Genomic DNA, 50716 nt, shown 5'->3' with positions numbered 1-50716 from the left:
TAGGAAGCTCTTTGTTCCCAATCCATCTCCTTCTCTCCATTGCTACTATCACTGACCTAGTTTAGGTCCCTCTAATCTCCCACCTAGACAACTGGTCTTCCTGCCTCCAGTCTAATCCCCTTCCAATCCAGCCTTCATACCCTGTCAGAATAATCTCTCTCAAACACGTATCAAACCACGTTGCTCTCCTTCTTTACAACCCCCACCCTCAACCCCAGAAGGCCAGTTCATATTTGCCTAAAAACTAGACTGTAAGCATAGCATGCCAGACTTTTTTTTGTCCCCTGTTTAACTTTCAACCTTCTTTCTGGCCATTCCCCCCTCCTCACCCAAACACATATCCTGGGCTCTAGTCATACTGACCTACTTTCAGCTCCCCAAACGCAACACGCTTTATCAAGCCCCTGTGCATACCTAAGCGCCTTCTCCTCCCTCTGCCAGCCCAGAGAGCTGCAATCCATCTTTAAAACTCAGCTCAGGAGTCATCTCCCCATGGCTCACCCCAGGCAAAGTCACTTGCCTTTCTCAGGGCCCCACAGCTACCTGTACACACTTCTACTATCACACATGCGTATTTATTTGCCTGTCTCCAACCAACAATGGGAAGTTCTCCAAGAACAAGACTGTGTTTTATTTATCTTCATAGTCTCCGTGTTTAGGCTTAACATAGATGCTCAAGGTCTGTTAAATGAGCGGATGAATATTGGATAGATACTTGAGCTTGCCAAAAGTTGCAGTAAAAGAGCTTCTGCATACAAAATAGTGGAGAGCGTGTGTGCTGTCGTGCCTTGGAAAAGGCCCTGAGTTTTGGTTTTGTTTTTTAGGCCACGGTATTTTAATCATTCATTCAACAATTATGTAGTAAGCACCTCTTATGTGTCAGGTCCTGTGACATTTTTAAAGGTCAGGGGGTACTTAAATTAAGCCAGAAAAACAGCCCTGGCCTTACAATGGGGCACTCTCCAGGAGACGATTAAACTGTATGGAGTTACGGCATGAAATTATTATTTTTTTATTTTTTATTTTTTTAAAAGATTTATTTATTTATTTGAGAGAGCGAGAATGAGAGAGAGTACATGAGACGGGGGAGGGTCAGAGGGAGAAGCAGGCTCCTCGCCGAGCAGGGAGCCCGACGTGGGACTCGATCCCAGGACTCCAGGATCATGACCTGAGCCGAAGGCAGTCGCTTAACCAACTGAGCCACCCAGGCGCCCCGGCATGAAATTATTTTTAAGAGCAGATTCTGGGAGATGCAATTATTTCACCACACCAAAGGAAAATTTAAACAATTCTGAATAATTTTAAAATGAAAAAAAAAACAAAAAACCCCAACAATTTTTTTTTAGGGTAGAGTGGCTACAGGCAATAGATGGAATGACATGACCAAGGACTGCCACATGGTGGCAGTGCTGCTCCAAGGATAAAGATTCGGCGGCCCAGGACTTGAGAAAAGCAAGCCACTCCTCACACTCAACTCCAGAAGAATAGTAGTACTAAAACTTTAACATGGGAGGCTTTCTCAATTTGCAGAAAAGGTGAAATAAAATATATAATTTAATCAACTTTCTCCTCCAAACTTTCATAAGCTTTTGGAATCTGCTTTTGTCTTCCAGCGAGCAAATATAAATATAACTTCGGAATGGGCTGACCATGTTAAATCCTGTGGCTTATTTTCTCATGGACATGTAATCTCAGAATTCCTTTTTTATATTGATTTTGTGTGACATAAGGATAAATCCTAGTAGTGAAAATGTTTCCTAATTTCTATGACCAGATTAGGTGTGGTCAGTACTGCAAAATATTTCCTTTAGACTACCATACGTCCAGGTGATCTGCCAAGTAAACCCATTTGAGAGTCCATCTGATCTGATTGGATTGGATCCAGTGTTTTCTACTTATAAATAATGAAAACAAGGCTCTGAGAAGCTAAACAACTTACCTAAGTTTACAAAACCCTTTATTGGACAGGTTCAGACTAATCTCTGCAAAGTGAACACCGCAGAGATTTCCCTTACTACCATCAACTTCATAAACAGAGCTTGTTGGATGACTTGCTTTATTTATTTATTTTTAATTTTTTAATTATCATGTAATGTATTACTTGTTTCAGGGGTACAGGTCTGTGATTCATCAGTCTGACACAATTCACAGCGCTCACCATAGCACATACCCTCCCCAATGTCCATCACCCAGCCACCCCAACCCTCCCACCCCCCTCCACCGCAGCAACCCTCTGTTTCCTGAGATTAAGAGTCTCTTATGGCTTGTCTCCCTCTCTGGTTTCATCTTGTTTCATTTTTCCCTCTCTTCCCCTATGATCCTCTGTCTGGTTTCTCAAAATCCTCATATCAGTGAGATCATATGATACTTATTTTTCTCTGATTGACTTATTTCGCTTAGCATAATACCCTCTAGCTCCATCCACATAATTGCAAATGGCAAGGTTTCATTTTTTGATGGCTGCATAATATTCCATTGTATATATATACCATATCTTCTTTATCCATTCATCTGTTGATGGACATCTAGGCTCTTTCCATAGTTTGGCTATTGTGGACATTGCTGCTATAAATTTGGCGTGCATTTGCCCCTTCGGATCTCTACATTTGTATCTTTGGGGTAAATACCCAGTAGTGCAACTGCTGGGTCGTAGGGTAGCTCTATTTTCAACTTTTTGAGGAACCTCCACACTGTTTTCCAGAGTGGCTGCACCAGCTTGCATTCCCACCAACAGTGTAGGAGGGTTCCCCTTTCTCCGCATCCTCGCCAACATCTTTCATTTCCTGACTTGTTAATTTTAGCCATTCTGACTGGTGTGAGGTGGTATCTCATTGAGGTTTTGATTTGGATTTCCCTGGTGCCGAGTGAGGTTGAGCACTTTTTCATGTGTCTGTTGTCCACTTGGATGTCTTTGCAGAAATCAGACTCGCTTTAGATTAGCACAAGTTAATGTATAGAGTAAAATGTTTCCCCTTCCTAACTCACTCATTCCGCTCATTGTCCAAATCAGAGCTCTCTTTCTTTGTTTTTCTGGTGACTAAATAGGTGTTTTTCAAAGAAAGGAAAATGCTAATCACTTCTGAAAATGCTAATATCAGGAGTATTATCTCATTTATTCACTTCCAAAGGGAGTTCGAGAATAGTATAGTTGTCAAGTGACCGAATTAGTTCAACAAATATTAATTTGCTACCATGAGCCAGGTATGTTCTATGCCCTTGGTTCTCAAAGTGTGGTCTCCATACCGATGTAGCATTAGCATCATCTGGGAACTTGTTGGAAATGAAAATTCTCGGGCCTTGGGGCTCCTGGGTGGCTTAGCTGGTTAAGCGTCTGCCTTGGTCTTGGGTCATGATCCCGGGGTCCTGAGATCCAGCCCTGTGTCAGGCTCCCTGCTCAGCTGGGAGCCTGCTTCTCCCTCTGTCCCTTCCCCCACTCCGCTTGTGCTCTCTTGCTCTCTCTCTTAAATAAATAAATTTTTAAAAAATCTTAAAAAAAAAAAAAAAGAAAAATTCTCTGGCCTCACATCAGACATACTGAATCAGAAACTCTGGGAGTGGGGTGCAACAACCTTTCTACCAGCTCTTCAGATCATTCCAATGCATGCTCAAGTTGGAGAACGACTATTCTAGATAGTGAGGATATGGTGTTAAAGGAAACAAAGTGCTTGTCCTCTTGGAGCAACAATATCCAAATAGATAAAAATAAAATTTCAGGCAGAGATGTTATTGGGAAAAGCAGAACAGGGGATGGAGGGAGAATGGAGAAGGGGCTCAGGCAAAGTCTCCCTGAGGAGTATGAGCTCTGGAGTCAGATTGAGCAGGGTGTGAATATTGGCTCCACCAGTTACTACCTTTAAAGGTTTAGTCCCCTGCTAAAATGGAGATAATATATTACTTACCTTACAAATTTACTCTGAAGGCTAAATAAGATGTTTGCAAAATTCTTGCAACTGTGTCTGTCACAGGGTAAGCCCCGATAAATGTCAGCCCTCCATATATGAAGGAGGAGTGCCATAGATGTATATTTGGAAATCATCAATGTAGAAATAGTGAAGCGGGTAGAAATGTGGCTAGACGGATGGGAGAGAAGAAGATAGATAATGGGATCTTGGTGGGGGGCAAAAGTGAGTTGAGAAGTGGTGAGGAGGTAAAGAAATAAAGATGAAGAAAGAGAGCGTTTATCTGAACCCGCTAGAGCTGGAAATTTGGAAGAGGAGGCCAGTGGATAAGGTAACTAACTATCCTGGTTTGCCTGGGACTGAGTATCTCGGGAGGTGGGATTTTCAATGCTAAAACTGGGAAAGTCCTGGGAAAATTGGGATGAGTTGGTCACCTACCAGGGGATAGGCTCATGAGAGTGAAGTAACTACTGTGGCCTTTCTTGGTGCTCTCTGATCTCCTCCTTACAGTAATATTGTAAAGTACCTTCCAGGAGCTTGACTCAACCAGAAGCCAGAGGTCAAGGGAGCTTGGGTAATGCAGTGGGGAGAAGTCAGCCTTGCCTGGACAGAGCAGGATAAGGAATGATAGAGAATGGACCCGCAGGGGGAAAAGATAGTAACCAGCATAATGACAAGGGATTAGAATTGTCTGGGATTAGTCTGACTCCAGACGTTTTATTCTTTTTTCTTGCCTTGTCTGAGGAGTCTAAGAATGGACTGGTAGGTGTTTTCCGTATCCTCAAATTAACCTTATTTTTTAAAAATATTTTATTTATTTGTTTATTTGAGAGAGAGCACAAGCAGGGGGAGGAGTAGAGAGAGAAGCAGACTTGGAGCCCAATGCAGGGCTCCATCCCAGGACCGAAGCCGAGGCAGACGCTTAACCCACTGAGCCACCGAGACGTCCTCAAATTAACTTTCTTCCTTCCTTCCTTCCTTCCTCCCTCCCTTCCTTCCTTCCATTTATTTGCCCGAGAGAGGGCGCGCGCGAGAGAGGGCAGAAGCAGTGGGAGCAGCAGGCTCCCTGCTGTGCAAGGAGCCAGACGTGGGACTCGATCCCAGGACCCTGGGATCATGACCTGAGCCGAAGGCAGATGCTTAACCGACTGAGCCACCCAGGGGTCCCTTAGATTAACTTTAAATAAAATTATAAAGGCTATCCAAGGATATTCTTTGGTATCTGAGCAGCCCATAAAACTTCTCTTTGTCGATGTTCAGTGGCGTGAATGCTATGTACAAGAAGGAGCAGGTAGGGCGATCTAGCTGTTCCAGGGATGGAGGTCCCGGAGAAAATCCTCATAGGTGCCTTCGGTTTCCCTGGGACCTTCTCCCAGCTCACTTCCCGCTTGGAGGGCTTACACCTCAAAATGCGCTGCGGCAAGGGCCAAAGGTCAAAGGCCACCACTCGCCTGGTACCGCCTTGCAAGGCCAGAGGGCCCCTCCGTCCCACAGACGGGACCCCCCCAGCCTCCCTTAGTTTCAATTGACTGGAAGAGCCGGGACCCGCCAACCCAACCCAGATTATACTTGCGGGACTGGCCGAAGGCGCTTCGTGATTGGTAGGACAGGGTGGAGGGCGTGGCCTCATGTAGAAAGACTTCTCCGGATTGGTGCGAATCCTTAGGGCGGGGCCTTCACTCTGGCTGGGCGCGAAAGCTCGAACAGTGTTGCCTGACTGGAGACCGCGGGAGCAGCTGCACCCCGGCTAAGAGAACCGAAGACCTGCTCCGTTACAGCAAAGCGACGGGGAAGCCGGAGTCATGACCCGCGAATTGTTTTCTGAGGTGAGTTCGTACACAGGCCGCCATCCGCAGCTACAGAGGCCTGGCGCGGTGGGGCGAGGTTGGGTAGGGGTCTAGCCGGGCGGAACGGGTCGCGGAGGATGGGAGGACTACAGCTCCCGGCGTGCACCGTGGCGGCGCGCGGTTCGGTCTGGCGGGATGCCCCCGCGGCCCGGTGGGCTCGCGACTCTGTGGTCCAGTCCCGCGCTGGGCTTCCCGCCCCTCGGTGCGCGTGGCAGCGTCGCTTGTGGCCCCTGCGGCGCGCGCAGCCCGCTGCCCAGCGGTTCCTCAGCGGGCCCCGCCCGCCCGGCCTCCCCTTTGGCGCGTTTCCTGCCGCCGGGGCTCTTCCTTGTTCAGCTCCCCAAAACAGAGGGCTGACCTGGGCCGCTGCGTTGCGGGGCGGGGTTCCCCGGAAATGGACGGCGGGAGTCTCTGGGAGTTTGGAATTGAGTGTGCAAGGGGCCTTTAGGTCATGCAGGGGACCCCGGGAGAAGTAGCAGTCTCTGGGTTTCCCGGCTGGTGGCTGGCTGATCGCTGGCGGGATTGGGCATAGAAGCAGATGATTCCAGACCCGTGTTCTTTCCTGGGGCCGGGACTAGGGTGAGACAGTAGCCTTGGGAGCATAATTTAAGAGAGCTCCCAAAAACTCAGTAATTGAGAAAGTATTTTAATGCAGTATTTTTAAAAGTAAAAATTAAAGCAAAACCCTGCGGTTGCACTACATGTCACCCTCCCCTAATCCTGGCCCTGGTTCCAATAAAACTTTATTTACAAAAGTAGTTGGGTGACTTCATGAGCCATAGTTTATCAATTTGATTTTTTTAAATATTGCACTAAGATATTATCTTGATTACTGAGGTTTTTAAGACTCGACTCTGTCCTCACCCTGTTCCTGACCCTGACTGTTGCTGATATTGGTACAAATTGCCTAGAATAAAGTGATTAAGAGCATCACCATGTATTGAGTTATGTGGTGACCTAAATTCAGTTCTTCATCCACGAAAAAAAAATCTTACTGCTTTGGATTGTTGGGAGAATCATCAGCACATGCATGATGATCCTTAGTGATTCCTCAGTACTTGTTACCTTTGGTTATTATTTAAATAATTGTACCAAACATTTAAATCAGTTTAATAGTTGTTTGAGAAACCATTAAGGTGGGTAGTGCCCTACTACTTTACAGATGTTGATATTTACCCCCCTATTTAAGTCCATTCAGAGCCCTAAGGACACCAAGGATGTAGGAGATCTGGCCTCTAGGATCAGCCTGGTCACTACCTGGTCAAGTCACCTAATAACACACCCGTACTACTTATTATTTTTTACTTATGACTTTTAAAATGGTTTTATTTGGAAAATTTCAAGCATATACAAACATAGAAAGGCTGGTATAATGAAACTGTCACCTAACTTCAACAGTTAATCAAATCATGCCAATTTTGTTCCATTTATAGTCCCACTCACTGGATTATTTGGAAGCAAATTCCAGACTTCATTTCATCCACAAATATTTCATTATGCATCTCTAAGATAAGGGCTTTCCAAAACAGATAACCACAAATATTATTACCACATCTAAAAAATTTAGAATTGTTGCTTAATACTAAATATCTAGCTAGTGTTGAGATTTCATTGACTCATATGTATACTTTCAGTTTATTTGAATCAGGATCCAAAGTCTGCATATTGCAATTGTTGATAATGTGTGTGTATATATGTATCTTAACTCCTCCCTCCTCTTTTTTTCTTGCAGTTTACTATTAAGGAAACACATTGTTTGTTCTATAGTTTTTCACATCTTGATGCATCTCTGTGATGTTATTTAACATGTCATTTGGATACACTGAGAAGCAGTTCAAACAAAAAACATATAATACTTGATTCTTTTTGTTTAGGTACCATTACTCAAAATAAAGCATTGGTTCTATAGCATTCTTCAAAGGTGAACAATGAATTTTTGTGTTTTTTTGCTCAGTAATTCTTTTTTTTTTTTAAGACTTTATTTTTAAATAATCTCTACACCCATTGTGGGGCTCAAACCCACAACCCTGAGATCAAGAGTCACATGCTCCACTGAACCAAGCCAGCCAGGTGCCCCTTGTCCAGTAATTCTTTTTTTTAATTAAATTAAATTAAATTAATTTATTTGACAGAGACACACAGTGAGAGAGGGAACACAAGCAGGGGGAGTGGGAGAGGGAGAAGCAGGCTTCGTGCCAAGCAGGGAACCTGATGTGGGGCTCGATCCCAGGACCCTGGGATCATGACCTGAGCCGAAGGCAGACGCTTAACTAGTGAGCCAACCAGGTGCCCCTTATCCAATAATTCTTAATGTCATCCCTTCATTGAACCATTATATTGGTGTTTTCCTTACTTCAGCCTTACGATCCTATGATTTGTGTATCATTATGTACTTAGAGCTTTTTGTCACCAGCTGGTTAATGCCAAGTATGTTCTTATTTTCTAGGTTCACCTAGAAATCAGTGATCCAAAGCTCATTTCACAGGAAGAAGCCGATAGCCCTTCAGACAGTGGACAAGGCAGCTGCGAAACAATTGTGCCCTTGAGTGACAGAGGTTTGTAATAGTGATTTTATTTTTAGGAATAGAATAGATTGGATTAATTTCATTATTCTCTTGGTTCATTAAATTGTTAATGTCTAACCTTATTGTTTGTCTTATTTATTATAAAAACAAAATAATAGTGCTTGTACCCTTTTGACATTAACCATTTCTATTATGTTATTGAATAAAATATATAAAATGTCTAGAAGCTATCACTGCCTTGTTGAATGCATTCATCCTTTAATAAAAGGATTTTTAACACCTGCCAGAAGAATTAGAACAACTTTACACTTTGTAAATATATATAATTATATTTCTCAGTAAGAGACATTTTTCCAGGGAAAATGTTTTTCAAAACCTATTTTTAGATTTGCTTTGCTACAATCAGTTCTTAGTGGTAGTTACATAATTTCACAAGGTGACATAGCACTTGGATAATTGGATGTTTTTGAGGAGCAGTGGGACTAGGAGGAGGGCCAAATGACAGTAGACCTCTAAAAAAAATTATGTTTCCTCCAGATTCAGATGAAGAGATATTCGTGAGTAAGAAATTAAAAAGCAGGAAGGTGCTACAAGACAGTGAGTCTGAGAGAGAGGACACAAATGCCTCTCCAGAGAAAACTCCCTATGACAGTGTTGAGGAGGAAAATAAAGAGAATTTATATGCCGGAAAAAATGGAAAAGTCAGAAGGATTTACAAAACTCTGGCAGACAGTGCTGGAAGTGACATTGAGGAGTCTTTGTATCAGGAAAATCTTGAAACTCGGGTGATGCCTTGTTTAGAGCGGAGTCTCCAATCTGAAAACTCTGTGGACTTCACAGTTGACAGAAAGATTTCCAAAAAACCCAAATGTGATAAAGAAGGAATTGAAGGAAAAGCAAAAGTAAAATCAAAGAGAAGACTTGAGAAAGAGGAAAGAAAGATGGAAAAAATCAGGCGACTAAAAAAGAAGGAAATGAAAAATGAGGTATATTTAAAAGAATAAATTTGTTCTTTCTAAGGCAGATGAACTTAACATCTTAGAAAAAGTTGCTTTTAGTTCTTGCGGTTTCTGCACTCAGAATATAGCTTTGAGTAGACTCTTTTGCATTGTGAGTAATGAGATATGTAATTTAAAACTTGTTGGTCTCATTCTCCATTTTGGATAAACAGGGGACACTTCCAAATAAATAGGCTTCTGATTTTCTTTTTGAGCACATGGAGTAATTGCTGCCTCTGATTTGATGAAAATTAACTTTCAGAGGAGAATTTTTTAGGTATCCATAAGTCAGGTCTTGTTTGCTAACTAGAGAAACCCTCCTCAAGTTTTATGAAGTAGTTGCCTAATAAGTATTTAATTGACTTTTCAAAAAATATATATACTGTTATTAAGTTGGTTTGGGACAGTAAAATCACAGCATAGACCTCAAAGGATGACTGTGGGTAGGAACCAGGGAGAATGTTCTAGAATGCCATAAATGTGTCCACTGATGTAATATGGGCTTTTTATGGCCTGATCAAAATTACCTTATGATGTTGGGAAATATTGGAGTTTGGGTGATTGGATTTGTTTTTCCTTTATGCATTGTCCAGGAAGATGATGTGGAACAGCCATTTAATGACAGTGGCTGTCTTCTTGTGGATAAAGACCTTTTTGAAACTGGGCTGGAGGAGGAGGAGGAGGAAAATAACTCTGCATTGGAAGATGAAGAGTCATTAGAATCGATAAGGGCAGCTGTGAAAAACAAAGTAAAAAAGCACAAGGCAAGTAGATGATGGCAAAAGAGCTAACCCACTGCTTCTAACCTTTGCTTTATTTTCTAATTTACTGTTGGAACCTTTTTTTTAACTGAAAAAAAATGTGGCAATTGATTTAAGTTTTTTGGCTGTTAATTTTGGAATTAGGCAGTACAGGTGATAGACATGCTAACTTGTGTGGAAGCTAGTATTTTTTTTTTTTTAAGATTTTATTTATTTATTAGAGAGAGATTGTGAAAGAGAGAGCATGAGCAGGGGGTAGAGGGAGAAGCAGGCTCCCCGCCGAGCAGGGAGCCCGACATGGGGCTCGATCCCAGGACCCTGGGATCATGACCTGAGCTGAAGGCAGACGCTTAACCAATGGAGCCACCCAGGTACCCCAAGGAGCTAGTATTATGACTGCCTTCATAGGAATGTTAGGGGAAAAAAACGTGAGATACTTTATATTGCATAAGAAGCAGGTAAGTAATGGGGCAGAGATACAAATTTTATAATCCTGTGGCCTCTATGAAATGAACCTAAAGTGTTTCTGGAAAGGTATCAAAGAGAAACAACAGTCAAACATCATTGTCCTGAGTGTTTGCAAGCATAGTTGTTCTGTTCTTGCTAAGATTATCTTTAGTTCCCTGGGAGTCATTGTCCCTCCTTAGGGAAAGATATAATAAAGAAGTGTAAGAAATGAGAGCCCAAGCTCCATTTGAGACAGCAAATTTTTTTCTAGGCTTTATATGGATGCTGTAGTTTTAAAACTTTCTATTTGATAATTATTGGCTTGTTATTAACAATGATGTGATGTTGGGATACAGAAGCAATCTTTTGAGTAAGCAATATCCTGTTATTTCAGTTTAATTTTTTTTTGCTTTTTTTTTTTTTTTTTAAGATTTTATTTATTTATTTGACAGAGACACAGCGAGAGAGGGAACACAAGCAGGGGGAGTGGGAGAGGGAGAAGCAGGCTTCCTGCGGAGCAGGGAGCTCGATGCGGGTTCGATCCCAGGACACTGGGATCATGACCTGAGCCGAAGGCAGATGCTTAACTGACTGAGTCACCCAGGCCCCCCCTTTTTTTAAAATTTTATTTATTTATTTGACAGACAGAGAGAGCACAAGTAGGCAGAGCGGCAGGGAGAGGGAGAAGTAGGCTCTCGCTGAGCAGGGAGACTGACGTGGGGCTTGATCCCAGGACCCTGGGATCATGACCTGAGCCGAAGGCAGCCGCTTAACCGACTGAGCCATCCAGGCACCCCTAATTTTTTAATAAAATATTTATTTATTTCCTTTAGAGAGAGAGAGAGAGAGTGATCAAGCTCAAGTGGGGGGAGGGGCAGAGAGAATCCCAAGCAGACTCCCCACTCATCACGGAGCCCCACACAGGGCTGGATCCCATGACCCATGAGATCATGACCTGAAATCGTGAGTTGGTTGCTTAACTTACTGAGCCACCAAGGCACCCCTTCAATTTAATTTTTGTCCATGTTTTTCACCTTGTAATCTTCTCTTTTAGAAAAAGGAACTGTCTTTGGAGGGTGGGGTATGTCCATTTGAAGAAGAAACTGAGTTATCGAAAGGCACCATAAGGAAGGTGAGATGGAGCTCTATATAACTGTCATGTTGATTTCTTTCCCCAGGAGATTGTGAATTTCTGAGGGATAAATATTTTATCATGTCTATCATATTTTCCTGGTACCCAAGATATTGCTTTGTACATAGTAGGGACACAAATATGGATTTTGTTGAGTTAATTCTATATGATATGCAAAATAAATGATCTCCTTGAGTTTATATTGTACTGAACTTATTAGTGCTTACTTTTCTTTCTCCATCCTCTTTTCTTGGAGAGGGCAAACTCTTGAAGCATGAATATCTTTCTGGATAATAGCATTAATGCAGTCTCACTTTTTGTTTTCTTTAAGGAAAGGAAGGCAGCCAGATTAAGTAAGGAAGCATTAAAAAAACTGCATAGTGAAACTCAGCGCCTTATTCGAGGTAATGTAAACCACTATAGTAACTTTAAGGCAAATCACAATAGTTCTTCATAAGCTCACCTTAGCTGTTGGGGATTTTTTTTTTTTTTTAAGATTTTACTTATTTGAGAGAGAGGGAGCGCCTGCATGAGTGGGGGGTGGGGCAGGGGGAGAAGCAGACTCCCCACTGAATAGGGAGCCTGACACAGGGCTCGATCCAGGACCCTGAGATCACAACCTGAGCTGAAGGTAGACGCTTAACCAACTGAGCCACCCAAGCGCCCCTAGATTTTTTTTTTTTTAATTTCTACACCAAATGTGGGGCTTGAACTCAGGACCCCAAGATTGAGAGTCACATGCTCTTCCAACTGAGTTAGCTGGGTTCCCCAAGAGGGATTTTTGTGTTTTTAACACTCCTAGTATGAATTATAATAATCAAGTTTAGAGTTGATCTTGGTGAATGGCCATTGTTCTAAAGTCCCTCGAACATTAGTATAAACTGAGAAAATTTCCAGAACTGTATTAGTGGTAAGGAGGGAGAGGTTTTTTTAATGGTTTTCTATGGACCGGCTGTATCAGGATCCCTTTGGGAACATTTCAAATGTGTAAGTTCTTAGGTCCACAGAAATTCTGATTCAATTGGCTCGAAGTGGGGTCCAAGAATCTGTATTTTTTTAAACTTTTTTTTTTTTTGAGAGGGAGAGAGAGCATGAGGCAGGTAGGGGTGGTGGGGGAGGGAGGGGCAGAGGGAGAGAGAGAGAAGCAGAATCTCTACTGAGGACACTGGGATCATGACTTGAGCTTACAGCAGATGCTTAACCCACTGAGCCACCCAGGCACCCCAAGAATCTGTATTTTTATTTTTATTTTTTTACTATATTTTAAAGATTTTATTTATTTATTTGACAGAGAGAGACACAGTGAGAGAGGGAACACAAGCAGGGGGAGTGGGAGAGGGAGAAGCAGGCTTCCTGATGAGCAGGGAGCCTGATGCGGGGCTCGATCCCAGGACCCCGGGATCATGACCTGAGCCGAAGGCAGATGCTTAATGACTGAGCCACCCAGGTGCCCCAAGAATCTGTATTTTTAAAAAACTTCCTGGATTAGTTTGATTTCACAACTAGGTTTAAGAGCCACTGGTCGGGACACCTGGGTGGCTCAGTTGGTTAAGCGGCTGCCTTCAGCTCAGGTCATGATCCTAGGGTCCTGGGATCGAGTCCCACATCGGGCTCCTTGCTCAGTGCGGAGTCTGCTTCTCCCTCTGCCTGCCACCCCCCCGTTTGTGCTCTCTCTCTCTCTCTGACAAACAAACAATTAAATCTAAAAAAAAAAAAAAAAAAGCCACTGGTCTTCAGGGAGTTCTTTTGTACTTAGATCCTGTCTTTATTAAAACCAGATTGCTTTCTGTTTCTGGTGATGTCTTTCACTGTACTGTTTAGTTAACTGAATATGAAGTGACGTTTCAGAATATACAGTATATGTATTTGCTTGTTTTGTTCCATTTTATAGAGTCTGCACTTAATCTTCCATATCATATGCCTGAGAATAAAACCATTCATGATTTCTTCAAACGTAAACCCCGACCCACTTGCCAGGGAAATGCCATGGCACTACTGAAGTAAGAACTCTATTTCCTTGTGATTATAATTTTTGTAAATATTCAGTTTTGTAACAAACATCTGATGTAAAAAGTTCAGATTCTTCCCTCTCGTAAAACCGATTTAACTGATATCATTATGTGCTGATATGAGAGTTTCACACTTAGGGTAATTTTCAACTTCAGCTCATTTTCCCTTTTCTAGGTCATCTAAGTATCAGTCAAGCCATCCCAAAGAAACCACAGACACTGCAAATACAAGTGAGAAGAATAATGACCACCATAGCAAAGATTCTGATCAGACAACAGGTGCAGGATATGAAATGGAAATTAATGCACTCCCTGCAGCTTTACAGGAACCCCAGATCACTACTGGATCAGATGAGTCTTGCAGTAAGGATTTGATGGGAAGTGAAGAACAAGAAATTCAGGAGAAACAGAAGCAGAGTGATGATAGACCTTCACCCGAGGACAGCTCCGTGGCACAACAGGAATCCAGCTTCCTTGGGAAGGAGGACAATGAGGAGTATCAGGCCGGAGGGCTTGTGGCACCTGAACTTCATGCTCTGGAGGGAGAAGAAGGCCTGAAGAAAACAGAAGAAGCAGATGAGAAGGTGGAGGAGCCCGGGCAGCAAACTAAATCAATAATTGTGCCACCTGAAAAAGCGAGGAGGTTCACTCTGGATAGACTGAAGCAACTGGGGATAGATGTTTCCATTAAACCTCGACTGGGTGCTGATGAGGATTCCTTTGTGATACTTGAAGAACCTGAAACCAACAGAGGTAATCCTTTGAATTGTGGGACGCCTCCAGAGTAATTTATTCTGGCACCTTTCTATTATTTGCTACTATGGAGGATAGGGGGAACCCAGGAGGAACCCGTAACCACACATGATCCTATTCTGTAGATGTACCACATATGGGTAAAATTCTATTTAGATAAATTTGGCAGGGCATCAGAGTGTTCTCAAGCTTGTTTAAAATGGAAGCCTGTTGACAGGTTAATATACAAAAAAGGTGCATCGCTGTTGTATTATGGTATGACATTCAAAAAAGCATTATTCATTTTTTCACCGTTAAAGGGAAACATTTTGGTCAGTAAATTGTCTGCAAAACTGAATTTTTTTTCCCCGACTCATTTAACAAATATTAAGCTATCCACGACATGCCAGGTTCTGTAGGGCATACCAAGAGCAATCTGACATTTATCGTACATTTAAGCTACTTACACTCTTGTAGGGGAGATAAGTATGCAAATAACAGTAATGCAAGAGAGAAGGTGGAAAGTGACATCTATAATGAACGTGTGTCACTGATGATTGGAAAAAATGAAGGAAAGGGAAAAGTAGTCTTTGCTGAAGGAAACATTTAGAATAAAGTGCTGTGGCAGTTTTGAGGAAGAATTAATTTCTTCCAATAGGTGGTTAAAAGAAGGCTTGAAGAGTAGGTGGATGTAATTACTTGTTCATTGCCTTTCCCTTTATACTGTGAATAGGGATCTCCTGGCTTATTCCCTACTCTATCACCAGTGCTTCCACACTGGATGACGTATTACAGGCGTTTATATTGGATGAGGGAATGAATGAATGATCCTTCAAGACAGTTCAAATATTACCATATTAGGTAGACTTCCTGACTAGTAGGTAGAATTGGGTGTTCCCTCCTCTGAATTGAGGCAGTATGGCATGATAATTAAGAGCTTAGGCTCTGTAGCAAGACCAAGGTTTGAATCTGGACTGTGCTTTCCTTGTGATTATAATTTTTGTAAATATTCAGTTTTGTAACAAACACCTGATGTAAAGGACCAGTTCCCCCCACTGACAAGAGAATTCCTTGCTCAACCATAGTTCTGTCACCAGCAAATACGAAGTTTAACTGTTTAACCTTGAGTGTGCTATTTGACCTCTCGAGCCATCTTTTTTTAAGGAAAAAAAAAAAGAATATCCTGTTCGCAGGGCTATAGTGAAGATGTGTTGAAATAAGGCATAGAAATAGATAGCATAAGGAAGCACTCAAATAGTGGCTCCTACTTCTATTATTAGTGAAATTACTTACATCATAACCATAATAACTTATGGTTGGCAGGTGCTCTTTTCATCCACAGTATCTAGTGTGTAAATTATGCCCAGTGGGTCTTTGCGGATTGAAGGAATGGGTTTTTGGAAGTGGAGAGGACATTCTTGGAAGGGACAGAGCAAGCTCTGCATGGTGCATATGGGGAGGATGGATAAGTCCGTTTGACCAGAGCAAGAACCAGCATAGCTCCATTAGCAAAGAAGCAGGGGAATAAGCTGTTGCCCAGAACATGGAGGGAAAGTTTTGTGATGTGGGACTAGAAGTTATCTAAACAGTCCCAGAGTAAGAGAGGGGGAAGAAACATCTCTTAAATACTTAAAATACTAACTCCTGTGAGGTTTTTTTATTTGGGATTTGAAGCTCTCTAAATGCTTCTGGACCGAGACAGGAAAGGGAAGAAACCTTTTTTTTTTTTTTTTGAGTACCTAGTACATCAGACACTGATAGATTCTCTATTATTGTTCTTAATTCTCACAGCCCCAGGTATTATTTTGCGGTGAAGAGACGGAGGCTTGGAGAGGTTGGGTCATTTTTCCAACATTACACTTGGCTTATATAGGGAACTAGCACAGTGCCTGGCACGTCGTAGCCTTTATTTTTAACTCAAAATATGTTTTCCTTCAGAAATAGTATTTGACGTGAAAGTTGGGTTTCCATGTCAGCCAGTTCCATGTGTATGAACTAGGATCGACTTTTATTTATCCGGGCAATAAACTTTTTTCTAGCATCGTGTCGGATGCTGTGTACACAAGACATAGTCCCTGCTCTCAAGGAAGTTAAAGTCTAGTAAGAGTGACAGGCAGGCACACAGACCATTACAACACAACTGGATGGTAAGGGCTGGGTATACTCTGAACCTGGAGGAAGGGTACCTTCCTTGGAATACCTCGTGGGGAGTCAGGGAGGCTTCTGAAAGGAACCGATACCAGAGCTGAGTCCTGAAAGCCGAGTAGGAGATACTAAGGCAGAGAGGTGAGGGAGGGCATTCTTGGTGGAGGGAACAGGCCTGTAAACGACCCAATGGTGACAAGAGAGAACACTGGGTGTTCTGGCAAACTGGAGTGAAGATTGCAAAGGCATTGAGGATGGGTAACTAGAGGCCAGATCTCTCAGGGCTTTTAGGCCATGGGAGGAGCTTTACTTGCGCCTTTTGTTAGCAGAGGACCACTGACAGATTTTTAGCAAAGGAAATGACCTAATCGGATAGTCATTTTGGGAAATTCAATCTGGTGGCTAGTAGGGTGGACAGGGGAAGGGGTTAAGAGTAAAAGCAGTAGGAACAGCTTAGTTTCCTTAACCTCACATAGAATAAAGTTTCCATGAGAAAAGGCACGTAGATCTCAACTTTGGGGTGCCAGAAATGTAGGACTCCTGCTTCCTGCAATAGTGTAGGTAATAATCTCTGCCCTTAATTCCTCTGCTTTCTGGACTAAGAACAATGGGAATGAGAACAGTTTTAGATTCAAGCTGCTGCTGGTGGAGACCTGAGCTGGAGCAGACATGAATGGAGCTGGACAAAGACTGATGGAGGGAGAGGAGCTTGAACAGGGATTCTAGAGTGAGGGGGGAGGTGGTTGAGTCATGTAGTAAAAGGCAAGGAAAGTAGGTGCCCAGGTGCGTTGGAGATGAAGAGCTTTAAGGAGCCTGACTTTCTCCAGAAGAATGAAGGCAACTCCTCTGCCTCACTATTATTTTAGGTCCCAAGCAAATCTTCCTCCACATCCATTTGTTTTATTCTGTTGGTGCCAATAATGACCTGCTCATTTCTGTTACCTTTCCACATCCATTTCCCCATTGCTTCCTGCCTTACTGAACTGCTATAAAAGCGGGTGCAAACTTACATCTTCTCTCCCTACACGTCTGTTTGTCATGTAAACATACTATCCTTTGGAGCTGGGTTTTTGCTACTAATAATGCTAGGGACTCAGAATGAAAAGGTTTCCTTCCGGTTCTTCTGTTCCCTTCGAGGGAAGGAAAAACCACATCTAGATGCTAACCCCAAAACTACTAAAATACAATTTGAGTGCGTTTTAGAAAAAGAACCAAACTTGGAGTGTTCTGGACATTTTATATGGAAGAGAAGGCATGTGAAGATATCTAGATCCCTCAACCCCAAAGGAATCTTTTCTCTTTATAACTGTCAGCTCTCTTAAAACAACCCACTATGGTATGATGTCTTAAGCAGAGCATTAGGTGATGGTGCCAGGTAGCAGCTAGCTAAGGGGGTAAGAAATTCTGAGCTACTGTAGCAATGGGGAAGTGGGAAGAGGCCCTACTGCCGTTGGGCCATGCTCCCAGTATATATATTCCCCTTTGCATACAAGTTGGGTGTGTGGTATAGAGGCCACCTGTAAGTAGGATTTCCTTCCTGATGATACTGATTATACTAGTATTACAGTTTCTTTCTTTTTTTTTTTTTTAAAGATTTTATTTATTTATTTGAGAGAGAGAATGAGATAGAGAGAGCATGAGAGGGGGGAGGGCCAGAGGGAGAAGCAGACTCCCTGCTGAGCAGGGAGCCCGATGTGGGACTCGATCCCGGGACTCCAGGATCATGACCCGAGCCGAAGGCAGTCGCTTAACCAACTGAGCCACCCAGGCACCCAGTATTACAGTTTCACCAACAGACTTTTCCAGTCCTGCTGCTGAGTTACATCACTGACTGGATGGATTGTAATTTTTTTTTTTTTCCTTTTTTAAATTGACCTTGCCCATATTTAGTAAGATTGCTAATTAATAGTGAAATGTTCAAAATAGGGAAATTTTTAAAAAGAGGCTGGAATCTATGAAAAATTAAGCCATTGAATGACTGATAATTATGGTGTTGGTTCTATCAGTTTAATACTTTTTTTTAAGAATTGCATACATTTATCTGAAACTAATAATACATTATATGTTAATTGAATTTGAATTTTAAAAATGAAAAAAAAGAATTGCATACATTTAGAGACTTCAATTATAAATTTCTACCCTAAAATGATTTTTTTAAAAGATTTTATTTATTTATTTGACAGAGATAGAAAGCACAAGAAGGCAGAGCGGCAGGGAGAGGGAGAAGCAGGCTCCCCGCTGAGCAGGGAGCCCAATGCGGGACTCGATCCCAGAACCCTGGGATCATGACCTGAGCCGAAGGCAGATGTTTAACCGACTGAGCCACCTAGGTGCCCCTACCCTAAAATGATTTTTGAAGTATATTGAGGAAGAACAATTGCAACATTTCATTAGTTTGGTTAAGTTACATGAATATGAATTTGACATAGGTGTTAGTAGCAAAGGAGCTTTTGGTGTCTTTGGGTGTTCTTTTTCCCGCTGCAACTTTGTTGAGCTTAAAAACTTAGCTTATGATTCTTAACTGGAATCTTAAAGGAAAGAGTTTAAGCATGGCAAACTGACATACTGGTTGGTCTTTGGATCTAGAACTGGAAGCCTTGAAACAGCGTTTCTGGAAGCACGCTAACCCAGCGGTCAAGCCCAGGGCTGGTCAGAAGGTGAATGTGAACATCATAGTGAAAGATGTGGACACTGATGGCAGGGAAGAGCTGAAGGCAGATGTGGTACCTGTGACTTTGGCAGCTGAGAAGCTGGATGGAGCAAGCCACACAAAGCCAGGTATTTGAGTTCATGTTTTTGTTTGTTTGATTCCTTACACTTTGCACTCTGGCAGGTCTTTATGGCTACTGAAGACCCTGTAGTGAAAAGTTCTAGAATCTCTTTCCTTGGACACTTTGGAGATTGGATAGCAGTACCTGTGGCATGATTCACATGAGCATTGCTTAGATGTGTGGGGTGGGTAAGATGACTTTATTTCCAATTGTCTTTGTCTTATTATAAAAAACAATAAATAAAGGTGCCTGTCTGGCTCAGTCGGAAGAGCGTGCAACTCTTGATCTTGGGGTTGTGAGTTTGAGTCCCCCATGGGGTGTAGAGATTACTTAAATACATAAAAAACTTCAAAAATCAATACATTAATTAAAAAATAAAAAACTATAAATATCCATTGTAGGAAATACAAAGAAAGAATAAAGAAAAAGCTTCTACGATCCTCTATCAGAGACACCTATAACTATATTGTGTATCCTTTTTTTAAAAAAAGATTTTATTTATTTATTTTAGAGAGAGAGCATGGGCACAAGCTGGGAGAGGGGCAGAGAGAGAGAGAGGGAGAGAGAATCTCAAGCAGACATCCTGCTGAGCACAGAACCCCACACGGGGCTTGATCTCACAACCCTGAGATCATGACCTGAGCCGAAATCAAGAGTCCATCACTTAACCGTCTGAGTCACCCAGGCATCCCTGTTGTGTATCCTTTTAATCTCTCTTTGCATGCTTGTATGTATATGTTTTTAGAAACAAACAATAATGTGATCATACCATGCATTCTGATTTCTAATCTACTTTTTTGTTTTAACAATGTCTGTTGTCCCCACTTCCACTTTGAAAGTACAATTAATATATCACATAGAAAAAAATTAAGACACTGTGGAAAATGTATGAAATGGAAAATTAGTCTTCCTTTTTTTTTTTTTTTTTAAGATTTTATTTATTTATTTGAGACAGAGAGAATGAGATACAGAGAGCATGAGAGGGAGGAGGGTCAGAGGGAGAAGCAGACTCCCTGCCGAGCAGGGAGCCCGATGCGGGACTCGATCCCGGGACTCCAGGATCATGACCTGAGCCGAAGGCAGTCGCTTAACCAACTGAGCCACCCAGGCGCCCAAAAATTAGTCTTCCTAAAGGCAGCTCTTGACAATTTCTTGTGTATCCTAGGAAGAAAATTCATATACATGCACCAGAGTGTATGTATGTGTGAGAGAGAGAGACGGACAGACAGACATTGGATACTCACTCTCTGCCAGGCACTGCTCTAGGTACTTTACTATAAATAACATCAGTATCCTTATTTTATATATGAGGAAACTGATATACAAAGCATTTAAACAACTTGCTCAAGTTTACACAGCCTGTGAGTAGTAGAACCAGCAGCCTAATCCAGACCTCCTAACTTCAGAGCTCAGATACACATTATATTGTTCTTGAGGGTTTTTTTTACCAGCTGCATAATATTCCATTGTGTGACTGTAACATGATTTGTTTAACCATACTCCTGTTAATGGACATCTTGTTTATTCCAGTTTTTGGCATTTCAGTGTTGCACCCCTGTATCAGGTATATGTTGGTGTATCTGGATGTAGAATTCCTTTCTTTTTTTCCTTTAAACATTTTATTTATTTATTTGACAGAGAGGGAGAGAAAGAGCACACAAGCAGGGGAACAGCAGAGGGAGAGGGAGAAGCAGGCTCTCCGCTGAGCTGGGAGCCTGATGTGCGGCTTGACCCCAGGATGCTGGGATCATGACCTGAGCTGAAGGCAGTCAGTTAACCCAGGAGCCCCTGGATGCAGAATTCCTTACAGTGGAATCATTGAGTCAAATTTTGATATATATCATCCCATTGTCCTTTAAAATAGTTGTACAAATTTACACGCTGAATCATAGTTTGTAAGAGTTCCTGTTTCTTCTTGTTCATAAGGGATACTATCAACCCTTCTAATTTTTGCCAGTATGTCAAAAATGGTATCTCTTATTTTGATTTGTATCTCTTTAATTACAAATGAGGTGAGGGGTGCCTGACTGGCTCAGTCAGTGGAGCATGTGACTCTTAATCTTGGGGTTATGAGTTCGAGCCCCATGTTGGGTGTAAGATTACTTAAAAATAAAATCTTAAAAAGAGAGAGAAATGAGGTTAATAAGCATTATATTTGTTTATTAACCACATATGTTCATTTTTTCTTTGAACATACCCTTTGCCAATTTTACTCTTGAGTTGTTTCTTTTATTCTTTAATATTATCAATGTTGGAGCACCTGGGTGGCTCAGTCGTTGAACGTCTGCCTTCGGCTCAGGTCATGATCTAAGGGTCCTGGGATCGAGCCCCGCGTCGGGCTCCCTGCTCAGAGGGAAACCTACTTCTCACTCTCCCACTCCCCCTGCTTGTGTTTCCTCTCTCGCTGTCTCTCTCTGTCAAATAAATAAATAAATCTTTAAAAAAAAAAAAAAGACTATGTAATCTATGAGTAGATGTAGTTTTGCTCCCTATTTGTTAAGATAACAAAAGCCTGGAGTACTAAGGTCTCTGATTTTCCTTTGGGGATGTGACTAGAACATTTCTGGAGTTGCCTGAAATGCATGCTTCCATGATTGCAGTAGGTAGTTGGTCATTGTATCTACAGCATTTCTTCATATTTCTGTTCAGGTGAAAAGCTTCAGGTGCTGAAAGCCAAACTACAGGAAGCAATGAAACTCCGTAGGCTTGAGGAACGCCAAAAGCGCCAAGCATTATTTAAGTTAGATAATGAAGATGGATTTGAAGAAGAGGAAGAGGAGGAAGAAATGACGGATGAGTCGGAGGAAGATGGAGAAGAGGAGGAAGAGGGAGAGTTAGAGCAAGAAGAGGAGGAAGAGAGAGATTTAGAGCAAGAAGAGGAGGAAGAAGGCAATCAGGAGGTTCTGACAACTATTTAATTTTGTTACCCGGTCAGGATGGGTAAGGGAAAGAGAAAATCAGATGTGAATAAGAGTAGAGTAAGCATGTTCAATCGTGTAAGAGATTTTAGGGGCAGAGATGACATAAGTAGCATGAATGCACTAGGACTACGGTACCTCGGAGGTACCGTAGTCCTAGTGCATTCAGTTCCATCAGTGACTTTGGCTATTGGCCGTTCGTGGGGCCCTAGGCTTGGCCTCTACCTGTTAATCTACTTATTGAAATATATGACTAAAATGGAAAGAACTTTGTATTCATAGATGCTTTTTTTTTTTTAAGATTTTATTTATTTATTTGACACAGAGAGACACAGCGAGAGAGGGAACACAAGCAGGGGGAGTGAGAGAGGGAGAAGCAGGCTTCCCGCCAAGCAGGGAGCCCAATGCGGGGCTCGATCCCAGGACCCTGGGATCATGACCCGAGCCGAAGGCAGATGCTTAACCAGCTGAGCCACCCAGGCGCCCCCTTAGATGCTTTTATCTTTGTTGTGTATGTAGTTTTCTCTATTCAGAATGAACAGTAGTCTTAACCTTGATCAGGTGGAGGTCTAGAATAAGTTCTCAGGCAGGCTGAAATCTTCCTGAGTTTCTTTCTTTGCTGAGGAGGATAATTGTAAAAGGGCCTCTTACCCTTGTTCCACAGTATTGTTTTCTGCCTAGGTAAGATAGATGATGATAGGGTTTTGGGTATTTTGAAAAAGAAAAAAGCCACCAAAATAATAAATAATAGAAAAGAAAAAGAAAACCCCCGTGTTGGAACTCTGAAGTCACTGCGAGAGTTGGCTCATATTTATCCCTGGGTCAAGAAAGAAGGGAGTCTGAATGTCTGAACTGGGCTGCCTGTCACAGTTTGTTTTTGGTCTGAGGCTGCTAGTTGTCCCTTAGTCTCAGGCTAATTATTTAACCCCTCACTGCCTCAATAAAATGATAATCCAGTCTTCTTTCACAATCTTGTAGCAAGTTGGGGAGGGTAAAAGGTAAAATAAGTATAAAAGAGCTCTAGAAGTGTCAGGGAAAGTTATGTTGCTGCTAACGGTTAGACCAAGCTTCCTTTAGGTTTACCTTTTCAGATCTAAGATGTGACCTGTAACCAAGCAGCCATATATCAGGCTAACAGCATATTTGCTTTTAAATTTTTGGACTTTTTTGTTCTGGGGCGGCGTGATTGGTGAAGATTGCAGAATTCCTTCTCAGTAGTGAAGAAACGGAAACCAAAGACGAGAAAGAAATGGAGAAAGACAACAGTGACGGCAGTAGTAACATTGGCAAGTCAGTTGGCCTTCTCTCTGTCCCCAAACCTCTGTCATCCGATTCTACCTTACTTCTGTTTAAGGACAACTCTTCCAAGATGGGGTAAGTAATTCTCTCTAGGGAAAGATAAGATTCCCTTGCGTTTGCCCCTCTCAGAAGAAGCAGAAACATGGGCTCCTGGGGGGCTTGGTCTGTTAAGCGTCCGACTTTTGATTTCTGCTCGGGTTGTGATCTCATGAGTCATGGGATGGAGCCCTGTGTCTGGCTCCAGGCTCAGCGGGGAGTCTGCTTGGGATTCTTTCCCTCTTCTTCTCCCTCTGCCCCTCCCCTCATTCGTGTGTGTTCACACACTCTCTCTCTCAAAAAAATAAGTCTTAAAAAAAAAAGCAGAACCAGATAAAACAACTTACCTTCTTGTTTTGTAGTTACTTTCCTAGTGAAGAAAAATCAGAAACAGATGAAATCTCAGGCAAAAGGTCTAGCAAACTGGGTAAGTAGTAACTCCTACACAGAACTTTTCTTAGCTCCTCTAACTTTGGTACTTCAGGACTACAATTCCGTAAGATTCCATTTTTTTTTTTTTTTTTAAGATTTTATTTATTTATTTGACAGAGAGAGACACAGCGAGAGAGGGAACACAAGCAGGGGGAGTGGGAGAGGGAGAAGCAGGCTTCCCGCAGAGCAGGGAGCCCGATGCGGGACTCGATCCCAGGACCCCGGGACCATGACCTGAGCCGAAGGCAGTCGCTCAACCAACTGAGCCACCCAGGCGCCCCAAGATTCCATTTTTTTGAACTCTAGTAGACTTTTCTCAGTCTCCCCTGTAGCAATGAAAGGAATTTATGAGTTAGAAAATTCTTCTGAAAGGAATTTATGAATTAGAAGATTTTTCTTGGTTCTGTTTTTGAAAACTTACATTCAGTTTCCTTACAGTTGACCATGGACATATAATAGGTCCTTAGTAGTGTGTGTTGATTAAGTGAACCGTGAAACATTTCTGTCATATGTAGATGAAAGGAAGATGTATACGTGAGTGGATAATGGGGAGAGTGATCATAGGTGTTAGGCAGGGTGAGAGAAAGATGGGAACTTTCAGGTGTCACTTAGCTCAGTGATAAACCTCGATGGTATAATGTTAGTTAGTACTATAATTTACCTTCGACTTCATGTTTTAGAACATATAACTTGAGAGGTTTGCCTATGAATGTTACCTGACAGTTTCATTCTCAATTCTTTGTCCTAAACAGATCCACCTTATTTCTGGAATCATGTACTTAGAAGTTATTTCTCTTTCCTTAGATGAAGATGATTCATGCTCATTGCTAACAAAGGAGAGCAGCCACAATAGCAGCTTTGAGCTGATTGGCTCCATGATTCCATCCTATCAGCCTTGCAATAGACAGACAGGCCGTGGGACCAGTTTTTTCCCTACAGCAGGAGGATTCAGATCTCCTTCCCCTGGGCTATTTCGAGCCAGTTTGGTCAGCTCAGCTTCTAAGGTAAGATGGTAATTGTTTTCTAATCTCCTCCCCCTTTTACTTCCCACACTGCTAAATTAAGTGTGTCCAAGCCAACCAACTCCCACCACATTATGTATGTTCACTTTAAAGAAACCACCCCCTTTGTGTATTAAAAACAAGCCTCATCCAGTGTTCTTACTTTCCTGAAGATGTTTTTCTTTATTCCTCTCTTGGCTATGCATTGTCCTCCTCAATTGCAATTGCCTGAGAGTAGATAAAATCCTGCAAATAGCAACTTCTGTTGTTGTCATGACAGTGAATGACAATTATAAAATGTTTTGTTTTTGTTTGGTTTTGTTTTGGTGCCAGAGTTCAGGAAAGCTGTCTGAGCCTTCACTTCCCATCGAGGATTCCCAGGATCTGTATAACGCCTCCCCAGAGCCTAAGACACTTTTCCTAGGAGCCGGAGACTTCCAGTTTTGTTTAGAAGATGACACTCAGAGCCAACTGTTGGATGCAGATGGGTAGGTAGTTTTATGTTTCTGTGGGTGGGATGGTGCTGGGTACTGCTTAATTTGTTTAAAAATAAAGTGAGCTTCTGTCGCTCCATCTGTGCTTTCTCTTCTGAGAAAGAGAAGGTGTACAGACCATTAGTATTACATTCTGCAAGTTTGAACAAAGGCCCTCCAGAAAATAAAACGTAAATAGTCCTTGCTGACATTCTGATCCTTCGATCTCTGCTTTACAGATCCGTGGCACATTACGTGGACATAACACCAAGTTCTACTCTGGCATTGGAACCAAAAATTATCCTTTACCCCTTTACCTTTCAAATAGCATTTATTCTTTTATTAAACTCCCTCCCTCTTTAGATTATCACAAGGCTACAGTCTTTTGGTTTGGAATTCAGCATTTTTTTTTTTTTTAAGATTTTATTTATTTATTTGAGAGAGAGAATATGAGCGATGGGGAGGGGCATAGAGAGGGGGAGAAGCAGACTCCCTGCCAAGCAAGGAGCCCTACATGTGGCTCGATCCCAGGACCCCGAGATCATAACCTGAGCCGAAGGCAGATGCTTAACCAACTGAGCCACCCAGGCACCCCTGGGATTCAGCTTTTAAGTTAGGTTTTAGAAACATCCAATTTTTTTTCCCCATGGGGCGCCTGGGTGGCTCAGTCGGTTAAACGTCCTACTCTTGATTTCAGCTCAGGTCATGATCTCAGGGTTGTGAGATCAAGCCCTGCCTTGGGCTCCAGGCTGGGCATGGAGCCTGCCTAAGACTCTTTCTCTCTCCCTCTGCCCCTCCCCCCTTCTTAAAAAAAAAATCCTCTTTAGATTTTTTTACCTACTACTTTGTTTTTTCCCCTAGAGAATTTCTTATATTCTTCATTGTGTTTGTAGGTTCTTAAATGTTAGAAATCACAGGAATCAGTACCAGGCTTTGCAGCCTGGCTTGCCATTGGCCAGTATGGATGAGAATGCCATGGACGCTAACATGGATGAACTATTGGATCTGTGTACCGGAAAGTTCACATCTCAAACTGAAAAAACTCAGCCCAGGAAGAATGACAAGAAAGAGAACCTGGAGGAACTTCTGAATCTTTGTTCAGGAAAATTCACTTCTCAAGGTAAATAGCCAACAGAGAAAATCAGGCTCACCACAGCCAAATATCTTAAGTCAGTGTCTTTGAAAAGAAGCCTGTTACCCTTGGGTGAAAAGTTCACAGAAAACAGGGCTGTGCTGGATTCTTATGTATAGGCTGAATTCTTAGCTTCCTGACATTTGGAGCCCTTACTTTCTTAAGGTGGTAAAATGTCAACTTAAGCTTCAGCTTTTGCCATGCGATTTCTCATTTATGGTTAATATGCGTGCAAAGCTTAGAAGAGTGTTAGAGTATAGTTAATTTCATATAAATGCCTACTTGTTTCCACTTGCGTGTTCCATTCTCCCCGATGCTAGAATGTCAGCTCTATGTGAGCTGGAATTTTTGTTTTGTTCACTACCGTATCCCTTGTGCCTGGCACATAGTAAGCACCAAATAAGGATTTGTTGAATGAATGGATCTTTTTGGCAAGCTTACCTTAGAACTGTATTGAGCTGGGGAAAGAGGACAAAGCTGTTATTTCTTGGTGACAAATCTTTTTCTTTGTTGTAATATAGATGCCTCTACTCTGACTCCATCAGAGTTAAATAAGCAGGAGAAGGAGAGCAGCTTGGGGGATCCGATGGAAGAAGCACTTGCTCTTTGCTCAGGTTCTTTCCCCACAGACAGGTGAGTCTCAGTGATTGGAGGGAACGTAGGAAGGCCCAGTCTTCTGATAAAATCCTGAGGTCAGCAATAAGGAACCATCTTAGGGGCTTCCTATCCTGTCTGAGAGTCTTGCGGTACGTTTGAGTCTCGTTTGCAAAGTAAGGAAATTACAGTGCTTTCCTTTGGTTGGTGGAGAACAGGGTTAAAGAAAGCAAGCAAGAATATGGAGCGCCTGGGTGACTCAGTCGATTAAACGTCTGACTTGGGCTCAGGTCATGATCTCAGGGTCCTGGGATTGAGCCCCGTGTCAGGCCCCGAGTTGGGCTCCATGCTCAGCATGGAGTCTGCCTCTTTCTCTCCCTTTGCCCCTCCCCCCATTCGTGCTTTTTCTCTCTCTCTCAAATAAATAAATAAAATCTTTAAAACAAAACAAAACAAAAATGGCAAGAATAGAGACCTAGAGCTAAAGCTGGGAGGCAGACAGTGCAGAGCACCAGGCACTGCTCATTCCTCTGGCTCTGATCCGCTGCTGTACCAAGGCTCCAGTCAGGCCTGTGTCTGCCTCCTTGAGTAGGCCAGGATCCCATCTAAGCAGCCCTCCTACAGCAGCTCCCTGCTCCAGGGGGCCTGACGGAGTTCCAGACCAGTGTTCTCTCCTGGGATGTTGCCGTGGCAGCCATGTTTATTTGTTTGTTTAAAGGATTTTTATTTATTTATTTGAAAGAGAGAGAATAAGCGGGGAGGTGGGGGAGAGGGAGAAGCAGGCTCCCCGATGAGCAGGGAGCCCGATACGCGGCTCGATCACAGGACTCTGAGATCATGACCTGAGCCAAAGGCAGACGCTTAACTGACCAAGCCACCCAGGCACTCCAGCAGCCACGATTATTGGTGCTGGGGCTACCACAGTTAGTGTGGCTGGTTCAGGGGCTGGCTCTGGAAGCCAGTGTTTGCAGCTTCATCATTGGCTGTGCCAGGAACCCGTCTGTCAAGCAGCAGCTCTTCTCCTGTGCCGTTCTGGGCTTTCCCCTGTCTGAGGACAGAGGGCTCTTCTGTGGGATGGTCGCCTTCCTCATTCTCTTCACCATGTGAGACTCCGCGGGGGTTGCCTACCTGTCCCTGCTGCTTCGACTTCAGGCCATGGCTGGTGTTAAAAGTGTGCTAAGCTTTACCATTAAACACAACATTTCTCTTAAAAAAAAAAAAGGCAAGGGCGCCTGGGTGGCTCAGTTGGTTAAGCGACTGCCTTCGGCTCAGGTCATGATCCTGGAGTCCCGGGATCAAGTCCCGCATCGGGCTCCCTGCTCAGCAGGGAGTCTGCTTCTCCCTCTGACCCTCCCCCCTCTCCTGCTCTCTGTCTGTCATTCTCTCTCTCTCAAATAAATAAATAAAATCTTTAAAAAATAAAAAAATTTAAAAAAATAATTTAAAAAAGGCAAATTAAAATATTTGTATGCGTGTATTTTTTTAAAAGTTTGTGCATGCACTTTACAGAGTAAATTAAATTCTATTTCATTTTTCAGATAACTTATAACCAATTACTATTTAGTGTTCTTTTAGAGAACACTAAAAATTCAAAGAATTATCAGTGATTGAAAATAATCAGTATAGGGACACCTGGGTGGCTCAGTTGGTTAAGCATCTGCCTTCAGCTCAGGTCATGATCCCAGGTGGGATCGAGCCCCGCATCAGGCTCCCTGCTCCGCGGGGAGTCTGCTTCTCCCTCTGCCTGCCGCTCCCCCTGCTTGTGCTCTTGCTCTCTCTCTCTCTCTCTGACCCAAATAAATAAATAAAATCTTTTAAATAAAAAAAAGAAAATAATCAATATATAGTTTAAGACTATATGTACTCAGATGTTTAAAACAGTCTTTGCATTTGACAGTAAGAATCAAAATCCCTTCAGTGTGCCTTTGTCAACTAATATGTGACCAGCAAGGAAAACTTTGGAAGTATTTATTAAATATTATACTATGGATATAGGCAAAAGTACAGGCTTTGCAATTTGGGATCTTGATGCTAAATTGTCAAATCCCCCTACACCAGAAATAAGGGACAGAAAAGCAACTATTTACCCATATTCTTAATCACTTTGAAGATGCATGAACTGAGCTCAGCTGCTTTGTTTACATATCTTACATACCCAGGCCTCTCCTGCAGCCAATGTGCACTGCTGTCTTTGCTCACTCCTCTTTTAAAATAGGAATTAATATTTCCTGGAAGTTCAATTTGGTAACCCTCTACAACTTTAGGATATTTTGTCTAGATACAGTACTTTCTTCCCTGCTAGGGGCGTCACTGGGGCCCTTACCTGTGGGAAAGGAGGAGGAAGTCGAAAAGTTGCAAGTGGAATAGAAGATAGGCTTGATTGAGTTCATGATATTTGTCATGGGGTTTTCCCTAGCTGTGGAAAAACTCAGGCTAGTAAGCATTTCTCTGTTTAAAGTCCGACAAGGCAATTTGAAATAATTCATTGTTCTTACCCAATTTCTAAGTGCTCTTTTTCTTACCAAGCCTACTGTAATTGGGGGAAATGTTTGGGTACAAGTAAAACATTCTTTGGATCATGTTCAAAGCCTATTAACATTGTACCTAAAATGATAGGCCATTTTGCCTCATTTACTTGCCAAAATAGCCACTTTTTTTTTTTTTAAAGATTTTATTTATTTATTTGAGAGAGAGAGAATGAGAGACAGAGAGCACGAGAGGGAAGAGGGTCAGAGGGAGAAGCAGACCCCTTGCTGAGCAGAGAGCCCGATGCGGGACTCGATCCCAGGACTCCAGGATCATGACCTGAGCCGAAGGTAGTCGCTTAACCAACTGAGCCACCCAGGCGCCCAAAATAGCCACTTTCTAAGTTAAGGAAATTTTGAGGTAGGCTTACAGCATTCTTGTTGTATTTCATTTTAGATTGTAAACTCGATGGCAGGGACACTATGTTGTTAATTGTGTTTTTACATAGCAACCATTGCAGTATACTCTTGGTGCTTAATAAATGTTCATAATTATTAAGAATAAAAAGGCAAGGGGCGCCTGGGTGGATCAGTCGTTAGGCATCTGCCTTCAGTTCAGGTCATGGTCCCGAGGTCCTGGGATCAAGCCCTGCATCAGGCTCCCTGCTCCGCGGGAAGCCTGCTTCTTCCTCTCCCTCTGCCTGCTGCTTCCCCTGCTTGTACATTCTCTCTCTGTCAAAAATAAATAAAATCTTAAAAAAAAAAAGAATAAAAAGGCAAGAATAAGCACGTGAAAGTGTTCAACACTAATGATTAGAGAAATGCAAATCAAAACCACAATAAGATACTACCTCACACCCATTAGGATGGCTACTATTTAAAAAAAAAAACCCCACAAAATAACAAGTGTTTGTGAGGATATGGAGAAATTGGAACCCTTATCCACTGCTGGTGGGAATGTAAACTGTTGAAGCTTCTGTGGAAATCAGAATGGCAGTGTCTCAAAAAATTAAAAATAGAATATGATCCAGCAATTCCACTTTCAAGTATATTCACAAAAGAAGTGAAAACAGGGTCTCAGATATTTGTATACCTATGTTCATCGTAGCATTATTCATAATGATCAAAAAGTGGAAGCATCCCGGGGCGCCTGGGTGGCTCAGTCGTTAAGCGTCTGCCTTCGGCTCAGGTCATGGTCCCGGGGTCCTGGGATTGAGCCCCGCATTGGGCTCCCTGCTCAGCGGGAGGCCTGCTTCTCCCTCTCCCACTCCCCCTGCTTGTGTTCCCTCTCGCTGTGCCTCTCTGTGAAATAAAGAAATAAAATCTTTTAAAAAAAAATGGAAGCGGGGCGCCTGGGTGGCTCAGTTGTTAAGCGTCTGCCTTCGGCTCAGGTCATGATCCCAGGGTTCTGGGATCGAGCCCCACATCGGGCTCCCTGCTCAGCGGGAAGCCTGCTTCTCCCTCTCCCACTCCCCCTGCTTGTGTTCCCTCTCTCGCTATGTCTCTCTCTGTCAAATAAATAAAATCTTTAAAAAAATAAAAAAAATAAAAAAATAAAAAAAAAGGGAAGCATCCCAAGTGGAGAAACAAAATGTGGTAGACACACACACACACACACACAAAATGGATTAGTCATCCTTAAAAAGGAAGGAAATTCTGACACATGTGACAACATGAATGAACCTTGAGGACATTATGCTAGGTGAAATAAGCCAGTCCCAAAACACAAATACTGTAGGATTCCACTTAGATGAGGTACTGAGAGTAGTCAAATTCATAGAGACAGAAAGTAGAAGGGTAGTTGCCAGGATCTGAGGGGAGGGAAGAGTGGGGAACTGTTGTTTAAAGGATACAGAGTTTTGGGGCACTTGGGTGACTCAGTCAGTTAAGCGTCTGACTCTTGATTTCGGCTCAGGTCATGGTCTTAGGGTCTTGAGATCAAATCCTGCTTCGGGCTCTGCGCTGGGCATTGTGCTTATGTTATGTGTATTTTGTTTGTTTGTTTCCTAGGCAAAGAACTTTATTACCTTGTTTCAAACTTTATTCCCAGGCTTCTTCAGCTTAATTAGCTGCAGAGAATGAATTGTGTATAAGCAAAACCTGAAAAGAGCTGCAGTGTCCAAGGGGCTTGGGCTTAAAAATATTAGAGCTCTAGATTTTATCAGATCCATGAACAAAATTTTGAAAAGCAGTCATATAAAATAGCAGCTCCCAGTAACTTCAGCTTCTTTAGAAGTTGACTCCATTCAGTTTGCTTCATTCTTGGAAGCTTCATCAAAATTCTCCACAAGATCTGGAACTTCATCATCCTCCTCCTCCTCTCCGATAGCAAGTAGTGCTTTTCCAGCCACAGATTGTGTGGGCAGAGCTTCAGCCAGTCTTCTTCAACTAGTCAGACTGTCTGCACCAAGTTGGTTTAAGATCCTGGGTAGCATTTCTGTCAGCTGCTTTGTCTCAGCCTGGCCTGTGATGGTGAAAGTTCGCTGCTAGCGACGCCTGAACTTTGGGGTTGTTAGAGTGCATCACTGTTCCTTGGTTTGTGAACATAGTCACTTCTTCAATACCAGAGATACTGTTTACCCCTAACTTCTTTAAGGAGAACTGAAGTTTTTTATCATCTGCTGTAGCCGTTCTATGAACCACCTTCTTTGGATGAGCAGTTCCTTTCCCACCAATGCGCACTTGTGCTTGCAGTTTGGCGAGTTTCTCCTGGTTCATGATAGTTTCTTTCATCTTGTTGGATCAGAAATGGGACCGCGAGGGGGAATAGGGTTGGCGCTCAGGGTGTCTTGGGCGGGCCAGCTGAGATGCGGTGCCTTATGTTATGTGTATTTTATCACAAATTTTTTTTTAAAGGCAAGGTATCTTGTTTCCTGTTTCTTAAAGAGATTGTTGGTGCCAATAAAATATTTTCAATTCCTAAGTTGGCTGAATCCTTGTAGTTTGCTTTCAACAACCTATTTATTGGTTTCTTGATTTGCACTTTAGGGAAGAAGAAGGTGAAGAGGAGGAATTTGGAGACTTTCGGCTTATCCCAAATGATAATGAGTTTGATAGTGATGAGGTGAGTTTGAAGGGAACAGAGTAATCCTAACTGAACTCCAGGTGTTGCTGCTGCTGTCTGTCTTTTTCCTAGTCTGAGTTGTTGAGAATTCTAAGTTTGGCATGTCATCCGAAGCCATTTCCTAGAATGAGATGTTTGGGCAGAAGTTTATTCCTGTTTTAGTTGAGGACATGTTCTATTCTGCTTAACTCTTATGTGTGATACTCTGATTTTTCAGGATGAACACAGTAACTCTGCTAATGAAGATCTGGCCCTGGAAGACCATGAAGATGATGATGAGGAAGAGGTCCTGAAGCAGTCTGAGAGGTTGAAAAGGCAAATGTAGGTGTTATGTCCATTCCTTCCATTGCTAGAGAAAGTTCTCCTAACGGTTGAGTTGTAGCTTGGTACCGTTTACCTAAGTCTGCTGGGTCTGTTGCTGTTAACAGACCTGATCAACACAGATTAAATAAACCCCATTCACATGATATCTCTTGAGTCTTCAAAGATGGTTATGTACTCCCTTAAGTGAGTTCTATACTAAATATCTCTAGTTCCTTCAGCTGTTTCTCACATGATGTTGCTTCCTGACTCCTCACGTCCTAGATACTCTCTTTATCCTCAGGTGTGGTCTGACTCCCGCTGTGGGTAGCGGTACAACCATGATCTGGACGCACACTACTTGTAAAGTAACCAAAGATCATAAGAGCTAAGTCACTATAGATCCTGAGGATTTAGTAGACAACAAAAATTCCTTGTCTAGGAGTAGGGTCTTTTACTGTCATTTCAGGTTTTCCTCATCCTAGTGTTGGGCATATGACCTCCCGTTCATTTTTTTTTTAACGTTTCGTTTTTCTGCTCATGAAAGTAAACCATTTATTTTAGAATATTTAAAAGAAGACAGAAAGCTACAAATAAAAATCATCTGTGTTCACCATCCAAGTATTTAATGAATGTGTGGATGGTAGATTGCTCCATAACCATTTTTATGCATATATTTTCATATAGTTGAGATCTGTGCAGGTTTGTTTGGTTTTTTTTGTATGTACACTTTTGCATCTTGCTTTTTCTCACTTAGGATATCCATAAGCATTTTCCTGTGATGTTAAAAGTTTTATAAATACCATTTTAATAGGTATTCAATATTATATTTTACGCGGATGACTTTCGGAATTAACATTTGGATATCATATTGATCCCTACTAGCTTTATATTATTGTCTCTAGCCCATCATTCCATTCTATTAAGATCAAGTTTAGGGTTCTAATTTGTCATTTTTCAGATTAACTATCTCCTACAGCTTTGGGTCATCTATAGATTTTTCTAAAGAAGTGGTTCTTAAACCTTATTTAACTGCAAAGTCTTTTGTCCAAATGAAATCTTAGAAAGAATGACAGCTAAAAGTTGAACTGCTCCAAAGGGGCTAATGGGACGATTAGAGAACTCAGTGGCTAGTAGCCCTCCGAAGGAATTCCTCAGGAACCCTAGAATTTAGAGGAACTCAGCTTTAAAAGAATAACGTAAGTCTGGGGTGCTGAGGTGGCTCAGTCAGTTAAGTGTCTGCCTTCAGCTCAGGTCATGATCCCAGGGTCCTGGGATCGAGCCCCGCATCTGTTTCCTGCTCAGCAGGGAGCCTGCTTCTCCGTCTCCGGCTCCCCCTGCTTGTGAGATCTCTCTCTCTCTCTCTGTCAAATAAATAAATAAAATCTTTAAAAAAAATAACATAAGTCTTTGGTAAAAATCAGCCTTCAGATAGCCATCAAACTTCTACCACTCATGACCAGAGATGACAGGACTTTGAGCCCAAAGTGACAGCAGATTTGTTCCCAGTAGGAACTGAGGTCACAAAAACTAGTAGTGGTTTTACTTATCAGTAACTCTGAGCCTCAGTCATGCCTCTAACTTAGGGGTCGAGATCTGGTGGCTGTAAGGGATCCCAATCTATTATGTCTTTATACCATACCATCTCTAATCTGTCTCCCAACACTGGTGAGCTTAAATACAGAACAGAATAATCTGAACCTGCCAGCAGGTATGTCCCAAATGTATAGAGGAGATTGGGATTCTGGCTTTAAAGAATCTAGGCTCTGCTACCTCCTAGTTGTGTGACTTTGGGTAATTTATTTACTCTCTTTCATCTCTATTTACTCTTACTCATTTCATTCAACTGTAAATTGAAGGGAATAATAGTCTTCCCCCCTGAGATAATGCCACAATGCCTGGAAAGGACAGTTATTGGCATACAGTGTGTATTAAATGATAGACTTTAAGTATCTTCAAAATATATTATTAAAATTTAAGTGGCTCTATGTTCTGCTTTTCTCACTGCATCCATAGTCTGTGTATGTTTGTATTCATTGTTGCATTTCTAATCTTTACAATTCTTTTCTAGGAGATTGAAGAAATACCTGGAGGATGAGGCAGAGGTGTCGGGGAGTGATGTGGGAAGTGAAGATGAGTATGATGGGGAAGAGCTTGACGAATATGAACAGGACGAAATTGATGAAGTACTTCCTTCTGACGAGGAGCTGCAGAATCAAATCAAGAAAATACACATGTCAGTATCCCAACAGGCCCCTTCTGCATAATGGGGTGTTTCTACGACCAGCCAGAGTGGTCCCGGTTTTGAATGCTGTACTTTCCCCGCAGGAAAACGATGTTGGATGATGATAAGCGAGAGCTACGTTTATACCAAGAGAGGTACCTCGCTGATGGGGATCTGCACAGTGACGGTCCTGGCCGAATGAGGAAATTCCGATGGAAAAACATAGGTATCTTGGTCATTGCTTTCGGAAACAAAATGGTACGGCATCCGTGTTTGTCCAGTTTAAGACAGCAAGTGGAAATCAAAACCGCAGCAGGCTGTTGAGGAGGACCTGGCCGTAACCGTGACTTTGTGTTAGTGGGGAAAGCTTGTGTCGGTGTATGATGAGCGATGAGTTCTGTGTGTCTGTCCGGGCACCTTCTCCCAGGAGACTGCGGAATGCTGATAGCCTTGACTCTTTGCTTTAGATGATGCTTCCCAGATGGACTTGTTCCACAGAGACTCTGATGATGATCAGATCGAAGAGCAGCTTGATGAGACAGAAGCCCTTTGGAGGAAGGAGCGAATTGAACGAGAGCAGTGGCTTCGGGACCAGGTAGGAAGTCTGTAAGAACGTCCTCTGTTCTGTCCCTAGTTTATGAGGAGGAGAGGACCCACTCACCTCACTGGTCAGGCTAGTTTCAAAATCTTGGGCAACTTATTGCTGTCCCTTTTAATCCTTGAATTTTCTTTTGTGCTTTGAGAAGATGATCATGAGCAGTTCAATTTGTATTTGTTTGTCCAATATCAATTTTTTTGCCTATAGCAACAAAGGTTGCAAAAAAGAAAGCAAATGATATCCCCGGTACCTTAGCTTCACAATCCAGGCTATGCCATTTGGGGACGCGGTAGACTTCCGTTAATATTGATTTTTATTTTCAGGCACAGCAGGGGAAAATTGCAGCTGAAGAAGACGACATTGGGGAAGACAGTCAGTTTATGATGCTAGCCAAGAAAGTTACAGCCAAAGCACTACAGAAAAATGGTGAGCTCTTGGCCCTCCTTTGGGTCCAGCCCCCTGGACCGTTCGTGCTGGAGCCTTGGAAGCGACTGCAGCCTTAGGGACTGTTGCGGCTTAGGCATGGTCCTGTGTCTAACATTGTCTTAAAGAGGGTCCTCCAAGATGGGAAATGACAGTGTTTTTGGATCTTAGACTATTGGGCAGTGGACATTGTACTTGTGAGTATAGGTAGCTGGTTTGACTTTATCTTTTAACGCAGCTCAGAGTAGGAATTCTGGCTTCTTTATTTAGTTGCCCAGGATTGTGTCAGAGCTAGACTTTGAACCTAGATATATCTAATTCCAGAATGAGGCTCTTAAACACTATTCTGTACTCTTACCATGCTTGTTTTTGCTTATTACTGTTAACTATTTGTCAACGTTCAAGTTGGTCGTCTGTCTTCCTGCCGCTCCTTACTATAGTTTCAAGTCACCATTATAAAATAATCCGAGTTTTTAAGCTTTAGTTTATTCGTTTAGTTACAGGCTTCTTAGCTTGTTTAGATTTAAAGGTAATTCTACCCAGCTTTGCCCAGAATAAGCCTTTCTGTCTTGTCTTTTCAGCCAGTCATGCTGTGGTTATTCAAGAACCAAAGTCTTTACTCAGAAATCCTTTTGAAGCCATCAGGCCGGAAAGTGCCCACCAGGTTGGTTGGGGACTTGGTTAGGCGGATGTCATGATCTGCAAGGTTCTATAGGCCCAGGTCAGGCTAAGGGAGTACTCTGTCATTAGCGGAGGGAGGTGGCTGCAGGAAATGAAAGTAGATGTCAAAAGATTCTGCTCTTTCTTTTTTACTTGAGTGGGGTAGGAATATGTCCCCTCAAGACCTGGGGAGGCAGGGTGGGACTGACTTCTCATTCTTCCCTTGGCACTTGGGATCTGATGCCAACCGACTCTTCTCTCTTCAGCTGAAGACAGGCTCACTGCTAAACCAGCCCAAAGCTGTGCTTCAGAAACTGGCTGCCCTCTCTGACCTGAACCCCAGTGCACCCCGAAATTTAAGAAACTTTGTCTTCCATACACTTTCTCCTGTTAAGACTGAGGCAGCGAAGGAATCATCTAAGCCTCAGGTAGGGAATTTGAGAACTGATTTGGTGGCTCTCCAGGGCAAGATTGATTGATTTTTAAATAAAAAATATAGATATTTCTGGCTTAAAGGCTTATGCTGGCGTGTTAATCTTGCACTCCCCAATGAAGTACCTCCAGTAGGTAATCAGCTTTGAAAGTTTCCTGGAAAGATTATATTTCTCTTTTTCCTAAATATCCATGATTTAACTATGTGTTCTTAAGAGCTAATGGAAGGTAAGTACTTGTATGAGGGTCTTGAGCTGGTCCTGACTCTTTCTCTGCTCTCTAGGTAAGGAGAAGGGCTCCATCTTTAATGACATCCCCTTCACCCAAGCGCCTCAAAACAGATGATAGCACTTCAGGATTGAAGCAAAGCATCTTCAGATACTTGGAAAGCTAATATCATCAAGGGTGCTGGCACTTATGTTGAGACTGCTTTGAGAAGTTTCTGGCGTTGAAGATTGGAACTGATGCTCACATGGATGACCTCCCCTCTGCTCCCCTTTATAATCAGTGCATTAAGATTATGGACAGAGATTTCAGTTCTTTCCACTGCATCGCTCTGGACGTCTTTTTCCTTTCCTAGTATTATTTCCTGGGTTGGCCACTAATCTTAATTCTGCAGTGTTTACATTAATTCATGGATGCTTGGGTGAAGGCTCACTTCCTCCATTATACATTTGACATTTTATCCTAGCAGCCTCCTGGTTTGATAGCTCTTTGTGAAAGGGGTGGCTGGAGGAGGAGGATGAAAAAGTGTGGCATTACGGAAAATTCCAGAAAACAGGGAATGCCGATGTCGATACCAGTAGGAATCCTTCACACCCTAAGATGTGCCCCACAGTGACCTGGACTCAGTGAAAGAGCCTTCTTGGAGGACCTTGGAACCAACAGATGGGCCGTTATATTTGTCTCGCCCCTTCCATTTTCCTGTATTCCTCTTCCCGAGGCAGCCTCAACTTGCCGATTAACATTTGCTTCCCCTATAGTAAGGACTCAAATCAGTACCCAAGTCAGAAAGATGTTTGCCCTAATTTTCTGGACTACGAGGATGAAGATTAAGGGTTATATACACCCGATGTCTTCAACATTATGTATCCGATGGGGCAGAGAGAGCTCTCTCCTGGGATTAAATTCTCAATGTGAAACAAAGTTGCTCAAGGACCTCCCTTCTCATCCTGACAAAAAGACATATAACCATTATTTATTGCATTCAACTGGATTTATTACATTGCCCTGACCAGAGGACAACAGTTCATTGCTTATTTAGAGAGAAGACCACTATCGAGTTTATAATCAAAATATTGTTGAAGAGAATTGCCCCCCCACTCCCAATTTTCCCTGAACAATCATGAGGCTCTCAGAATTCTAGACAGATTCTCCCCCCCACCCCCCAGAACTGAGTGTCACTGCTGCTTTGGAAAAACACCATGTGAATACTGTGGTTTCACTGTCAGGAACTGGACTTGACAAATTGGATGAATTGTGCCAGTTTGTGATGGGCAGATGGGGAACACCAATTTAATTGCTGGAGTTAGGGTGTAGGTTTTCTACAGTTGCTTCTAATACACAAGATGCTGACTTTGAATTTGTATATTTGTAATCTTGTAATGGGGAAAATGTATATAAAGATGTTTTAATATGTATGTAGTGTTTCAATAAATCTCAGTGCCTGAAGGCAGGGTTTGCTGTCCAGATTGGGTCCTCATTCTTAGGTCAGTACCTGTCTAATGTTCAGGAGCATTGTTTTCAGGCGACCTGTCTCCTAAGGAAGCCCCCCTGGGTCTAGAGAGAAAGGCTGCTACAGTTGTCCCTCCCTGGCCTCTCCACTCCGGTGAATCACATTAACTCCCCATGTGGTTTGGATTCAGTGCAGGTGAGGAAAGTTTACATAAATGGTGTCTGTGGTTATAGCTCTTTGATTTGCAGCCTTGGGTCCACGGTAAGGGCTAATGCCCCTCCCTCTGAGCCCTCTAAACAGGGCCCTAGACAGGCAGCCTTTGCCATGCAGAAGAGAGCTGGGAAGGAGGGCGAGATATTTTTCTCCTTTTGCTTTCCCAGGCCCTTTTTGGGGGGACAGAAGAAGAGGGTTGGCATTGACCACTGAGGATAAGAAAAGCAGTGTGAAAGATATCCAGGGAGCCAATGTTTTCTGTCCTAGGCTCTGGAAAGAAAGCACTCTGGAGAAAGTGAAGTTGGGTCTTCAGCTCTGGGTCACTTTTTCCCCATGTGGGCATAGCTGTCACAGGGCAACCTAAGCCTCGACCTGGCTAACAGGATTGCAGTGGAGAGTTGCCTCCTGACCCAGATGCCTCTGCCCCAAACATTGAGCCATGAGCTTCAGCGATGTTTTAATGAAACAGGCCCCAGGGCCGGCTGCTGCAGCTTGTGCCGGGACTCCGCTCCACTAGCTTGGAACTCCTCCCTGGAGGGGTAAGAGCCTGTGCATCTGTGAGAGAGATATGCTCAGTGTCAGCCCTGTCACCTGGTTCCGCACCGTGGGGTAGGGACACATGGTTTTACTTCATGCGAACAGGTCTCTGATCTCGTTAATTCAGTCCACAGTTGTACAAACTACAGACTTAGGGCCTCTTGCATAAAGCGCCAGGTTCTGTTCACTAAAGCACCATGGGGACAAGCTGCTCAGCTCCCTTGCAATCCCTCATCTCAACTGCTTCTCCACAAACTGTGCCCTTCGAGAATTTCTAATGGTTCAGACTGGACGTTTTTGGTCTTTATGTCCTCTACTTGTTTAATGACTCATGGGGCTTCCTGTCTTGACTTGTTCACCTAACGATAGGGAGGAGTGTCATAGTATCTGATCACATCATACTTGAGACAGTGTTCTATCTTCTACCTTGTATTCTTCTCTTTTTTTCTTTTATTCATAGGGATTTTATTTTTAAGTAATCTCTACACCCACTGTGGGGCTCGAACTCACAACCCCGAGATCAGGAGTTGCTCGCTCTACGGACTGAGCCAGCCAAATGCCCTTCTCACTCCATGACATGCGGCCTGGAATGTAGTGTTGCCTAGTAAAGGTTGAATGAATAATACCACACCTTTCAGAGCCTCCATCGAGAGCTATAAGATGAGGATCGTCATTCATGCCTGTCTCAGAGTTGTGAGGCTTACGTTGGAAAACGAACGTGAATGCATTATGTCAAGTGCTACGCAGCAAGTCTGAGAAATCACTCCTGTCACAACTGTATCACGTTTTGTGGACAACTTAAAGGCCCATTGTCTCATAAGCATCTCAAATGTGTGATCTTAAAAAGCATCTTTTTTTTTTTTTTTTTAATTTATTTATTTGACAGACACAGCGAGAGAGGGAACACAAGCAGGGGCAGAGGGAGAAGCAGGCTTCCCGCCGAGCAGGGAACCCGATGCGGGGCTGGATCCCAGGACCCTGGGATCGTGACCTGAGCCGAAGGCAGACGCTTAACGACAGCCACCCAGGTGCCCCTTAAAAAGCATCTTATAAATGTGATATTCCCCGGGGAGCCTGGCTGGTGCAGTCATTGGAGTGAGCGACTCTTGATTTTGGGGTTGTGAATTCAAGCTTCATGTTGGGCCCAGAGCTTACTCTAAAAAAAAATAATACGATCTTCCTTCCTTCTAAAAACCTGCTCCTTCCTCCAGTGTTTCTCATTTCAGTAAAAGTACCTCATATAGGGCTCCTGGGTGGCTCAGTTGGTTAAGCGACTGCCTTCGGCTCAGGTCATGATCCCGGAGTCCGGGATCGAGTCCTGCGTCGGGCTCCCTGCTCAGCAGGGGGTCTGCTTCTCCCTCTGACCCTCTTCCCTCTCGTGCTCTCTGTCTCTCATTCTCTCTCTCTCAAATAAATAAATAAAATCTTAAAAAAAAAAAAAAAAGTACCTCATATACCCAGTCGTTCAGACGGGAAACCTGAAGGGCATAATTTTTTTTTTAAGTTATGAAGATTTTATTTCATTTTATCATTCCTTCAAATCTGAGTCGAAAGGATTTTCTTTTTGTTGTAATTGTAACAAAAAATATATTAGTTTAAGGTGTACATTATAATGGGATTTGATATTTGTATATATTGTGAAATGATCACCTCAGTAAGTCTAGTTAATTAACATCTATGATCACACATGGCTACTTACGCATTTTTTTTCTTGTGATAAGAACTTTTATGATCTACTCTCTTGGCAACTTTGTAGTATGCGATACCATATTATTAACTACAGTCACCATGCTGTATATTACATCTCCATGACTTAATTTATATGACCATTCTCTCTTTTTAAAAATATTTTTCTTTTTATTTTCTTTTATTTTTTAAATATTTCTTTTATATTTTAAGCCCAATGCGGGGCTTGAACTCACAACCCCGAGATCAAGAGTCACCCGCTACACTGACTGAGCCAGCCAGGCACCTCTGTAAGGGCATCCTTCACACCTCCTTCCTTACTTCCGTAATCAAACACTCTCTGAGACCTGTTATTTCAACTTCCACATTGCATCTTGACTCAGCAGTCTCCCAGCTCCATAGCCAGTGCCCTAATCCAAGCTTCCATAATTTCCTGCCAGCGGACTGCGACAGCCTCCTGATCTCTCCTCTCCTAAAATATTTTTGCTTGCTTTCCATCTAATCTATGCACAGCAGCCAGAGGGTTACCTTTGTATAAACATAAATTGGAGGATGCCACTCCCTCATTAAACACCTTTCAGTGTCTTGGGCGCCTGGGTGGCTCAGTCGTTAAGCGTCTGCCTTCTTCTCAGGTCATGGTCCCAGGGTCCTGGGATGGTGTCCCAAGTCTGCTCACTGCTTGGTAGGGAGCCTGCTTCTCTCTCTTCCTCTGCCTCTCCCCCCGTTTGTGCTTGCTCTCTCTCTGTGAAAGGAATAAAATCTTTAAAAAAAAATTTTTTTAAAGATTTTATTTATTTATTTGACGGAGAGAGACACAGCGAGAGAGGGAACACAAGCAGGGGGAGTGGGAGAGGGAGAAGCAGGCTTCCCGCTGAGCAGGGAGCCCGATGTGGGGCTCGATCCCAGGACCCTGGGATCATGACCTGAACCAACGGGAGACGCCTAACGACTGAGAAACCCAGGCGTCCCTCAAATGAATAAAATCTTAAAAAAAAAAAAAAAAGTTTCTCTCCTTCGCCCTCTGCCCCTCCCCCCCTTCTAAAAATAAAAAATAAAACCTTTTATTGTTTCCTTTGCACTCAAAATGAGCTTCAAACTCCTCATGGCCTACAAGGTCCTCCATTATATAGCTCTGCCTCCCAACCTCCTGTCCACTCTCCTTCCACATTACACTTAACCTCAGGGCCTTCCAAAGTGTTCTTCCCTTTTCCTGGCATGCCTCCTCTCCACCCTCCTTTTTTGTCTGGCTAGTGTATAATTCTCCAGATGTTAGCTTAGATTGAACTTCCATTACCACCCCTTTCTTTTTTTTTTTTTATTCTTATGTTAATCCCCATACATTACATCATTAGTTTTAGATGAAGTGTTCCATGATTCATTGTTTGTGCATAACACCCAGTGCTCCATGCAGAACGTGCCCTCCTCAATACCCACCACCAGGCTAACCCATCCTCCCACCCCCCTCCCCTCTAGAACCCTGTTTGTTTTTCAGAGTCCATCGTCTCTCATGGTTCGTCTACCCCTCCGATTTCCCCCGCTTCATTCTTCCCCTCCCGCTACCTTCTTCTTCTTCTTTTTTTTTCTTAACATATATTGCATTATTTGTTTCAGAGGTACAGATCTGAGATTCAACAGTCTTGCACAATTCACAGCGCTTACCAGAGTACATACCCTCCCCAGTGTCTATCACCCAGTCACCCCATCCTTCCCACCCCACCCCCCACTCCAGCAACCCTCAGTTTGTTTCCTAAGATTCAGAATTCCTCATATCAGTGAGATCATATGATACATGTCTTTCTCTGTTTGACTTATTTCATTCAACATAATACCCTCCAGTTCCATCCACGTCGTTGCAAATGGCAAGATCTCATTCCTTTTGATGGCTGCATAATATTCCATTGTATATATATACCACATCTTCTTTATCCATTCATCTGTTGATGGACATCTTGGCTCTTTCCACAGTTTGGCTATTGTGGACATTGCTGCTATAAACATCGGGGTGCACGTACCCCTTCGGATCCCTACTTTTGTATCTTTGGGGTAAATACCCAGTAGTGCAATTGCTGGATCATATGGTAGCTCTATTTTCAACCTTTTGAGGAACCTCCATACAGTTTTCCAGAGTGGCTGCACCAGCTTGCATTCCCACCAACAGTGTAGGAGGGTTCCCCTTTCTCCGCATCCCCGCCAACATCTGTCATTTCCTGACTTGTTAATTTTAGCCATTCTGACTGGTGTGAGGTGGTATCTCATTGAGGTTTTGATTTGGATTTCCCTGATGCCGAGTGATATTGAGCACTTTTTCATGTGTCTGTTGGCCCTTTGGATGTCTTCTTTGGAAAAATGTCTGTTCATGTCTTCTGCCCATTTCTTGATTGGATTCTTTGTTCTTTGGGTGTTGAGTTTGATGAGTTCTTTATAGATTTTGGATACTAGCCCTTTATCTGATATGTGATTTGCAAATATCTTCTCCCATTCTGTCGGTTGTCTTTTGGTTTTGTTGACTGTTTCCTTTGCTTTGCAAAAGCTTTTTATCTTGATGAAGTCCCAATAGTTCATTTTTGCCCTTGCCTCCCTTGCCTTTGGCGATGTTTCTAGGAAGAAGTTGCTTCGGCTGAGGTCAAAGAGGTTGCTGCCTGTGTTCTCCTTTAGGATTTTGATGGACTCCTGTCTCACATTGAGGTCTTTCAACCATTTGGAGTCTATTTTTGTGTGTACCACCCCTTTCTTAATCAGCTTACCTCTGTTAGTTTCCTTTTCTTTTGCATCTTTTATCACAATTTTTAAAAAGATTTTATTTATTTACTTGAGAGAGAGAGAGCACAGAGGGAGAGGGAGAAGCAGACTCCCGCTGAGCAGGGAGCCCAATGCGGGGCTTGATCCCAGGATTCTGGGATCATGACCTGAGCCAAAAGCAGGCACTTAACCGACTGAACCACCCAGGTGCCCCCTTTTATCACAGTTTGCCACCTTAATGTTTGTGTAGGTCTGCCTTCCTCATTAGACTAAATTTTGTAAAAGCAGAGACCATATCTGTTTTGTTAAAAAATGTAAAGAAAGGGGCGCCTGGGTGGCTCAGTCATAGAGCGTGTGACTCTTGGTTCGGGGTTGTGAGTTTGAGCCCAACACTAGGTATAGAAATCGCTTAAAAATGAAATCTTTTTAAAAATGTAAAAGAAGAAAAGAAAAGAAAGAAAAGCACAGTACCTGGCACATAGAATCATTCAATAAATACCTCCTGAGCAAGGACTGATTTGAAGCCTGGAAGAGCTCATGGGGAGAAGCTTGGAGCTGAACTGCTTGCAAAGAAGCTTTCTAGTGTGGGATAGTAGAGGTGGTAGCTAAAGCCTTAAGTCCTTGTTCGGCAACTTACAAGTGGCATGACCTTGAATAAGTCGTTCTCTGACCTGCTTTCCTCATCTGGAAAATGAGGCCCGAGTGGAATGACTGGGTTTAGCTCACAGAGCTGTGGTTGGGATCAGAGGCACAAATTAATCTGAAATGATGGAGCACACGTAAGAGGCCACACTGATGTCCACTAGCCCGCTGCTGAGGATGGGGTGGGGCTCAGGCTCACTGTGGTCTGGCTGAGTAGGGAGGAGAAGCCAAGCCTTGCCAGAGCCAGCAGCCCATGGCCCATGGGCTGGCTCTGTGCTGGGACTGTGGGAGTGGCTGGGATGGGCGCTGGCCGTGTACCTGGACTCTCGCAGTGAGCTCAGGAAATCAGCACGGCTGGGGCGTGGGGATGAAGAATGGTTTCCCCTTTAAATATCCAGGGAAGGAGCTAGCTCTGTAGCTTCAACCAGGAATTTTTATTTATTTATTTTTAAAGATATTTATTTGTCAGAGAGACAGAGAGAGAGCCTGCACAAGCAGGGGGAGTGGCAGACAGAGGGAGAAGCAGACTTCCTGCTGAGCAGGGAGCCCCATGCGGGACTCGATCCCAGGACCCTGGGATCACGACCTGAGCCGAAGCTCAACGACTGAGCCACCCAGGCGTCCCACAACCAGGACTTTTTAAAGCCGGTGCTTCTGTAGAAATGAATTAAAGCCAGAAGCCATGGAGGCACGACTCTCGGCTGGGGACGGCTGGGGTCATCTCAGATTTTACCTTTGGAGACCCCGGTGCCAGATCTCTACCCCTAGTCGTTGTATCGTCTGTCTGTACTATCCCCGTCCTTCCCATCCCCTCTTTCTGTCCTCTCTTCTCTCACCTTAAAGGTTTTCATTTTCAGTGTATTGATCTAGTTGTTCCCTGTGGTGGGATACATAATGGGAAAAGGGGGTTTGAAGTAGCTACAGCCTCAGGGTGTTTGGAAGAAGCTCTGGGGCTGAACGCCTGGGTTCTTTCCCTTCATTTTAGAAAGCACCACAGTCTGATATTCTTGATGGCTGGTGGGCTAGGCCTGTGAGGGTGAAGGGGCCTGTGGGGATGAAGGGGCCAGGCTGGGGAATCACAGGACCAAGTCTAAGGGGTGGAAAGTGCTAGGGCAGGGTTGGGAGTGAGTCATGGTGTACGTTTTTCAGCCCCTGTCTTTCTCTCAGGGGCTGATGGAAGGAAAAAAGCTGACTGCCCACCCCTTTCTTTGTTTGTCTTGTCTAATTTAACTTATGTTATTTATCAAAAAGACAGGTTATTTGGAAAACCAGATGGACCCAGGCAAAAATCATCTGGGTTTTCCAAACGTGAAAAATTAGGTTCTGGGCACCCAGGAGGAAAGGCGTGTGTGTGTGTGTGTGTGTGTGTGTGTGTGTGTGTGAGAGAGGGGGGGGGAGGGTGAGGAATACTGAGAGTACTTTATGTCTCTCTGCAGTCAGACCCAGAAATTGCTCCATGACATCCAGGCTTCCCCCCCAACACACATACATGCCTCTTTTTCCTTCAAGTTCTTTATGATTGGAATCTAAATGAGAAAACGAAAATCTTTTTTTTTACAGTTTTTTTAAATGTCTTTTTTTTTTCTGAAGATTTTATTTATTTATTTGACAGAGAGAGACACAGCGAGAGAGGGAACACAAGCAGGGGGAGAGGGAGAAGGAGGCTCCCCACGGAGCAGAGAGCCCGATGCGAGGCTCGATCCCAGCACTCTGGGATCCTGACCTGAGCCGAAGACAGACGCTTAAAGACTGAGCCACTCAGGCGCCCCGAGAAAACTAAAATCTTCATGTTGGTGGCTAGGATGGCTGGGAGACTTAATTGGCCAAAGATGAGAACAGGTCAGGGCTATAATGGAACAGCTGCTGACAGCTTCCTCTATCACCTCCTACAAAGTTGGGTTAGCGAGAAGTATAGGATACAGAGAGGTTTTTGGAGCAGAAACCTCCACCTCTTGCCCTTCAGGGTTCTCCCCAAATGATCATGCAGATAGGGAAGTTAGACATTAGAGGTAGAACTCACTCTTTCATGATTTTCTAATGATCAGATGGCCAAAGAGCACTGGGGATGAAGAATGGTTTCCCCTTTAAATATCCAGGGAAGGAGCTAGCTCTGTAGCTTCAACCAGGAATTTTTATTTATTTATTTATTTATTTATTTATTTATTTATTTATTTATTTATTTTTTAAAGATTTTATTTATTTATTTGAGAGAGCGAGAATGAGAGAGAGTACATGAGAGGGGGGAGGGTCAGAGAGAGAAGCAGGCTCCTCGCCGAGCAGGGAGCCCGATGCGGGACTCGATCCCGGGACTCCAGGATCATGACCTGAGCCGAAGGCAGTCGCTTAACCAACTGAGCCACCCAGGCGCCCTATTTATTTATTTTTAAAGATATTTATTTGTCAGAGAGAGAGAGAGAGCCTGCACAAGCAGGGGGAGTGGCAGACAGAGGGAGAAGCAGACTTCCTGCTGAGCAGGGAGCCCCATGCGGGACTCGATCCCAGGACCCTAGGATCATGACCTGAGCCGAAGCTCAACGACTGAGCCACCCAGGCGTCCCACAACCAGGACTTTTTAAAGCCGGTGCTTCTGTAGAAATGAATTAAAGCCAGAAGCCATGGAGGCACGACTCTGGGCTGTGATCGAGGAAATATTCTGGCTAAAAGCAGAGAGAGAGAGCCCTGTCTCTACATACATGCATGCACACACACAGAACAGAGCCGACACCCCTTTGTGGCCCAAAGGACCTCTGACAGCAGCAATAGCACTTGTCCCATTGTGTCATTTTTTTATAAGTGTCATTGCACGGCGAAAGCCACATGATAACTTGATCTCATGCAAATAATCTAAGTTAATACCGGCCACACAGTTGTGAGGATTAAATAAGAAAAACATTGGTGAAGTGTCTCCCTCCGGGCCTGGCACACAGTAAAGCCCAGTGAGTGTTTGTTGAATGGATGGATCTGTGAGTTCGAGCATTAAGGCTCCCTTGACCATTTCCCAAGATCAGCGGCTTGAATAACAGACTTGCAGGCTGTCCCCATTGAGCTTGGAGCCTGAGGCATGATCTAACCTGGCTGCTCACGTAACACATGTTTAATGAGTATCTGTGGGGCATGTGTGGGGTAGGCGGGAATGCACTGCCCTGTCCTGGAAGACTGGGTTGGCCCAGTTTCTGGGAGCACTGTCTGCAGATAGCTTTCAGTGGTCAGCCCCTTGGGGGACTGCCTTTGCAGCAGAGAACCCCTTGCCTGCGGTCATGCCCCTTTCCAGCATGGCCTGCATCCAGTGACAGGAGTATAAAGGGCTGGCCATCTCAGCTCATTTGGGGACAATCTGAAGGGCCATCCAACCTTCAGAGTTCCCTGAGGGGCTGGCTGACACTATCAGGGGTCTGAATGGCAGTTCGGCTCCTGTCCCCTACCTTCCACAGATGATTTTATTTATTTATTTGACAGAGAGAGAAACACAGTGAGAGAGGGAAAATGAGCAGGGGGAGTGGGAGAGGGAGAAGCAGGCTTCCGGCCAAGCAGGGAGTCCGACGCGGGGCTTGATCCCAGAACCCTGGGATCAGGAACTGAGCCGAAGGCAGACGCTTAACGACTGAGCCACCCAGGCGCCCCCCCAAGGGCACTTCTTAATGAGTGTCCTACATGCTAAACTGTCTCAGCATCTGCTTCCTGGGATGTGCAGGTCTTGGTGGCCAAGGCTTTAGAACAGAAAAGGAGACAGACTTCTTTGCAGTTTCCAGCACTGGAGGTATTGATACTCTTTTTTTTTGGCCACCAGAGGGAAGCAGCAGCATAGCAACCCGCCCTCCTGGGCTCAGCGAAGTGGGCTGGGGGACTTCTCCCTCCGACTTCCCACCGTTACTGTTCAGTATTAGGCAGGATCACCTCCCTTCATGCGTCTACCCTCCTGTCTCATGGAAGAAAACTTTCTGAAACTTTCAAGGCTTTAATTTTTGTCAGTCTCAAACCACCCCCTCCACCCCCCTCCTGCCCCAGCACCAAAGGCCAATCTGTCTTCCTACTACAACTCCCTTCCCCCTCCTGAGCTGGGCAACCTCTTTGCCCAGGATCTCCCACCTCTCCACATTTAACACCCACAACAGATTTGTTTTCTGTGTGACAGGGTAATTATGAGCTTGAGGCCAGGAGGCCCAGGGGCCAGTCTGAGGATGGTCACTTCAATCTGGTTCTCCTTGTTCTGCTAACATTATTGATTTTTAGTTTTATTTATTATGATGTTTTTTTTTTTTTTTTTGATCTGGCTCTGGTAACATGAGGTGTGGACGCTAGAAGGCAAAAACAAATTTATTCTTGTCACAATTTAGCTTCTTGAAACCACCTACCCACCCAACATTTTTTTAAAGATTTTTTTTTAATTTTAAGTACAATCTACCCCCCCAACATGGGGCTTGAACTCATGACCCCAAGATCAAGAGCTGCATGCTCTACCTTCAGTCAGGCGCCCCCACCCAAACATTTTTTTTTAATCTACTGGTTTTAGCATCTCTACTTATCTGTCTTCCTTCTCTCCCCTAATCCCCAATGTTCTCCCTAAGATTGTTCCAGGAATCAGAGCCAGATGTGGCTGGAGGATGGGGGCTAGGGAAAAGAGTGTGGACAACAAATAGGATACCTTTTGTTAGCAGCCATTAATTCACCCAGCAAGCCTTTATTGCATGCCCTTTATCTGTAGGCTGAACCCCCAAACCCTGCTTCTTTTTCAGTCTTCCCCCTGGGTCAGTCCTGAGATGGGTCAAGTGATGTGCCTTTTTTTTTTTTTTTCCTGCATCAGTTTCTCTGGCTGTGAAATGGTTTGAGAAAAACCTGACCAGGAAGATTTCAGAGAGAGTGAGGTTGAGACTGGGTGGAGACAATTCAAAGAGCAAGCCTGCCTGACCTGCAGGCTACTAAAGGCCTCCCTGACTGTCATCTTGCACTCTACTTGCTGGCCAGGAAGAGGGAGGGTGGGCTGGAGGCAATACATTAGGAGTGGGAGGGGGCGCTCTGAGCTGCAGGGATTGCCATGGGAATCAGCTGAGGCCAAGGGCGATTTGTGGGGCCACGTTCCCTCGGGCCTGTTTTCTCTGTGCGTGCCTGGAGAATGAATAAATCATTGTTCAGGGGTGGGATGCAGCTGCCGGGCTCCTCCCCTCGGCACATGCCCCGACTCCAGCTCCTCCATTGAGGGCTGCTGGAGCAGAGCGGTTTATACACCCAGCTCCCCAAATCCTATTGAGGCCTCCCCCTCTGCACGAGCCGCCGGCTCCAAGCCCATTCAGCCAGGCCCTTTGTGCCGGGGGTTAAGTGGTTACATGTGGGGGGCACCCAGAAAGGACCTGTCAGACCCTGAAAGGCTGTGCTGATACCGCGCCCTCCTACTGATGAATGGGGTGGGTGGAGGAGAGGTGGGAGGCCAGAGGTGCGGTGGTGGAGAGGGCATGGGGATTATGGAGCCCACAGAGGCAGCTGCTAGGAAGGGGGCAGAACAGGCACTCCCTTCTCTCAGTCCTCCTTCCCATCAGCTTCTCTAGCCCCGTCCCTCTGTTGTGGGCTCTAGGATTTCCCACAGCCTCCGGGACCTTGGATTTGGCTTTCTGGTCTCGTGGTGGAAGAGAGGTTTGGAAGAGGCCATTTGCCACTTGGGTGCACTGAAGCGAAAGAGTCTACACTACCTTTCATTCTCCCAGCAGCTCCAAAACACCCCCTCAGTTTCTCCTTGCCCCCTTCAGAAGGGGAGGCAGGGACGGTGAGTGGAGGGATTTGTCTCCTATGTTCTTATGGTGCAGGGCATTTGAAATTATGCCCCATCCGAGCTTTAAAAGCTTCCTGGGAGCCTCCTCAGGAGCCATTCAGGGTGGAGGGTTCAGGGAGGAGACAAGATTTCCATCTGGGTATACTACA

General features: G+C 43.7%; 1 protein-coding gene and 1 pseudogene across 2 annotated transcripts; one reads left to right on the top strand and one right to left on the bottom strand.

Annotated features, from left to right (window-relative positions):
- The first annotated feature begins 5622 nt into the window (after positions 1 to 5622).
- CLSPN (claspin) lies at positions 5623 to 37708 on the top strand. Of its 2 annotated transcripts, XM_021683693.2 has the most exons (25): positions 5623 to 5725; positions 8190 to 8298; positions 8806 to 9254; positions 9860 to 10030; positions 11529 to 11606; positions 11938 to 12010; positions 13498 to 13606; positions 13791 to 14368; positions 19079 to 19270; positions 21913 to 22163; positions 23377 to 23555; positions 23879 to 23943; positions 24753 to 24952; positions 25283 to 25437; positions 26316 to 26542; positions 27076 to 27187; positions 32602 to 32677; positions 32895 to 32998; positions 35049 to 35213; positions 35306 to 35427; positions 35669 to 35796; positions 36123 to 36225; positions 36804 to 36886; positions 37149 to 37310; positions 37598 to 37708. In XM_021683693.2, exons 1-25 carry the CDS (start codon positions 5702 to 5704, stop codon positions 37706 to 37708), a joined length of 4026 nt encoding a protein of 1341 aa, XP_021539368.1. In that variant the 5' UTR covers positions 5623 to 5701. The 2 variants fall into 2 exon arrangements, with proteins under 2 accessions (XP_021539368.1, XP_021539369.1); XM_021683694.2 differs by lacking the exon at positions 19079 to 19270.
- On the bottom strand, positions 31860 to 32346 carry LOC110574887 (annotated as a pseudogene).
- Positions 37709 to 50716: the final 13008 nt, after the last annotated feature.

The sequence above is a fragment of the Neomonachus schauinslandi genome, chromosome 4 (assembly GCF_002201575.2).
Source record: "Neomonachus schauinslandi chromosome 4, ASM220157v2, whole genome shotgun sequence".
In the NCBI taxonomy this organism is placed as follows: Eukaryota; Metazoa; Chordata; class Mammalia; order Carnivora; family Phocidae; genus Neomonachus; species Neomonachus schauinslandi.
Note: the sequence above shows the minus strand (reverse complement) of the source record. Positions and strands in the feature narration are given on the sequence as shown.

Bases quoted from the DNA above. Each gene is read 5' to 3' on its own strand.
- CLSPN (XM_021683693.2), top strand. From the start codon at position 5,702: ATGACCCGCGAATTGTTTTCTGAG. The intron at 19,271-21,912 runs GTATTTGAGTTC...ATTTCTGTTCAG, and splicing joins AGCAAGCCACACAAAGCCAG to GTGAAAAGCTTCAGGTGCTG. The intron at 24,953-25,282 runs GTAAGATGGTAA...TTTTGGTGCCAG, and splicing joins TGGTCAGCTCAGCTTCTAAG to AGTTCAGGAAAGCTGTCTGA.